The sequence below is a fragment of the Alnus glutinosa genome, chromosome 11 (assembly GCF_958979055.1).
Source record: "Alnus glutinosa chromosome 11, dhAlnGlut1.1, whole genome shotgun sequence".
In the NCBI taxonomy this organism is placed as follows: domain Eukaryota; kingdom Viridiplantae; phylum Streptophyta; class Magnoliopsida; order Fagales; family Betulaceae; genus Alnus; species Alnus glutinosa.
Genome location: NC_084896.1, coordinates 8,677,396 through 8,748,580, shown reverse-complemented (window position 1 = coordinate 8,748,580; position 71,185 = coordinate 8,677,396). Strand labels below are relative to the sequence as shown.

General features: G+C 36.1%; 6 protein-coding genes across 8 annotated transcripts in view; 3 read left to right on the top strand and 3 right to left on the bottom strand.

Annotated features, from left to right (window-relative positions):
* Positions 1-6,040, top strand: part of LOC133881786 (magnesium transporter MRS2-4) — a 6,895-nt gene extending 855 nt beyond the window's left edge. The window contains exons 2-4 of the mRNA XM_062320820.1: positions 519-961; positions 3,076-3,357; positions 5,499-6,040. Of these exons, the coding sequence (XP_062176804.1) occupies positions 519-961; positions 3,076-3,357; positions 5,499-5,777 (1,004 nt within the window). The 3' untranslated portion in view covers positions 5,778-6,040. The remainder of the gene's footprint in view (positions 1-518; positions 962-3,075; positions 3,358-5,498) is intronic.
* A 13,038-nt stretch (positions 6,041-19,078) lies between these two features.
* LOC133882087 (uncharacterized protein At4g06598) lies at positions 19,079-25,377 on the top strand. Of its 3 annotated transcripts, XM_062321189.1 has the most exons (6): positions 19,079-19,282; positions 19,784-20,522; positions 23,317-23,392; positions 23,486-23,612; positions 24,259-24,461; positions 25,015-25,377. In XM_062321189.1, the coding sequence occupies exons 2-5, from the start codon at positions 19,804-19,806 to the stop codon at positions 24,459-24,461; spliced, it is 1,125 nt and encodes a 374-aa protein (XP_062177173.1). In that variant the 5' UTR covers positions 19,079-19,282; positions 19,784-19,803; the 3' UTR covers positions 25,015-25,377. The 3 variants fall into 3 exon arrangements, with proteins under 3 accessions (XP_062177173.1, XP_062177174.1, XP_062177171.1); XM_062321190.1 differs by lacking the exon at positions 25,015-25,377 and having other exon boundaries at positions 19,801-20,522; positions 24,259-24,965; XM_062321187.1 differs by lacking the exon at positions 25,015-25,377 and having other exon boundaries at positions 24,259-24,965.
* A 3,561-nt stretch (positions 25,378-28,938) lies between these two features.
* On the bottom strand, positions 28,939-39,425 carry LOC133881076 (COBRA-like protein 6). Its single transcript, XM_062320040.1, has 8 exons — positions 39,315-39,425; positions 35,850-35,904; positions 34,175-34,254; positions 32,888-32,956; positions 31,161-31,617; positions 30,363-30,516; positions 29,490-29,767; positions 28,939-29,274 (listed from the first exon to the last, which is right to left on the bottom strand). The coding sequence occupies exons 1-8, from the start codon at positions 39,423-39,425 to the stop codon at positions 28,994-28,996; spliced, it is 1,485 nt and encodes a 494-aa protein (XP_062176024.1). The 3' UTR covers positions 28,939-28,993.
* A 1,479-nt stretch (positions 39,426-40,904) lies between these two features.
* On the bottom strand, positions 40,905-43,254 carry LOC133882519 (large ribosomal subunit protein uL2m). Its single transcript, XM_062321708.1, has 3 exons — positions 43,008-43,254; positions 42,430-42,537; positions 40,905-41,548 (listed from the first exon to the last, which is right to left on the bottom strand). Exons 1-3 carry the CDS (start codon positions 43,174-43,176, stop codon positions 41,037-41,039), a joined length of 789 nt encoding a protein of 262 aa, XP_062177692.1. The 5' UTR covers positions 43,177-43,254; the 3' UTR covers positions 40,905-41,036.
* Positions 43,255-58,917: 15,663 nt separating this feature from the next.
* Positions 58,918-59,730, top strand: LOC133881075 (glutathione S-transferase T3-like). Its single transcript, XM_062320038.1, has 2 exons — positions 58,918-59,295; positions 59,377-59,730. Exons 1-2 carry the CDS (start codon positions 58,918-58,920, stop codon positions 59,728-59,730), a joined length of 732 nt encoding a protein of 243 aa, XP_062176022.1.
* A 2,728-nt stretch (positions 59,731-62,458) lies between these two features.
* LOC133881074 (uncharacterized) lies at positions 62,459-63,199 on the bottom strand. Its single transcript, XM_062320037.1, has 2 exons — positions 62,818-63,199; positions 62,459-62,721 (listed from the first exon to the last, which is right to left on the bottom strand). Exons 1-2 carry the CDS (start codon positions 63,197-63,199, stop codon positions 62,459-62,461), a joined length of 645 nt encoding a protein of 214 aa, XP_062176021.1.
* Between the last annotated feature and the right edge of the window lie 7,986 nt (positions 63,200-71,185).

Below are 71,185 nucleotides of genomic sequence, written 5' to 3'. Positions count from 1 at the left end.
TTGTTGATCATCGTTTTGAAAGCAAATGGAGAGGCTTGTAGATGCACTGGACATGTTGGATGAAGTTGTCTATGTTGTTTGATGGATGTTGGTTGGCGGTCTGCTTGCCATTTTTTAGCCCACAACTTGGTGCAAGTGTGCAGACAAGTTTCCTTATGTGGATGGGTAATACTTGTGTAGGAAGGCTTTGGTTATGTACATATCCTTGTTCAGATGACTGACTTCCATGATGCAACTACTCGTGTTACCAGGATGAATGCTAGAACAAACTTTAATCAATTACTTAACATCAGCATCTATCTTCTTGCTCAATATGAAGAATGTCTGATGCAATCTTGCAACTTCTTTGCTTTTTAGATGTTTTTAACGAAAATTTGTGCCACTAAACTGACAAGCCCTTGTGTTATTTACATCAAAATTATATTGGAGCGGTCGTGCCTTTCTTGGTTGCTGCTGACCTTTTTAGTGGTTGACTCTTGATGAAAAAACAAACTAAATTCTCCTCTCTTTGTTTGCAGCCAGGGAGAAAGCCATGGTTGTCAATTTAGAGTTTATAAAGGCTATAGTTACAGCTGAAGAAGTGCTGTTGCTTGAACCTCTCCGCCAGGAGGTTCTTCCTTTTGTGGATCAGCTAAGGCAACAAATTCCTCATAAAAGCCCATTCCAGGGAGCGGGCCACATGGATGAACAAGATAACGAAATGCATGTTTCAACAGGGAGACAATGGCTACCTGTTCCAGAAGCCACGGAAGGTTTGCAGTATGAGCTTCCTTTCGAGTTTCAGGTCCTGGAGATTGCATTAGAGGTTGTGTGTACATATTTGGATTCCAGTGTGGCAGACCTCGAGAGAACTGCTTACCCTGTGTTGGATGAACTAGCCAGGAATGTTAGCACCAAGAATCTTGAACATGTGAGGACTCTGAAGAGTAATCTTACCCGCTTACTTGCACGTGTGCAAAAGGTATGCTTGATGAATGTTACTTCATTCTTCTGTTGTTTCTTGTACCTTTTTACTTCACTCTTCTGGTTGCGTAATATGTATTGTCACCTAATGATAAAGGTGAATATTCAGGAGGGGAAGAGAATTGGGATTTATTCTGCCCCTTGATTTCTTTACTGATGCCATTAAGGAGTCTGACACCTGGAATCATACTTTGTTCTCAAAAACCTAGAATGCTTTTTCTTGGGTAATGAGTTAAGCAACAACTAAACTGTATAGTTCTTAAGTGAACTTGGAAGCCTAAGCAAACCATTCTTGATAATAAAAAGTCAAGATTCTCTTGAAAATGCTGCCATAACCTCTATTGTAAGAGCAAAAGCCTTCAATTCTTCTATCAATCAAGAGTAATTCTAGAAACTATATTTTTATCCCACAATACTGATGTGTCAATCCTAACCAACCATTAGATCACTCTTTGTTAAAAAACAAAAAAAAAACAAAAAAAAACCAAGGGTTGATATTGCCACATCATCATTGTGAGATAGTTGTGGGATAAAAATGTAGTATATAACATTACTCATCGATCAATCATATATAGCTCTTAATTAACATTAGTCTAACCATTCGTATGAGAACAAATAAAAATAACTTATGACCTGTCTTATAACATATTGTTTTTTTTTTTTTTATATAAGAGAAAATGAAAATGATTGGACCTCATTCGGGCATTTGGATTTTGTGTTTGATGATGCATGTTGGATTAGGTTTTTATGGATTTGGAGTGGAATGACCTGTCAGACTTGGTTGTTCTTCGTTATTGTTAATACTCTTGTAAAATGAATTACTAATCATGATCACTAAAACTGCTGGTCTTGCTCCTTTATTTGTTGAACTTGAGGCACCTGTTTTCTTCCCTCTTACACTAATATGCATTCATTTCACACAGCTGCTCAGTGGCATTTGATGGGATTCAAGACATACATCTTTTGGTTGACTCTTTCACTCCTTAGGCTCTAATAAGTTTCTTAGGATAGGGTTTTTTTTTCTTTTTCAATAAGTTGTTTCTTAGGAATATATTTATTGGGTAAATGGTTTTTCTTTCTTTCTTGCTTAGGCCTGTGTATTTTGTGTGTTTTTAGTTATAATTCTCCTCTCCTTATAGACTATTTGTGTGTGTGTGTGTGTGAGAGAGAGAGAGAGAGAGATGCCATATATACAAGTTTCTTTGTTTCATTTATTGTAAACAACAATAAAGATTTACCTTATTTGTGTTTCAGGAGATGGGATGTAAACGGAACTAAAAAGAAGGTCCAAAATTTTATAAATATGTAAATTTAAAAATAGGGGTAATTACTTTTTTCCCCCATCAACTACCAGCCATTGTCAACATACCCCCATGAACTGACACCTCGACCAAAAGAGAGCATCCAACTACCAACTTTACACACTTTGCCATCTTCTGTCAGTTTAATTCGTAAAAAGACATAAATGCCCTCAACTTTTTTAAAGATATTAATTTTAATATTTATTTTATTAATTACTGTTGGAGGGCATTTTGTCTTTAAACCAAAATTAACGCTCAAAAATGGAATATTTCGTCCAAGTTAACGGAATTCCTTGACGGAAAGGGGCAAAATGTGTAAAGTTGGTAGTTGGATGCTTTCTTTTGGTCGAGGTGTCAGTTCATGGGGGCATGTTGACAATGACTGGTAGTTGATGGGGGGAAGATGTAATTACCCCTTAAAAATAAGTACATACTTTTTTTTTTCTTTTTTTTCTTTTGGGGCTTGGGGTTTAAGACTGGAGCACACTGAAGTAAAAGTTTTGCCTGCACAATATTATTTGAGATTAGTCTCGTTAATTTTTGGAAGATGTCTAGTTTGTTGATTAACATTCAGTTTTTATGAGAATAAACAAATTATTGAAACTTAAGATGCCGTGAGAAATAAAAAATGTTATGCCCTCTCTCTCTCTCTTCATATATATATGTTATCTATTCTATTTCTCTGCCAGGAATCATATTTATACTTGAAACTAGTATATTTCTCCATACAGGTGTTTATGATGTTTTCTGTCTTCCATCATTTATGCATTACATTATCTATAATGAGGAGAACATATCCGTCTAATGTCAGGTAAGGGATGAAATTGAACATCTATTAGATGACAATGAAGATATGGCACATTTATACCTGACGAGGAAGTGGATCCAGAATCAACAATCTGAGGCTTTACTGGGAGTTGCTGCTTCAAATAGCATAGTTACCGCTTCCCCCCATCTTCATCGACTTAGTTCTGCCAGGAGCGGAAGTTTGGTGACTAGCAACTTTCAGGCTGAGAATGATGTAGAGGATCTGGAGATGTTGCTTGAAGCTTATTTTATGCAGCTAGATGGAACTCGAAACAAGATATTGTCTGTAAGTATTATTCTTTTAAACTTGGTACTCTAGATTTAAGTCTTTGCAAATGTTTCATTAGCAACATTTGCTGGTTAAATCATCCTATTATTAGGCAATAGTAAAGACATGCTTTGTCACACAAATAAGTTCAATTTGATATAGTGGCTGATGGAAAAATTTAGTCTTATAGGCAAAGCTCACCTGTTATGTATTGTGAGCCTTCAAATTTGTTTGGATATTTGGATGGTTTCAGAGCTTGTGAGGTTTCAATCTGGGCCAATTTGGAGTTAACTGAATCATTGGGGCCATCCAAAAATCTAATTTGGAAACAATTCAAATTGAACAAGAATGTTTCTGAAAATATTTGTTATCCCATTAGATACCTATCTGTTAACGGACCAATTTATCTCCTAATGATTGCTAATGAATTGCCCCCCATCTTGACATTAAAAATGATTGCTCATTTTGCTTCATCTTTAGGTATTGTTTTTAAGATGGTCAAATGAGTTTTCATATTATTCTTATTTGGGGAAAGATAGTAGCATGTGATTGGTCAAAAGGGGGATGTTTTAATGGTACTTTTGTGGCCAAAAAGAAACTTTTAGGCCTAAATAAAAGGTAATTATGATTATTTTGATGGCATAGTAGGGGTCTCAAAATATTTTGAAATACTAGGGGTTTTCAGCAGAGCATGTTGCATTTATTTGGCGAGTTGTACAAAATGATTCTATAGTGGGCAGCTACACTGATGCTAAGAAGTCAGTATAAAAGGGGACGTATGGAAACCTTATTGACAGTTTGTTAGAGCATTTACAGTGGTTTATCTAAATTTCTATCTAAACCTAGTTAACCACTTTTTAAAACCTGCATCCAAACAGCTTATCTAAATTTCTTCTCTATTTTATTAAAATAAGATTTTTAAATTTTTTTTATCCATTATGGTTAAAAACCCATTGCTACCAAAAACACAAATTTTTCACACCCATTTGCCAGCAGCATAAACACCACACTGCTCTCCACCATCACTGAAAATCACCCATTCATCCAATTATCACAGCAAACCAAACCACAATCATCACAGCAAACCAAACCACAATCATCACTGGAAATCACCCTATCATCCAATCACCCAATCGGCCGTAAACAACAATCACCCAATCGGCCTCTAGTCTAGCAAGGGAAGAGGGAGAGAGAACAGGGCAAAGAGAGAACAGTGATTAGAAAATCCCCACCTCAAGAATAGAACCCATTATAGAGAAATCACAGAGATGCAAATCGCAGAGAACCATCAAAGAGAACTCATCACAGAAAATCACAGAGAAATGCAACCATCACCAACGGAGCAGCACCGAAATCGCAAATTGCCCTTCTTCTTCATTTACAAAATGCAATCAGTGAAGAGCACAAAAAGACAAAATAAACCAAACCCACTAGTGAAACACAGGTAGGTCAAAAACCCAGAACCAGAATGGTCCTAAACGATCAATTCATGCATCAAAACTTTAGATAGAAATCGAGAAAATAGCATCTGGGTATCAATGTATCACACCTATTGTGGGCCTGTGGCTCAATATTGCTGACAGCATAGAGAAAATCCTGTGTGGAGTTTTCTTCTTCTTTTCACCTTTAGTAGGGTCTTATCTTTGTATTCATCATGTGTACTAGGGTTGCGCTTTTCAATGAAATGAATTATTTATATATATATATATATAAAAGCATAGAGAAAATTTTGGCAAAAATTCAACTAGAGGGTACCAGATATACTACCACATGTTCAGTTCAGTCCATCACTTGGAACTAGTGTGGGAAGAATGAAAAAATATGGCAAAATGTGATTATGGGTTTCTCACAAATCGGGGCTTCTGGAGGCTATGGAGGAGATCGACATTTCAGCTAGGAGAAATTGATTAAAATAATTGTGTTCATGAACAGTGTTATGCATGTGGTGCAGTGGTGTGACATTGTTTATGAATGCATTTTGCATCTTGTTTTGCATAATCGGATGGAGGTACTTTTTGGCATTTTCATTAGCTATTTTAGCTAAAAATGCAAAATGGCTAAGCCATTAGGGATGTTCTTAGTCAATTTAACTGCAAATTAGGCATGGCTCATCTCTTTGAAATTTACTGGAGCTCTCATATTTTCTATTGGGTTTACAGGTTCGAGAGTATATTGATGACACAGAAGATTATGTTAACATCCAACTTGACAACCAGCGGAACGAACTTATTCAACTTCAGTTGACATTGACCATTGCATCATTTGCTATTGCTGCTGAAACTTTGATAGCTGGGCTGTTTGGTATGAACATCCCTTGTACATTGTACAAGAAGAACGGGATATTTGGGTTCTTTGTTGGAGGCTCTTCAGCAGGTTGTGTATTGCTTTTCCTGCTTGTCTTAGGATATGCCAGATGGAAGAAGCTGCTTGGTTCATAAGCCCACCTCATTATCTTATTTGGCTGTGCTTTTCGATATTTGAACATCAACATGTTTATGATCTTATTACTGAATCCCAGTAATGGGAAGTCTCTTTCATGTGCAAGCTGTAATTGAGGGCCAGTATCAAATTGCTTTTGATACATGTAAGGATGCATAAAAAGGTACATTGCACTCAATGTGGCTGCTACAACTTCCTCTCGAATTTTTTGTTTTCGAATATGATAACAGTTCCTATAAAATCTCCAAGATTTGTTCTGAAATTTTGTGGAACATATAGGGGTGATCTAGATCAATTTCCACATTTTAAACCAATCTGTGTTTGTGTTGACAGTTTATGAGCTCTATGATTATTGCATCATAAAATGGTTTCTAGTTCTATAATGGAAGTTGAAGTGCTTATATTTGTATTTGTTATCGAACTGGTATTTCTGGTTTATTGGAGAGAAGTTTCCAAAGCTTATTGGGTGGTAATTCTGGCCAAAATGCAAGGAATTTCTTCTTCTTTTTATTTTTTCATTTTTTTTTTTGTTCCCGCTAGAATTCAGGTGATCGAAATTATGTGCAGCATAATTGGGTACATAGAAAGTATTCTAAGTGATTGGAAAGGACATAAATTTCCTACAATACATTATTCATCATGTTCCCACTGCAAATATCTTTCTAAGAACGAATAAAATAAAATAAACCCCTATCAGTCTTTTCAAATTTTTCTTTATTTTAGATTGCTTCTTCGTCAAAGCAAATATAGTTACCAGAATGAGAGATGGGAAAATCAGACAGATATGAGTCCTATAGATATTATAGATAAAAGTATTGCATTAGACTCAGATGGTACAGAACGATTAGAATATTGCACATACTGTAATGAATGGGGGCATGATACATTCATATGTGATTATCCAGGAGATGAATGGCGACCTACTTTCACTGATCATGATTATGATTTATATGATGATTATTATAGTGACGATTAACGGACAGAATTGTATTATATGAAGAAGCATTATGGCATGAAGACTTCGTGAAGATACATTATGACAGAATGATGACAGGAAGACTTTTAAGAAGCATTTATGAAGATGAAGACTTTATGAACCAGACTTTATGAATCATTATCAGTTTTACTGTATCAGCCGACGTAAAAGACAAAGACTTTATGAATCATTATCAGCTTTACTGTATCAGCCGACACAAAAGACAAATGCTGCTCAGAAGACTCATAATTATTGCAGCCAAAGACTCAGAATTATTGCTGCCTTACTATTCAGAAGACATGCGGAATATTGAATTATTGTTACTTTTACTGTTTAAAAAGATATGCAGAATATTTATTACTATTCATATTTGTAGTTTTCCTTTTCTTTTAGCCCTCCTCATAAATCTACAACCCTCACACATCTAGAATTACAAATAATTGTTTCTCCTCTTAAAATAACAAGTCTTAATGATGATAATAAAAATATGAATAATATTATACAACAAAATAATTTTGATAAAAATCTTTTACCTAATGAAATTATTCATAAAGAATATACTCTTAATGAATCATTAAGTATTATACATAAAGAATCACAATTAGTTACTCCTCTTAAAAAAGTTAGTCCTAGTGATGATAATAATATCATACAGCAAAATAATTTTACAAATACATGTATAATAAATCTTGATGAAAAAAGAAGAATTAAAAATCAAGAATCAATATAATAATCAGCAAATTGTAATGATATGTTAGAAGGCAGAAACCGTTTGAGAGGTATTCTAAGAGAACCTGAGTGCCTATCGTCCTTAACCTTTCTATCCTTTGTATTCAATATTATCTTTCCTTTCCTTTTCTTTCCTTGTATCTTCAACCTCTGCATCAAGGCTTTGAATCTTGTATCTACTTCCTCTTTGAATCAATATAACAAGTAAGAATGTTTATTACTCCGTCTTTATCTTCACTAAATGATTCTCCTTTATATTATGTTTTTGAATTATTTTGTTAAATCATTATCTTAAATTATCTTTCATAATACTCATCATCTTCGTTGATTCAAAGAGGAAGTGAAGATAAAGACGGAGTAATATAAAGGAGAATCATTAAGAGAAAATAATTCAAAAACATAATATAAAGGAGAATCATTAAATGAAGATAAAGACGGAGTAATAAACATTAAGACTTGTTATTTTAAGAGGAGAAACAATTATTTGTAATTCTAGATGTGTGAGGGTTGTAGATTCATGAGGAGGGTATTCTTGCGGGCATGACATAACTCCACAGCACGCGTTCACTCACACGTCGTGGCCTCGTAGGTTTGTAGTATTCTGTCTAGTCTTAGGGTGTGTTTAAGACAATGACAAAAAAGAAAAAAAAGAAAAGAAAGAAAGTAGAGAATGAATTGTTTGGGATTGTGTTTTTTAAAAAATGGATAATTTAGAAGTGAGAAGGAATTTATGGTCCTTTTTGTGGGTTTTTTTTTTTTTTTTTTTTTTTTTTTTTTTTTTGCGCACTTGTTTTTGGGTTGAAAGAACACAAATCTATTCAGGTTTGTTCTTCATCGAAGACGAAGACAAAGAACATATCTTAAGACGAAGAACAAATCCTCATTTGTGTGGAAGAATTAGAATCTTCATCTCAAATCTTCATCTGTGCCAGAGGACTTTATAAAGACAGAATATCTCATGAAAAGTTATCTTGGCTTATGAAAAGTTATCTTGGCTCTAGCTTATCTTAGAGTATGAGTAGTTTAATTAAATAAGGATAGTTGTAGTTATTTATCTAAGTAAGTCTTTTAATTATTTATAACACTATAGTGCATAAGTCATTTAATAATAAGTTTCTATTGTTCCTTGTAGGAGTTTATCTCCAAGTTAGAGTATGAGTTTATCGTCAAGTCTTTTAGTTTGATTCAGTTTGAGTTATGTAGTTATGTAGTCCCCTATTTAAAGGGTGACCAATAAATAAAGAGGTAAGCAAAAATTAATCTCAAACCTTGTGTTTGAAAATGTCTACGTTCCTTTCATAATATAAGTTTTAGATTCCCTCAGAACCTAACAATTTATCTTGTTGCATGTTCGAAAAATCATTCTGATGTGACCGAAACTTGTGTGTTTCGATAACACGTGGATTTTAAATTTATAACCACTTGCAATAAAACGAATCTTTGTACTATAGAGAGGGTATCCAACCTCAATGTATGGTGGTTGTTTTGCTTTATGAAATATTTAAGATTTTATCCAATTCAACTCAAAAAATATATTGTTTTTTATTTTTAATTTTAAAACTAAAATAACATAAACTAAAGAGAATCAAAATGGAGATAAAGGAAAATATAGGGATTTGATTTAATCCAAACTGCATACCAATAGCAGATTTATGTTTCACACATGAATTCTCTTTATATGCATAATATGAGTGCAAAATGGTTGTCAACCATACGACGACCTTGACATGAAAATACTTGGGTTATGAAATAATGATAAAGCATTTTACGCACTAATCGTTCACCTAACATCTATTTGTGAAACGATTCGTGACCCTCGCATGCCCTATAAAACCTCTCTAATAAGCATACATATTTCAAGAAATAAGCATGAGACATCTTAGTTTCACACGAATCATCCACTAAAACTACAATGAAAACGCATTTAAATTACACTACAATGAAATACAATTAAACTACAAAGATGTGGAGTGATTCGTATTCCCTAGCATGGCTCATCAAACTCACTTAAACTTATGTCAAAAAGCATCATTGCATACCCATCGTTTCCTTAATCACATAACAAAAAAAAAATGTTTGATTTTATTCAAGAATTAAAGAATTCTCGTAGACAATATAAAACTTTTTGTTCATGAATAATATAAACTTTAAGATCAATTGACAAAAAAAAGTTTTGCTATCCTTTATGCTATATAATCATTACACATACAAAGAAAATTCTAAGAGAACATAATCAAGCCATAGCTCTTGAAAAGAATTCCATCAAAGCCCTATGAAAATTTAGTTATTCATTAATGAAATGAAAATCTCTCGTAGAAGAAGAAAAGCCAATGGTTTTGAGAAGATGGAAGCTATGGGTAGTATGGAAATAGACTTAAAAATGAAATCACGCTCTATGGAATGAAAGAACAAAAGTTGTATTTATAAAATAAATTACTCTGGAAAAATAGACTAAAAGGATGCATGAAATAAAACTAAGTTTATTAAAAATAAACTAAGTTATTAAAAAAAAAAATATATATCTTTCTCTCTCACGGGTCTGCTCAAAATATAGAGGAAGGGAGGGAATTCTAAGCTGCACAACCAGGAGGTTTCATCGCTTTGTTCTTGGCTGCACAATTTAAAATTCAATTCCCTGTTATTGTGTTTGTTTATATTCAATTCTTTTTATTATTTTCTTCAGTTCTCTTTATTCTTTTACCGACACTTCTCATGTGCATTTCATGACGCCTATTTCTATCACATGGTTGGAGTAATGTTTTGTTTTTCAGAATGAGTGTTCTTACGTCCAAGTTTGAGAGTATACTATAAGCTATATATCCCCAATGAGGCTTTCATTTATCCCTGATATCATACTTTTATTTTGTACACGTCGAGGGCAATGTGTGATTTAGGTTTGGGGGTGTGGAAATACACTTTGTCCAAAAAATTTCAACATTTTTTTGCAAATGTTTATGTTATTATGTAGAATTTGGTTGATTTATAATTGTGGTTTGCTTTCCATTGACAAATTTAAAATTTTGAACACATGATCACAAAATTAGAGATTCTAAGTCTGCTCACTTTTGGTTATTAGGGTTCACTTGTTTCAAAATTGAGAAATCATGACACGCATTAGCATATAGTTTGTGGGGTATGAGCTTAATTAAGTTTAAATTACATTACATATTTGTTTTCAGTGTCTTAGATGCAATTTGATAATTTGTGAGATGGTTGACCTGGGCATTGTTAAAAAAATAAAATAAAAAAAAAAAAATTTACTGTTAGCTTCATTGAGTAACCAGACCTCTTGTCTCGTTAAATATTGAGTGTTTGCGTCAAAAGAGGTACATAGGTCAATTAGAAAGCGTAAATGAGTTAAGCATTGAACATCCATATAAATGCTGTAAATACTATTAAATTTTGCTTATGCCTTGGTTATTCCATCTAATAAGAAATATGAGGAATTTAGAGATACTGAGCCATATATGTAGGAAATACTTTGAAAATGGAGTTTGTCAATTTAAGCTTGTTCATGAATTAAAAACCATTGTTTTAATGATACTTCATTCTTAGGGATAACATGACCAAAAAAATATATATATTTGTAGGTAGCATTACTGTTAAAACTTCACGAGACTTCATTCGTCCACTAGGAAAACTTAGGGGTTTAAAAAATTTGTTGCATATGCTAAATATAATCGTGTTTTCCACGAAATAAGAGTTATAGTAGTTGTTTATGTTTCATTTCTTGTTGTAATGCTAATGGACTAACATTACGTAAGTTTGGGGATATTATGTTAAACCTTAATTTGTGTTGTAATATGATGTTTTAATATTTTATCTTATTTTTAGGTTCTAATTGTAAAACACGAGCAAAATCATTGAAATTAGGCCTAAAATGTGTCAAGTTAGGAATGACGAAGATCGACCGAAGAAATCAAAGTCAAGCACCAGAACTGATCGATCGAGCGCCCAAATAAGGCGATTGAGCGCCACCGATCCTTCCAGAACGTCAGATATTTGCAACATTTTGTGCGGTGGAAATCAACTTTCGGCTGTGCGTCTTAAATTAAATGTCGTCGTTTTCCCCTGTGCGGCTCTATTAATCCTCTTTCTTTGATATTTTTGAACATTCCTTTCTCTACAAATAGGAAGCAGACGTGAGAGAGAGTGAGAGAGAGATATGTGTCTTTAAAACAATGGTTTTTAATTCTCTATTTTTTTTTTTTTAAAAAAATAAAAAATGAGAAATGTTATAGCAAGTACGGTTGTTTTTGGGTCCTACTGTGCTGACTTGGCACAATTTTTTAATAAAAAAAAATTACGGTTTGTATATTTTTGACAAATTCTTGCTTTTTATGTTGTAAAAAAATTTAAAGCCAAAAATTGGGTACATTTGGTAAACGATTTTGTAATAGAACTTTTGTTTGAAGAGTTATAAGAAGTGATTAATGTGATATATAGCATATGTGAATTAAAGGACTTTGAATGTAAACATCCAACGCTAGCTTATCACATTCACATAACAAGAAGAGTCAACAATGGTGGAGAGATTAGAGAAGAGTCAATAGAGTGACAAAAATCAAAGGAATAAATATACTTTAGCCCCCGATCAACTAACAAATATTTTTTATAAAGCCTCACAAACTAACAGTTGTGACACTTAAGATGCATTAAACTATCAACTTGTTGCATTTAAGCGTTCCCGTTAGAGTCGGTTGTTTGTTTGGATGAAAAAGTAGTCACGTGTCATGCATGTGACCAATTTTATGTCTGCCTTCTTATAATACCTTTCATTTCTTTCGTACCTCTTAGAGTATTAATTAACTAGATGCGATTGGATCTCTTCGTATATAACCTCTCAAGAATAGACTATAGTGTCTACTTTTATTAATAACGCACTTCCAAATACGAAGGATAAATGAAAAACTATATACGAGAAGTTTGACAAATGAAATGGAGAGGTGAGAGCCAGCAATGCAAAAGAAAATGTATTTCTTTCTTTCTATTGTTACAGAACTTTCGTATAAATATTGTTTTTTTTTTTTTAATCTAAGAAAGATATACTTTTGTATAGATGTACTTCTCACAAGGGGGGTTGGAAATGATTTTCTTTAATAGACATGAGAAAGCTTATGGTTTTTTTTTTTCTCTAAAGATAATGATTGATCAAAGTTTCAAACGGTCAAAACGTATCCGATGATTTTTTTTTTTTTTTTTTTTTTTTTTTTATTATTATTATTATTAAAAGCTCATGTATTAATAACAAAAGGTAATAATAACGTTTGAAGATTGGAATATCATAAAACTCGTCAATGACCAATGGTCATAAACGTAGGAAATTGTTAATAGCTCCTTTTTTTATTTTTTTATTTTAAAAAAATTTCAATAAAAACTCATGTCAAACGGTAAAAGAAAAATAATGTTTATAACACTACGAAAATAAAAATTTGGTTTTTTTAAAGGTCAAAACGAGGGTAGTTTCAAAAGTCTTTAATCAAATGTGACTTTTTTTTTCCTTTTTTTTTTTTTTTTTTTTTTTTTTCATTCAGGCAGACTGTCAACGCTGATAGAGACTCAGAGAGGCTTAATTAGAACAAAATAATAGTTTGATATATTTAAACATCACGCTTGTCGGTTCATGAGTCTAAATAAAACATTGATGTTAGTTGAGGAGGACAAAATATACTTTTTTATTTTTTGAAATGAAACAGAAAACTTCATTACTGTAGATGAGTCCCGTAGGGGATTACACTTGACCTAAAAAGGCCAATACAAATATACAAGAGAAGCTCATACATGTCCGAAGGCAAAAACACTGCCCGTTGGCCATTGTGACTAGAGATAAAGAAACTCCACCAAATGACGGAGCGTGGCCGTCACGTGCGCCAAAAGAGCAAAGGACTCTCTGGCAGGTGCAGGCCACGCGCCAAACTCCGACGATTGGCAGCAGAAATCGGCGAACGTACGTAGATCTGGCTTCAAAAATCTGAAGAAAAACAATGAAAACCGGCCAAAGCACTCCGACGACGACACAAAAAGCCGGCCACTCCCCCAACTTGAGCATCTAGAGTTGAGCCTTCCTGCTTGAGCCAAAGAAAGAAAACACAAACCACCATAGCCCCAAAAGGCTAGGTGAACATCAACCCCCACCGAAACAACTGGGGGGAACAAAATTTTTACAGACAAAAAAACTCTCCAAAGCCCTAAAAAGGCTAAGAGACACTACCACCGGGAGAGGAAGACATGGAGCCTCCCTCTCCTAGTAAAACCAACTTCAAAGATGGGCTTTCTCTCAAGAAAACACGGGAGCTTCTCTCTCCTCATAACAAAGAAGAGATTCCTAGGACAAAATATACTTATCTCAAAATCAAATGAAATGGCGCAAATACAAGATTTTCACAAAAATAAAAGAAAAAAAAAGAGGAAACAACAAATATATACTTGATACAAAACGGCAACATTTCATGAACTCTACCTGATTCAATCCGGCCAGTCGAAAGCCAAAAAACTACATAGACATCCGGCTTGCCCTCAATAAAAGCCAACTTAAGTGTGTTAAAATCAGATAAAAATGAGTTGACAATTATATTTATAGGTGTTAAAATATTAATTAAATGATTAAATTTATAATTTTTTTTAATGAACTTAGTTTTAAAATAAATTGTGGTTAAGTTCATACTCTTAAACAGCTCTACAAAAAGTATTTTAACGGATCGGGAGAGCTGGCGAGTTGATATTTTTGGTGGTCTTGGCGTCTTGCTGTCCCAACTGAGTTGATCGCCAACTCTTTTACAGGGTGTCGTGACGTTGACTCGCTGAGTTGAAATTCCTTCATCCGGGATACGCCAAAGCCAGCCCCCTTTTTCTTCCCCACTTTTTGGGGTCTCTCTAAAATATCTTACCAAGAAGATTGAATTAAATTTAAGTGTTAAATACAATTAAGTCCCTAGACTAATAATTATTGTCAAAAAAAAAAAGTTTAATGAACGGACACGTATGACATTTATGATGCATTTGAGATTACGATTTAGTAGATAAAAAGTACAATTTTAAACCAAATCGTAAAAAATGAATAGTTTGTAAATTGCATTTTTTTTAAATTACGATTTCAAATGCGATTCAGTCGACAAAAAGCGCAATTTTAAACTAAATCGTAAAAAATGAATAGTTTGAAAATTACATTTTTTAAAAATTACGATTTCAAATGCGATTCGGTAGACAAAAAGCGCAATTTTAAACCAAATCGTAAAAAATAAATAGTTTATAAATTGCATTTTTTAAAAATTACGATTTGAAAATACAGAACTGCTTTTTCAAATCATGGGCAGTGAGGTTGTTAGGAGTCTACAGTCATATGGAAATGGATGTTATTTATCTAATGAGAATATTATTTCTTTTAATATTCTACTAGTAGATAATAGTAGAGAATAGAGAGATAGTATGTTATCCCTACGTAATTTATAGCAGTTAGTGCTCGGATAATCATAGGATACATCTCTATGATGTGTTAGTGATAGGATACATCTTTATGAGAAATAGTTTATATTCTCATATTTCTTTGTAACTCTATATAAACCTATTGGATTAATGAATAAAGTAAGCAAAGATTATTAATATTTGGCTATTGAGTTGATTTGTGACATATTAGGGTTTTTTGAACTACCCTTATTTATTTATTTATTTGTTACGTGGTTAGGGACGAAATAGATGTGCTTTTTTTTAAAACACAAAATTTTAAAGGCCAAACTGCGATTTTACCAGACGCTTAACTGCATTTTTAAAAATCTCTTTTTCAAATTGCTTTTTTTAAATCGCACTTTTTGAAATCACAAACCTAAACGGATCCATAGATACACCAATCTATAATTTTGTTGCAATTAACCTTTTTTCTGTTCTTCTTCCAAAAATATCCATATTTTCTTTTAAAAAAATAATTGAATTTCTATTGGTTCAATTAGTATAGAAAGAATTTACATGAAATTTTATTTTATTTTATTTTTTTTCTGAGAAATAGGGATATTTTGGGAAGAATGATAAAAAAATAGTTTAATTACAACAAAATTATAGTTTAATGTATCCAAGTGTGACTTGTCAATACGTGAGTTTTATTTTATTTTTTTCAAATGGCCGATAGTTTAGAGGGCTTAAGTGTACTTAACTCTAAATTTAATTAAATAAAAACTCCTACAACTCTTTTTTAACCGAACTTGACTTAGGTGCTGTGAAAAAATAATACAGTTAAAAGTGAAATTCTCTTTTTTTTTTTCCTTATAAAAAATTTAAAATTAAATCCAACTCGTTAAAAAAAATTAAGAAAGATTTGCTTCATAATTTGGACAGGCTTATCATGATCAGGATGAGAAGACAAGGAATCTCTCTGCCCTATAAGTTTGGAAGCTTCGAGCATGTCACAGGCATCGTATGGAATTGATCTGGCCGACATGTTTGAGAATATTTGTTTCGAGTTTGTTGTCTTCTAGTTTACTTTTTATAATTTTTATTTTTATTATTTATTTTTATTTATTTTATTTTCCCTCTCTCTCTCTCTCTATATATATTATATATATATATATTTGTTAAAAAAATGGCATTAATTTGGAAGCAATCGACAACTTGCTCCATAATGCAAACACTTTGCGTGCAATTAACTCATTTATCAACTCGTAATAGAATAATATCCCAGCCATTTGCCTTTTTATCTTCAATCCATAAAGAATAATAATAGAATAATAGTGGTAAAATTGTTATGCAATAAAGCAAATCTAACACCCCCTTTATTGGTGGAGAGATGTTTGACATATCATAGAAACCAAATAAATTTATTAATAGAATATTATTTGGTGATCTTTTAAAAACAAGATTTGGATTTCAACTAATCGATCAAAATTTTAGTTTATTAGTCATTCAATCGTTTGCCTACTTTGGGTCCATTTGAGTTTGCGATTTTAAAAAGTAAGATTTGAAAAAGTAATTTTTAAAAACCCAGTTAAGCATTTGGCAAAAGCGCAGGTTAGCTTTCAAAATTCTGCGTTTTCAAAAAAGCGCCCCCCTTTCTTGCGATTTGAAAAAATAATTTTCTGTGTATTTTTTAAAAATGCAATTCCCAAACGGTTCATTTTCTGTTATTTGATTTAAAATCACACGACAGCCATGAGGTTTGCCTAGAAGCGGCCACCCTTTATTTACGAAATCGCAATCCCAAACACACATTTAGTCTAATAAATTACCTCAAACAAATTTTAAAATATTAATTTGATTATTTTTAGAAAAATGATTAGGAGTTGGTTGAACCATATCTATCCTTTTCCAAACAACCAAATTTTATTTATTTTATTTTTTATAACATAATATAACTAAAATGGTGTCGGTGAAGTAGAGGTTAGGGAATTGACCCTTATAATTAGCTTTAAGATTGTAATATAATAAAAAATAATTCAAAGCAATGCAAATATTGTAATAGCTTTAAGATTTTACATCCAAAAGACAATACCCAAAAGCAATATTTTCTTTATTAGTATTTTCTCCCTTGATATATATATAGTGTTCATTAGATGCTAAGGATACAATATAATATCATACATGAAAGGTATTTGAATTGGTTAAGAAATCATAAAATTAATTTTATTGATTTTCTTACTTGATTAATATATCAATCAACCCCTTACATATTTATTTACTCAACATTTGATAATTCGTCTCTAATGCTGGCTTTTTATGAACGATTTGTACTTGCTGATGTGGCATTGCATTGGAATTCAGACGTGTTAAATGAAACATATGACAGTAAAGTGATAGCGTGACCTATTTAAACTTGGGCAAAACTTATAAACGACTAAATTTAAATCAAATGAAAACTTAATGCGGAGAATGATTTTTTCCTATACGTTTTTCTAAACAATTGAGCTTACTAATCTTATTTCTAGTAATTCTAAATGAAAAATCATTGCATTGTCTATCATGGCATGCGATTTCTTAGGCAAAATACGCGTTTTTAAATAAAATCATAAAAAATGTCTTTGTTTAAGAGTGTTGGAAAAAATGACAATTTAAATAGTAAAAAAAATCTACGTTTTCACTAAAGACAATAAAATACGTTTGAAAAACACGCATTTTAAATAAAATCATGAAAAATGTATTTGTTTAAGAGTGTTTAAAAAACTGACAATTTAAAAAGTGAAAAAAAATCTACATTTCGCTTCGGACAATAAAATATGTTTTGAAAAACACACAATTTTAAAAATCAGACCATAATTTTATTAAATGCTTAATTGTAAATTTAAAAATTATATTTTTATTAAATTTTAAAATTGTTATTATTATTATTATTTTTTTATTTTAAATCGCACCTTCTAAAACTTTGTAACTAAACAAATACTAATGATCTGTTTGGATTCAGAATAGAATTTAAATTCTATTCTGAATCCAATTCTACCTTCAATGATCACTGGGACCCATGCACAGTGCGTGGGTTCCGCATTTACTTAATAAAATAATAATAAATTATTTTTTTTAAAAAAAATAATAATAATTTTTTTTTAATTTTTTTAAAAAAATAATAACTTTTTTTTTTAAAAAAAAAAAAAAAAAAAGGCAGGGTGGCTGCCGGTTGGTAGCCACCCCTCAAAGGGGGTGGCGCACTGCCACCACCATAGGTGGCCGGGGGCGCCACCCCCGACACTTGGGGAAGGCCGCGCGGCCACCATTAAATCTAGGGGTTGGCCTCGCGCCACCCCCTGAGGTTGGCCTCGCGCCACCCCCTGAGGTTGCCGGGGGTGGCAGCGCGCCACCCCCAACCACTTGGGGAAGGCCGCGCGGCCTCCCCCGACCACTGGGGGTGGCCGCGCGGCCATCCCCGACCACTGGGGGTGGCCGCGCGGCCTCCCCCGACAACTGGGGGTGGCCGCGCGGCCTCCCCCGACAACTGGGGGTGGTCGCGCGGCCATCCCCGACCACTGGGGGGTGGCCGCGCGGCCACCTTTAAATCTAGGGGTTGGCCTAGCGCCACCCCCTGAGGTTGCCGGGGGTGGCAGTGCGCCTTCCCCCGACCACTTGGGGAAGGCCGCGCGGCCTCCCCCGACCACTGGGGGTGGCCGCGCGGCCTCCCCCGACAACTGGGGGTGGCCGCGCGGCCACCCCCAAAGGGGTGGCTGCCAACCGGCAGCCACCCCTTGCTTCTATTTTTTTTTTTTTAATTTTAATTTTAATTTTGTTTTTTCTTTTAAAAAGAAAAAATATTTATTTTTTAATTAAATAATTATTATTTAAATCATTATTTCACATAACTTTTCACAAATACCAATCATTATACACAACTTTTCAAACTTCCAATCATTTCTTACTATTAAAAATAATATTTTTTAATCTAAAAATTCAACACCTAAACGCAACTTTTTGCCTCGAACTTCGCAATTAGAATAAGAATTCAATTCTAATTCTAAAAATTCAATACCCAAACGCACCATTAAAATGGAAGAAAAGTACACCGTGGCGTGGTATGAATGATAAATGAGAGAACAGTGGGGGGTGAAAGTGTAAAATAACAAATAGCTCCGTGTTTTTACATTTTATATTTTTTAAATTACGTTTTATCTGTTCCAGCTTGTTATTCAACCCTCACAGTTCAGCGAGCTGCGAGAGGAGAGAGAAAGTAGAGAGAGAGAGAGAGAGAGAGAGAGAGAGAGAGAGATAGAGGAATAGCTTGTTCCAAAGGGGGAAACAAAGAACAAACCCTAGGAGAGAGAAAGCTTGCTCCGATTTCATTCTCACAACCCTTTTAGCCTTTTCGTTTCGAGATCTCGATTCTTCATTCCAAAGGTATGCTTTTTGTTTGTTGAAAAACAGAAACGCATTCGGTTTTTGCTTCCGAAAATTGAATCTGTTCTCATTTCCATTTACAATTCGTTTCTAATCTCATACATTGTGACATTTCGTTTCGTTGAATCACTAATTTACTGTTTTGGAGCTGTATGATTTATGATTTTATGTATTTTTATATCTGTTCTGTTTGAAAAAAAATGAAAATTTTGAATCTTGGATTCTTGATTGTTTGGGAACTGAGAAAGAAAGCAAAAACCTTAACTTAACTGAGCCTGGCTCAATTAATTTGTTTAGCTAAAGGATATAGTGTTCGGCATTCCCTAGCTTTCTTGTCTGCCAAATAGAGAATTGGACCTTTTAGTTGTTCTAATTCTCATTGTTGGCTGAAGATCCTAATTGCCAAATGGTTTACTGATTATTTTTTAGCTGTTATATTTTATCCTTATTTTATGTCATTTCATGGCATATTATTTGATGAAATGACATATTATTTGATAGGGATTGGTTGTGCTTAGGCTATGGCAAATTCCAAGGGGTCATCAAACATGAAAAGTTGGATGTGCTACGGAAAGCATGCTCTTCCTCCTAAAAGTCCATTTCCTAGTGTTTCCCCATCGTATGCCGATTTTGTCCCAAATCCTGCAAATGGATCAAAAGTTGTTCAGAAGCCTAGAGCGGGAAATGCACACCACCAACGAACTTCCTCCGAGAGCTTTCTCATAGAGGAGCAACCTTCTTGGCTTGATGATCTCCTTAACGAACCTGAAACACCTGTACGCAGAGGAGGTCATAGGCGCTCATCGAGTGATTCCTTTGCTTATATAGATGTAGCAAATGCTTCTAACTTAGATTACTCATCTCAGGATGAGTACATAAGTAAAACTTTGATTTCTGCATCTTCTTGGGGATCTCAAGACTTTGATCATCACAAAGATGTGCAGAACACTTCATTCTATGCAGACGCCAACTTGGCAAAGCCGAAGAATATGGCATGGGAATCATTTTTGAAAAATGCTGTGACTAACCCAAGCAGCCGTCCTGTCAGGGATACTGCTGTTCCTCAGAGTTCAGGATCATCATGTTCACCACAAGAAACTGATGGGTTTCCATCTACAGCAAGAGAAAAGCAGGATCAAGTTGAATCCAGTCCACAAGATCCCAAAGCTTCTTCTGAAAGAAGGGATGGTTCTCATGCTAAGCCTTCTGCTTCTGAGACGGATACAAAACGGGCTAAACAGTATGTAGCCAATTTTGTAGATCTTTATATCTAAAGAAATATTTGAATTACTTGATACTTACTGTTAATATATAGAACTGACACTGATAGTCGCGTTGGCCCTAGCTGCTCTTTTTCTGTTGTTGCATATATTTTTCTTTGAATAATAGAAATGTCAAGCAATGTATCATACTTTAATCTTTTAATTTTAAAAATTATTATTCTTAACTTATAAAAAAAATTATTATTCTTGAAAGCTTGTTGTATTGTATTAACTGCATCTGGAATGTAGCTAATGATGTTCAGAATTTTAATTTAAATGTTGCTTATATTGTGGAAAATTTTTATATATTTGTGTTGTCTGTGTTGTCTACGATGGATGAAAGGTGTAAATAATTTATTACTTCCAGAAAAATTCTGCTAGCTTTTGTTTTGTGTTCATATTATTTTAGGTAGCTTAGCTGTTTTCTTTCTACTTTGCTAGCTATGGAAAAAAAGTAAAGCGAGCTGGACTAGGACAACCCCTTTTCTCTTTCGTATCTTAGCTTGTTCAGGTTCTGGGAGTAATCATCAGAAACAACTTGTGAGGACTGAGGAGAGACTTACATCACTATAATTTATTAGTTTGAAAATAATGGATGACCAAAGCATTTTTTCTAATTGGAGGTGAATAAAAGATCTGGATTACCCTCCTCGATAGATACAGTGTGCAAATTTTCTTCCTGCCCTTGTTTTCTTCACAAACCAGAAGGTTAATGTTTCTCTGAGTCTATGACTCTATACCCTTTTAGAATAGATACTGCTACAGAACTTGGACACCATAAGGTATGGAAGCACCAGTACAGCAATGCCTAAAGTAGTCGGATATTGAAACTGCCAGAAATCTTTTTCCAAACAATAGAATAGTGCTTGAGTGATACAAATAGCTAATACATGTATTAAGTATGATCATAATAGAAATTGTCTAAGCACTAGAACTGGATTGTATATTTTTACAGGAAAAAAGGTCAAGATACATGTTTTTTGATCAGTAAATCAAGTCTTATTGATAGCGTAAGGCGCCCCTAAGTACACTAAAAGTATACAAAAGGAATCACCTAACTAGAAAGAAAAAAAATGAACGAAATTGACATAATGAAGTGACAGTGGGGACAAGACAGCCACCGTCTAAAGATACTTGGTATGAAAAAACAAAGCTAAAAAGGTCAAGATACATAAAAAAAGTGTTAACAATTTTTTTCTGAAATGCTGAAAATTTTGCAGTTCTATGTTTCATTTTTTAAAGCTAAAATGGAAAACTCAGTGAAACTGAGTTGGGTTCATCAAACCAAGAAGAAATGAGATGGAAAAGGGTCCAACAAGAGATTATGGTGGTTTTTAATCAAGAGTTGCTGGGGAAATGGATATGGTCGTTCAGGGAGGGACACAATCATTTTTGTAGGTTGTTTTTTTATTATTGGTGAGATATGGAGAAGCCTAGATTAAGCGGACTTTAGAAGAGGTGAAAGGACCCCATGGGCTGAATTTGTGGAGCATTCAGGATGTGTGAGAATCTTTCTCTCTATAGGTTTGTTTAAGATTAGGGATGGTTGTAATGTTTGGTACTGGTATGATATTTGGTGTATGAGGCATCAAAGGATTATTTTTTGGAGTCAGTCACATCGCATTTGGGGATGTCTATGAAGGAACTTGATAGTGGGATATTGGATTCATGGGGCCTTTGCAAGATTGGGAGCCAAAGTCAATTGATGCTTTTTAGATTTATTGTACTCTAGCCTTCCATCATGTGGAAGTGAGGAAGTGTTGGACACTTTCTAAGAAAGGAAGGTTTGAGGGTAGTTCATTCTGTGAGGCTCTTAGAAGGTTTTTGATGGTTGAATTCTACAGAAGAATATCTTGTGTGCAAAGGTACCATGAAAATAGCTTGTTTTGGATGGACAGCTGATTTCAGGCAAGATTATTACAATTGACAACTTTGAATAAAAAAAAAAAAAAGAGGGAAAAGTCAATGTGGACAAATGTTGCATTTGGAAGGATTGTGGTGAGACAGTAGACAATCTCTTCTATTACATTTTAAGAGACTTTTTTTTTTTGATAAGTAAAGTATATTCAAGAGATGCAAAGGGGTGCAACCCATAGTACACTTTAAGAGACTTAGGGCATTAGCTTTGTCTCTACCTGGGCTGGATTGGGTAATATATATGCGGACAACTTGGCAACAGAAGAATAACCATTATTTAAAGATGCGGAGCTGACCGAGAACTTGAAATGTTTTTCTTTCCTTGTTATTTGACTGGCGGCACGCTTTGGGCAGTACACGTTGCAATTCTTAGATTTTATTGCTCTTTTCGGCTGTAATCTGAGAGGATGTAGTACATTCGCCTTGTGCACTTATTCTTAAAAAATTTTGTATCTTATTAGAAAAAAAAATTATATCTTAGTAGAAAAAAGGGGAGATATGACAATTTTGTTGGTTGAAATTCTGTATCCATACACCCACATAGTGTTTCTACTACTGGGAGCATTGATTGGACCATACTCCAATACCTTGGTGGTGCTTGGTATTCATATTCATAGTTCCTGCATGGCAACTTTTCTTAATTTGGGATATGCAACTAATTTTTGTTTGAGGTTTCAGGCTATTACCTGATGTTTCTTTTGTTAATAACCAATCTAATTGGTTATCATGGCTTTGATTTGTGCCCAATTGGTAATTTTAAGGATCTTTTAAAAAAAACATGCAAAAGAGAAAGGAAAGGTTGCTGTATTCTGGAAGGGTTTTATATCATTAAATGTGAAATGCTATTTGGTGCAGGCAATTTGCTCAACGTTCACGGGTTCGGAAGCTTCAATATATAGCTGAGTTAGAAAGGAGTGTACAAGTTTTACAGGCAAGTATTAGCTGAGCTTGTAATGCTTAATAAGATTGATTTGGTGTTAGATAAGTGGATTTTATGCTGAATATTATTTGTGTTACTTCACAGGTAGAAGGGTCTGAAGTTTCAGCTGAACTTGAATTTCTCAACCAGCAGAATCTTATTCTCAGCATGGAAAACAAAGCCCTTAAGCAACGTTTAGAAAGTTTAGCTCAGGAGCAGCTTATCAAATACTGTAAGCTTTTGTCCTTGAGTAATTAAGGTCTTGATGTTCCGTCATTTTATCTGCCTAATTTGTCGCTTGGATACTTGTATCAGTTTCAATTACTTGAAATTATTTCCCATTTTTGTGCTTTCTTCTTCTCATTTCTTTCTTTAGTGCTTTTGCTTGTATTCTTCCTCTGTACTAGTGTTGTGCCCTTTTAGTGCCCGTTTGGCGAAACTTTTGAAGACTCTTTTCACTTTTCAAACACTGAAAAGTATTTTTCAGACAATAGTTACCAAATGGATTTTCAAAGGTGACCCTCACCACTAACACACTTTTCAAAATAAACCACAAAACAAGCATGATCTGCCATGTCATGGACAGCAAAATTTTGTACATTTTGTACTGACATTTTCCACAAAACAAGCAGTCCTCTGGAGCATAGGTCTCCTTATGGATGCATTGGATGATTCTTACATTTTCAGTGTAAATTTTGTACTAGCACACCAGCAGGGTATTGATTAACATTAGAAGGCAGTTGAAAGATTAGAAAGACCAAAATAAATCCAGAATGATACCACTGATATGTCATGTTGTGGACAGCAAATAGTTAAATACATAATATACATTCCATTATATTATGGAAAGAGACTAAAATATGGTAGGTCATGTTCAGTGGAGCATGAAGTATTGGAGAGGGAGATAGGGAGGCTACGAGCCGTGTTTCAGCAACAGCAGCAGCAGCAGCAACAGCAGCCATCCTCTAGCCATCGACGCACTAACAGCAGAGACCTAGATTCCCAATTTGCTAACCTCTCTTTGAAACACAAGGATGCCAATTCAGGCCGTGACCCAGTGACTGGTCCGCTACGCATTTAGGTCTGTGATCTGTTCAGAGCTGTGTTTTCTGCGCCTTCATTTCTTCAATTGGAACTGCCATGTCTGTAACCAAAATTGTTTTTTCTCCTGTACGCGATAAAGCCGAGCACTTCCGGTCTTGGTGCTCTCTCTTGCCAGCTTTGTGCATTTTTATTTTTAGCTGTTTCATTCCCTTTTCTGTTTATTAAGTTAATATCTTCATGTGCACCTGGTAGTCGTCGCTGGAAAATTATTCTATTTCTAGCAGGTGACTTACCGGAGGTGGTAACTCAAAAACAGATTCGAGGTATCAGTCTGTCCTGTCCTGTCCTGTATGCTGCAGAAAAATAATCAATCCATGAAAGTTGTATGCTCCATTTTTTGCCCATTGAACTGTTGTGGAATTCAACCTAGTGCAAAACATCTTTAGGGCTGTTTGGATGTTCATTACTTGTAACTCATTATGGTAGGAAAATGTTTACTTGTAAAATGCTTTTAATGAAATCCATGGTTGTTTTTGGGTTTTGTTCCAGTATGGTGAGAAAATTGATTTAGTTGAATGTTGTTTTGGCAGGTTGTCTACCTTTTCTTTTTCTTTTCCACATCCTAGGTTGAATGATTTAAGGTTAAGGGCGTTGGTGGTTAAGAAATACCAATAAGAGGATCTTTGTGATATCCAGCAAGATTAGGGCTAGGCACCGACTCCGTCAGAGTTGGAGTCGACTATTTTGCCTTTCAGATATGTTGGAGTTTGAACAGTCAGAAAACTTCTGACATTAACTCCAATGGAGGTGATTTTCAAGGTTGGATCAGGATACTTCTGACATTAACTCCAATGGTTAGGATTTAACAATTTGAGAATCTCAAATGTTTAAAAAATTTGAGAGGATTCTAATTCATTTTCGAGCACTCTCTACTTCCTAATACGTCATAAGTCAATTGAAATATGTTGGAAATGGTCCTTGAAGAGAAAGAAAAGTAAAGTCAACTAAGTTGCACGGACAAGGATCATCTTCAGTTCACTTGAACTTGAGAGGAGCCAATTCGTTGAAACAGTAGGGTAAGATTGTCATTTCATTTTTTTTTTTGGGGACAATTTACCCTTCCATTTAGCCTAACCGGCTCCTCTCCAGTTCACTTGAACCGGAGAGGATCCGAATGCAAGTTTCACAGCCTTCAACAAAATTTTCTCTAATAAGAACCGAAGTTGTCAAAATATTTTATTTTATTTATTTTATTTTTTTATAAAATGTTCTTTCACTTTCTCAATGCGATAAATAAAATAACACAATGTTCTATTAATGTACTGCCAAACCTCCAAAGGCAAAAAAAAAAAAAAGCGTCATTGGGGCCGAGGATCCATTACAATTAGGATGACTAAATTTTAGCGAAATTTAGACGGCGTAAAACTGAATTTTATTGAAATTTAGACTGTAATAGAGCATAAGTGAATCCTAATGTCTCTCTCTTAAAATTTAGACAACCTAATTGTAATGGTCTCAATTTCTTTAATGGGTTAAAAAATAGCTACTTGTGGCTTCAGGCCTTGAGCACCACTTTTTTTCTACTCTTTTTTGATAGTTGTGATTGGTTTTAATTCGTAGTGTGATTCCATTAAGGACAACCACAACTGACTCCCTTCAACATTCTCTTTCCTTTCGTGCAAGTATTTTTCTACTATCTTAATCTTCAAAATAATTACTGCTAGAAATATTGGATGAGGATTTTTTTTGCACTTATGTGTTTGAATTGCAGTAATTTGGACACTTCTTTAGAGTGAAAGATTATATGGTCCACTTACTTTGGATAGATTCAGGTGGCCCGACGTAAGTCGGGAGCAAATGGATCTTGCAGCTCTCATCTTTATGGGATTATCCGAATTATTAGTAATTTAGACATCCTAAGTATAGAAAATCCGAATATAAAAAAAATGAGAAACATTTTCGAAGTTGTTGGAAAACATAGGGGACTAGAGAATGCTGAAATGGGTGATACTTCAATTCGGTTTGTGCAAATTGCTCTTGTAGTACAATTCCCTTTCCATTTTCATAACTTGGTTTTTGAACATGTTAACCAGTGAATGGCCATTCAACCCTTTTTTCTAAGGAAAATAAGTTAAGGATCTTTCCAAATAGCCATTAATACAATTAATATGATAAATTGCGACCTACACCTAACCGGTATGAGTGCTACCATATTGGGCAAAACGCCTCCCATAAAAAGGGGTACACACCCCTAAGTAAGGGATATGCTCACATAAACTCTATTCTCTCATCTCCCATGTCTATTCAGTTTTCTTACAGAGTTTTTATTGACTTGGGCGTCAGAGTGCTCCTCGTCCTTCAAGACTGAAGGCTTTCTGACGACTCCTCCCTAATTTTGTATGAAGAGCTCTATCGACGACTCTACTGTCTAAAATACTGTATCAATAATAGCCATAAAAGATTTTAACATCATCTCTCAGGTTAGAATACAATTTTGGTTTATACAAGATTTTAAACTTTCTTTTGTGTTAAGTAACTCAACTTAGTAAATTAGCTCTAGGCTAACATGCTTCTCTCTCTCTCTCTCTAGTCATCCATCAGCATCATCCTCTCCTAAAATTGACCGACAAAACAAAAGAGGATATCTCCTTAAGAGATCCATACTCCTCTAGCGCCAATGCTACAACATTTGCAGCGGCAGTCAAGTTCTTCTCTGCTACTGTGAATCCCGACCTTTGCAGCAGCACAAACTTGATGGCTTCGTAGGCCAAGATCCCTTTGGATCGGAGCTATTTTTAGGTTCTTTTCCAATTTCCTTTCAGCATTGAAAGAATTAGGTTTAGGTAACACTAGGAAACCAATTTTTGCTCTTGGATTTTCCTTGTACTCAGATTTTTATTTTTATTTTTTATTATTATTATTATTTAAAAAAAAAATAACTCAACCTAGTAAATTAGCAAGTATTTAAACCCTGTTTTATAATAAATGTGTTAAACGTTTGAAAGTATTGTTCAAAATACTATTATAGACACATAATAGGGAAATTATATCTAACATCCTCATTCTTTGCTTCAATTCAATTTTAAGATACGAATTTTTAATTTTTTTTGCTTTTAAGACCCAAGTTTTGGGCTAGTTCCGATCCAAAGCCTTCAACCATTTTTCTATCAAATAATAACATAAATAAGGAAAAATTACAATTATACTTTAAAGCTGATTTTATTTATTTATTTATTTATTTTTCAACTTAGGGCCATTGTTTTTTTCTTTTACAATTTTTATTTTTTTAAATCTCATTGCCTTTTCCAACCAAACGATCATACTCAGTTTGTTTTTTAAGGGAATAATTATAGTTTCGTGTTAAATTTTTATTATTAATTAACGAAAAAAAATGGAAAGAGGTCTTGGATTAGAATTAGTTCAAAGTTTAGGTAAAAAAAAAAAAAAAACTTGAAAACTCATGTCTTAAAATCGAAATGAGCTAAAGCATGAGGGCGTTAGATATAATTTCTTTAAATAATATATTCAACTTTAGTTTAGTTTGTGCTATGTATAAGCTAACTTAATTTAAGGTTAACAAGATGTTTGAATATGAATTATAATTGATGTATTGTGTAATGTTTGAAAGTAGTTCTCACAACATTGTTACTGGGTATGTATATAATATGCATAACCCTACGATAGTCGAGGGTGGAACCAGAATTTTAGAAGAGAGCGGACAAAATAACAAAAAAAAAAAAAAAAAAAAAAGAAGATTTTTTAGGGTAAAAATTTAATTTTGGGGAGGGTCTGACCCATAAAAAAAATTAGAGGAATTTTTAATTTTTAGGGGTGGGGGGGGAGTTTGGTGAGAGGCATCCTAATTCTACAATGTTTGGTTATGAAATTCTACACTTGTATGGCCTAAGAAACTGACGTTTTTCTATATATATAAGGGTTAAATATGTTTTTGCACCCTATGGTTTAACGCTTTTATTTTTTGCTCCATGTGGTTCATTTAGTATGTAGATAGTACCTTGTTTATGACTAAAGACGGAGATGATACCTCCGTCCAAACTTCCGTTCAAAAATTAACGAAAGTCTACGTCAACACCTCTCAAAAGCTGACACGAGTCCTATGCATTAAAAAAATGAAAAAAATTAAACCACCTCCATTTGGCCAGGGGTGGTTTCGGTCACCTCCAAGGGCCAAACCTTAACCCTTTCGTTTTTTTCTTTCTTTCTCTTTGTCCTTGTGGGGTGTATGCAGAAAATTTTATGGAGTTTCAAAATGACAAGCAGATGTTGGTGAATTCAGAAATCCAGTTGCATTTATAATAACAAACTAATTCTCAGAATCTGTTCTGTTAATAAAATCACAATTATTTAGTCTTCAATATCATCCCAAATGTCTCTGTCTTTTCACTGTTGTTTACTTTTGCTTAGCTTTTCCTTGTTTTTATAATAAATTATACAATTGTCTACATGATCTCAATTCTTTGTTTCCAAATTATGAGCAAATACAACACCAAGAAATTACTACTCTATTTATAATCATGAGTTCTAATCTCTAATGCAGACACTTTCTGTTCAAAGTACTGCTATAAGCAATAACAAGAAGAAAAGAATTATCAAAGGCCTTACTGTGGCACTATGACCACTGCTGGGGAGCCAAGGGTATTCATCTGGAGGGGGCATGACACATTCATCTCCATTAAACGAAATTCTTCTTGGGAAAGTCCATCCTTCTCTAAAAGTGAAGACACCCGGATCTTTGTGCAGTAGCATCTCGGTTTGTACGTTTCCGCTCGGTCCCGATTGAAGTAACATGTCGTTGTAGAACGGAATCCCCCAAAACATTCCTGTATCATCTGAGAAATTGCATTGAAAAGCTTAGTAACAGAAGAAAGAAAAGAAAGAAAAAAAAATATGAAAAAGAAGAACAGAAGAACAGTCTCATTAAATCTCATTTCTTATGTACAAGTAGATCTTGACTATCTGGAAACTGATTTAAGTTCATGTAATAAGACACAAACATCAACAACTATATAGTAATTAAAATAACACATTCTTTGGTTTGACTTACCGATGTTTCCATAAGGGCTTAGGGGCTGGTAGTTGAAACTGAAAACTTGAGTGACGTTTCTGAAGTTGGGGTGAAGCACCACCAAGTTCCACTTGGAATAGTTTTTGACAAAATTTAGGTTTGTGATTGTGATCTTGACCCGCCAATATTCTCTGTAACTTTCTTTCACATGCCAATGCACCCGTATAGGGCACATGTGCTGAGAACACCTCACCAAAGGTTGTGCTTCTTCTTCACTTGCATGTGGTAGTTCCAACATAGGAGCTGCTTCAGCAGACCTGCAATTTTTAGGACAGAATGGAACAAATATCTTGAAAATGAGGCAGAAAAGGAAGTAATATATAAGACACAGGAATAGTGAGGTGCTTGGAAGCAACACTGAAGTTTCTTCCAGATCCAAATTGTTACGGATCGAGTAGAGGTATTTTAGGATTAAAATATCTTAGAGATAATAAGTTATCTTTATTGATAACATTAGGATTATGATTATTAGCATTAGAATGGCTTATTCTAGTTAGTCTTTTACTCCTATTATGCATTTTAAATGTCTATTTAAAGACACCATAAGTTCATTAATGAAAATAAGCAAAGAATAATATAATTCAGCTCTACTAGTTGATTTGGAAGGTTTTAAAGTTTCTTGAACTACCCTAAATTTATCCGTTACATGCTTGAGAAATTAAGCCCATAACACAAATCGATAAGGGAACTACTAGAACTTCAAAAACGAGAAAGAAAAAAAAAACTGTTGGAATTGCTTCTCCTTCTTCAAATCAGAAAGCTATAATTTTATTGCATTTTCTTTTTTGAAACTTTAATAGAAGTTGTTTCCAAGCACAATGTGAAATATTAGAAAGAGCAAAGAGGGTTTACTTTACACATTTTGCTCCATCCAGCTCGTTGCAATTACAGCTGCACTGGGGGCAAGGAACAATGGTACTATTGTAGAATGCAGACAAGGAAACACAACATTTTGGCGCAGGTGATGCTTGAAATTGGGAGTAAATACAGGTTACATTCCAAGTCTCTGCAATAAACCCGCTCAAATATGTCATGAATGAAGTAAAGAATCATTAAACCATACAATCTATTCTGTAAGAATAGCGATTTCAAATTTTACTTCTCAACAAAAGAACACTAGATATTCTTCAATCAACATGTACCTGAATTCTATATTTTTTGACTGGGAAGAAGAAAAAGAAACAAGAATAGGAAATGAAATATTGCTTTTGGATGACAAGGTACCACTATTATGGTTTACTATGTGATAAAGAATGTATGTATAATAGGGCTACAAATTGAGCAGAAGGTAATTCTAAGTTATGCATCATAGGAATAACTAAGCAAACATCAGCCTGTATAGATTTACATATTCAATATCAAGCCAAAGATCCTTTAGGAAAGATGAACCACTTAAGATTGCCGGTTGCAACACTACAGAAAGGTTCAGAATCCAATATTTTTCTTAGAGATACAGAATCCAATCAACAGCAATCAGTCCCTCCTGCTACCATCTCAAACACCTAAAAGAGAATGAAGAAAGAAACTACCAGGAAATCACTTCAACCAACAGATCCCAAGTACATTGCTACTTATCAAAATTCTCACTTTCACCAAAGGCAATGAAAAGGCTTAGCACAAGAAAAATATTTAGAAACAATGAATAATTACCAAGAGCTTGTGTCCATCGACGGCTTCCATTCTCTTTGAACTTGCTTGGTGGGACCTGAAATGGGTCTCCGCAGGTATAACCGGGAAGACCAAGATTGAAATTTACTGGCATGAAGCCATCTGATGTATTGTTACCAGAAGCTTTCTTAACATTCATCCGAAAAGCAGCAACATACATACTATGATCTTGTGTCATGGATGTTAGCACACCTCCCTTGCAACAATTGGCAGACTGCTTGTTATAAGGTGCTCCTGGCATGAGATCAACAATCACTGGCTGCTTCTCACAACAATGAGGAAGCACTGGACCCCTGATTCTAGAGCAGTTTCCTTGCTGGGTGGCCTCTGCTCCCCATATATCCCATATTGCCTCGTCGCCTTTCCATGTCCAACTCAATTTCCATCCAGGCCGCTCTACATGCCGGAATAATTGGAAATTGTGAAGTGATACCTTTTCCTGTAAATATAGAAAATAAATAAGTTGACATCTTAGCCAAAAATGCATGATTATGTTGGTGAACTTTATTGATGCAAGCTAGATTTTAGGATTAGCTTTGTTTGTCAGTATGAAAGAATACTTGTCCTAAAAAAAAAAGTACTTCTACAGAAAGATGATGCTACCATCCATTATAAGAAAACTTCAAAAGCTCAAGCAGGGGCCTGTGGCTGCAGAAATATAAAGATGGAATATATTTTTCCACTTGGGCAGTATGATTTCAAATACTGCTTAACCTCTCAGAAAACAAAAATATACATGGAACATCAAGTAAAAGCTAAGGCAATAACAGACCAACCAAGTTGAATTCAATAACCAAGTCAAGGAGCCAAATTTCCTGTTTATTTTTTAATTATTATTTTGGTTAGTAAATACACAACTCACATATTTCTAAGAATGAATCCATGACCTCAAATCACCATCCTTTACTTGAGGAGGATGTGATGTCATTTGATCTAAGAAACTAAGTTCAGTTACTTATAAAGATACTCTATTTTAGACATTGAATATTTCATGCCCATGCTAATTTTTTGAAGTTCTAATATGTCCATGGGTACCAGCCAATCCATATAATTACTCCATAATGAGAATTTGGGTAAAAATTATTAGCTAGATTAAAAATGAAAGTGGGGTTTGATCCACTAATGAAAAGCTTTGTTGCTACAAATCAACTAGCATACAAGCAGCAAAAAAGTTGCCCAGTGATCTTCTGAAATTTAAAGTGAAGACTAGCATTGGCTTATTATAACGAATGATATGCCATAGGGTCATAAATTCAATATTTCTGCCACATAAGTCCTGTCAGCCAGAAGCATGAAAGACAACACCAAAATGGTATCATAACCAAGCTTGTTGAGCTACTTCCAGAAGGTTGAATTAGCACACTTATGGCTGAGCTAAACAAAGATGGCAACTGGAGCCTGACTTTAGTTCAAGTCATGGAATGCTATCAAATGGACCCAGATCATATCCACTGGGCCTGGACAAGAGGCCCATTCTAGAAGGCAACTAGTTCACACCCAGGTAGGCTTTTCAACTCCGGAAATGATTTTTGGGCGACGGTCAACCGTCCCCCAGCGCACCCTTTATGTTAAAATATTTGATTTTAATTAAAAAGGTGTCTCTGATGTGAAATCAAATATTACATCAGAGACACATTTTTAATTAAAATCAAATATTTTATTTAAAAGAGGGTGACAAGGGACGGTAAACCGTTCCCTGTATATCATGCCTCTTTCAACTCATCCCAAACAGCTGCACCCAACAAAGCCGACGGCAAGGTAACACGCGATTCATCCCACTAATAAGGAAGTGATAGAAGTTAATACCAACCCTCAATAAGGGAAGGAGAAAGGGACACCCCGTCGCTGAAGGAAACGGAAATGAAATGGAGAGGAGCCGGTTAGTGTATTTAGGAGGGGTAAAATGGTCTAATTATTTTTTTGGATCATTTTACCCCCCTAAATACACTAACTTGATGCTCTTCATTTAATTTGAAATGGAGAGGATCCTTCTCCGTCGCCGAATTGGTGAGCTACCCACTGAATAACTGTTACTCTTGGTCTTTAGTTGAGTATCACTTTCCAGTTTTTTTAGTTAATGGAGACTTTCAAAGATGATCCCCCACTTTAAGTTTTCTTCTAAAAAAATTTTGATACAATTTTCAGACAATATATATCTAAATCATAATATAATTATAAGGTGAAGAAATTTCTGTTCCATCTTCTTGTAAAGCCTAAGCTGCTGGATTGATGCCAATATGCCGGACAAGAAAATAAAAAACTCAATGAATTCACTAATCCAGCACATATAGATTAACCGTGCAGACTGTTTGGGGCATTATGGTAATTGAGATAACGAAATCAAATGGTACAGAAAGAGTGCCCACGAATCCAATTGTCCATGAACAATACTCACGAGGCAGCCATGCTCAGCTACCAGGCTCGTAATTTTCTACACGACTTGCGAATTTGATACAAATTCGATATAATATTAGCAGATTAGGATTAATGGATCTGACTCATTTAATTAAATAAATTTGGTTAGGATTAACCTATATAGTGTTATACCTATAGCTCGACATGGCACAAACCCAACATGCGACATAAGAACTGACAATTTTTTACACGATTTGCAAATCCGACATGAACTCAATACGAACGTAACGGTATTTAAGTAAATGGATCGAGTTAAAATTATCATATATAGTTTTATATCTATATTTCGACACTAACCGAACCCGACATATGAACACGAATTTGCCATCCCTACTCAGCTTGTCTACGGTAAACACTGGATTCTGGTTCTACTCTAACCAATCAAACTATGCCACGTTGCAATGTAAAGCTATATTTACCCTGCACGCGCCATGTCATTGGTCCGAATTCTAAGACACTGTACTCCCTTTAGCCCCAGGCAATCGCTTCCAAGCGGATGAAAAAAAAAAAAAAATCAAACGTTGTGAAACTCAAAAACTCGAAAATAAAATCATAAAAATAATTGAAGAACAGGAACTTACATCATATGTCTCACCATTATCAATCATGAGATCCCATGTAATGGTTATATTTGCATGAGGATCCAATGGGTCGTACCCATCTGCATATCAATCAAATCGACCCCAAAAATATCAAGGAAAGAAAAAAATTAATTGAAATAAAGAACCCATTTTTCTTTTTTTTCTTTTTTTAAAAAAATGACAGAAAAAGATACTTACAAGAAGGTGAGATTGTGGTGATAACAAAGAAGAAGATGAAAATGAAGACCAAACCCATTGGCCTTTGATAAAGGAACAAAAATGGGTTAATCTTAAAAATCCAAAATAAAGCTTTAGAAAATCTGTGGTGTTTGTGTATGAAGGTATGGATGGATGTTTGTTGGTATGAGTAGTGAAAAGAAAGAAAGAAAGAAAGAAAGAAAGAAAGAAAGAGGAAAATGAAGAAAAGCTGAGGGTGGGGGTGTGTGGAGTGTTTGTCCAAAACAAAGAAGGAAATCAATTAGAATTGAATTAATGTTGTTGTTATGGGAAATACCAAATTTGGGGGATTCGAATTACGTATGTGAACTTCATTTTGTGAGTGTTTACTGTTTACACGTTCAAACTTCAAAGATCACGCCTTCTGTGATCCGCGGCATTTCGGCCGTTTGAATCTCTCTCACCCTCTGCATTTTTTAATTATTATTTATTTCATACAGACTCTTATATATATATATATATATATATATTTTGCAATTTATTCACCCTATTATATTATGCAATTCAACCTAAAAAAAGATGGGTTTACCTTTTTTTTTTTTTTTTTTTTTTTTTTTTTTTTTTCTTATTCTTATTCTTATTCTTAGAACGCTTGACCGCGGGCCGAGGTAACAATATGAAGTGTCAATAAAGAAAGGGGAAGAATAGCATAAAAGCTTGTAGGAGCAGGGTTAGCGTGGGATAGCTCTGATGGTTAATTTAGTATGACCAAGGTAAATAATCTAGGAAAATAGAAGATATCGACCAAGATAATGAGATGAAAGTCTCATTTTTACTTAATTTCCGCTTCCTTTTTATAGTTGATTTGTTGTAGGTGCCAACCATGTGGCATACGTTTATTAGAGGCTTTTTTGTTGCTGCACTCTTTAGGCTTCGTGACTCCTACAGTCTCCTACAAACGATCACCTCATGCTGGGATCATGTGCTGAAAGAGGGGATCCAGTGTGGCGTTTTGTGGTTGTACTCAGGTCGATTGGTCATAGGGTCTGGTATTGGGCATAACAGTTAAGTCAGTATAACCAAGCTGAATAATCTAGGTAAATAGAAGATAATGTACAAGAGGAGGGGAAATTTTTTTTATTTTTTTTTTACTAGTATCTGTTGCCTTTTATAGCTGATTTGTCGTAGCCACCAACCATCTGGCATGCGTTTATAGGAGGCTTTTCTATTGTTCCCTAGCCCCAATGACTCCTACAAACTATCACATCATGTTGGGATCACAGGAACCAATGCTGATGTGTTGAAAGAAAGGATTTAGTGTGACGCTTTATGGTCGTACTCGAGTCGATTGGCCATACGGTCGAATATCGGGCTATCAAGCCTAACACTATTTGCCTTTGAAAAGTGTAACCTATGACAAAGTTAATAACATATTCTATAAATAAGATTAGCATCTCTCACTTTTACCGTAGTCTTTAATAGAAACTTAAATAACTACCAAGAGCTTGCGTCCATCGATGGCTTCCATCCTCTTTGAACTTGCTTGGTGGGGCCTGAAATGGCACTCCACAGGTATAACCAGGAAGACCAAGATTGAAATTTATTTGCATTAACATTAACATTAAGAGGTTGTTTGTTTTATTCATTTTATATGGGCTTTTGGGTTATTGGGTATGTGGGTGATAGGGAGAGAGGATTGAAGAGCATTCACAAGGAACTATTTAAAATTTTTTCAAATTTAATTTTAGAAATCTATTTTTATTGATTTAACAAGTCATTTTTTTTTTTAAATTATTAAACAACAATCTCTCTCTCTCTCTCTCTCTATATATATATATATATATTTTTTTTTTAAAACAAAAATCACTTTTCATTGAGAAACATAAAAATCCCTTGAAGGATTAAAAGGTAGGAGCAACAGTCTCCCTACAAACAATATCAGAAAGTAAATAGGGAACTTCTTCCCGCCAAATACTTTAAATTAATACTATTTTTATTCATAAAGTTAACTGTCAAAAGCATTCAATGCATTAAATTCAATTTAAGCCAAATGTTTTGAAGCATTCAATGCAAAAAATAATATTACAAAATTATAACATTTCATTTTATGGTCAGAATTTAAAGTTGATATATCTAATGATGTATATGATTTTACGTTATAGTGATTTGTAGAAAATTTCATACAACTTATATATAAGAGTGACATGTGTCTCTAGCATGTGAGAAGTTTTATGAGAAGTTTTAATAGCACTTGCTTTTCACATGCTTTTTTAATAGTATTAATAAAAAACATGTGAGGATACATGCCACTTTTATATGTAGGTTGTATGAAATTTTCTACAAACTAGTTTGTAGGAAATTTCTGTCCTTACATTATTTAAATTTTTAAAAGACATTGCAACATTGACTTTATATACACCGTTAGATGCACAAATTTTAAATTCTAACCTTTAATTTGAAATGGATAGTATACATTTCATTAAATGAAATTGAGAGGATCTTATTCTACAAAAATGACATGTATATCACCGAAAATTCAAGCTCTTTTTTTTAACATGTCCATACTAGATGGGAGAGGGGGGATTCGAATTAGTGACCTCCGCTTCATGAGGCGTGGTCCCCAGCCGATTGAGATACTCCTTGGGAACAAAATTCAAGCTTTTTATAGAAGGAAAGAAGAAACAAATTAATTATTAAGCCTTTTTCACCAAAATTTCACATATTTTCAAAACTCTAAACAATTATTCACAAAACCCACCATAGAAGCTAGATGGGTCAGAAGAGCTTGTTGGACCCAAAGGACGGAGCAGAAGGAGCCACTCCGATTATTGGCCAATGTAGTCGCCGCCTTGCGGGCCTGTCGGAGGTTCACTGACCGGACCTTCATGGTGGCTTTGGAGATGGGTTTGGTTTGGTTTTGGCTTGAGAGATGGCCGAAAAAAAAAAAAAAAAAAATTGTTTCAAAATATCGAGAGAGATTGGAAATGATATGGAGAGCTGGGTTAAACAAAACGCATGGTTTGATGCATTAGGAAAGAGATGTCACATCCGACCAGTCCTAGACGAGCTTTTCTACACATCCTCCCCTCATCCCCCTTATCACCCTTTTATAATAAAAATTAACTTTTTTAAAGAAAAGAGGGTGATGAGGAGGGATGAGTGGAAGATTTTTAGCATTTTCCGTCTTAGATATCGTCAAAAAACACGTTTTTTTACTAAAAAAAGGCGTCCAAAACATCAAGAATTTTTTTAGTGGAAATCTGATGTGGCAACAACGCCACTGCCACATCAGAGTGTGGATAAATGTGAGTGGAAAGTGGGTGTAAGCGTCAAGTCCCCATGCTCAGTCTATTTTGTAGGCACTCTCAACTAACCCTTTAGCCTGCAATCAATTATATCAACAGCTTGGCATTGTCTGTGGGGCGCAAGATTTGTAAATCCTCTAGATAAAAGACCCCATGCTGAACACTAGATCGAAGAGCATCCAAATGGAAAACACTAGCACCTTAATCTAGCCAAACCCTTAGAAGCAAAGGCTTGAGACACAGTTATTGCACATGTCATAGAATGTGGACCTCATCCTCCAACAAAACCACGAAAGATGCAACGGTTCTGGCAACTGAACCCTTCCCCAACTCGTAGAATGAGCGAGAGCCCCCCACTGGACCGAGAAGGAGTAGCAGAGAGGAAGGACCGCAAAAGCGACATCGGGAACTAAGAGTGGAGGGTACAACCCCCATCTCTTTGGCAAGGATGAAACCCAAAAAATCGAACACCTCGAAACAGTTAGCCACGTTGATGCCCGTATAAATGATCAAGACAATAAACTATAAACGCACCTCCACTGTCAAAAATTTCCTTGAAGGAATGAACCTCCCCTTCACAGCCAATGTTATAGAAATGTCCCTTCCCCTCAAGTTTAAAGTCCCACAAATGGACATGTAATGATGGATCCAAGGATCCAATAGACCACATCCAAACCTATAAGACCCACATGCTCCTGCAAGGAACGCCCAATGACATCATGTGTAGGTCGTTTCCCACCACTATGAAGGCTGACGGTTGTTCAAGAAACTGCCATATAACTCTATCGACTCTAAAGATTTATGTAAATAGTTCGTCACCCTCAAGGAAAGTGAGACAGAACCCCTTAAAAAGTTTATGACCCGATTCGAGAGAGAGAAGCTAACGGTTGATGACCAAATGAGTTCTTTCATGGAGGAACTTGCTCGTATCCCTCTTAAGAGTTCATAGATAAGGTTGAAGAATTCATGAATGCCAATAATACAATTAGAGCATTCACGGATCAAAGCCAATGAGGAATCAACAGCCACTAGGATAAGAAGAGGAAGGAGCCCCTTCTGTCAAAAGGAACATATAAATGGTTGAGACCTGGCCTAGGAGGACCGAGGAACGACACAGACCTCAATAGCCGAGGCAAGACCAGGTGATCAGGTCGTCTCCCGGAAGCATTTCACATCATCGTTAAGGGTCCTGACTTCAAAGGAGACTCTAGTAGTTGAAGGGGTGGAAGTAAGGGATGAAAAGACATTCAGGCAAACGGCCCCATGGAAAGCTTGGTAGGAGTCCCCATTGACGAAGCAAAACCAGATCGGGATCCCTCCTTCCCGAAGGGCTAAAAATGCATATGCTCGAAGCAAAGGCCTTGACAACCATTACAGACAAAAATATCAAGAACTTCGTCTGGCGTTCAACAGTGTGTCAAATCGATTTTTGCATGCTCTAGTATCCAACAACAAGAAGCAATTTGACAACAAGGCATTACAAGATGGGTGCTCGAAGCTTATAATTCAAAACTATTACTCATCCCAGGGACACCTACAGGCCAGCGGCCAAGCCAAAGCAACCAATAAGACCATTTTCAGAATGATAAAGACCAAGCTGGATAATTCAAATTAAAGGGTCTTTGGCAAAGAAACTCCTCGAAATAGTATGGGCTTACAGGATGACCGTATGAGCTCCCACAGGAGAGACCCCCTTTGCATTGACCTTCTGCAGTGAGGTCGTATTCCCAATTGAAATCAGACGACTCAACTACTGTACCAGCCACCATGACTCGACACAAAACGAAGAGAACTGGGCAAACCTCGACTTGCTCGATGAGTGAAGGGATCAAACAGGCTTGCGAGCAGCAGCTTACCAGCAAAGGAAGGCGAGATACTTCAACACGAGGGTTAAGCCAAGGAGGTTCAACAACGGGAATTTGGTCCTACGAGAAGTCACAGTAGCCACTCGGAATCTGACCGATGGGAAGCTAGGGCCATATTATGAGGGGTCGTACTGAGTAATCAACTGCAAGTAGCTGGAGACATATCACCTCGAGACAATGGAGGGAAAGAGGCTACCCCACCATGGAACGCAAAGCAGTTGTGGAGATATTACCAATGAAACCCAATGTCACTCACTAGTACTTCAATGAAAGTTAATTTCTATCTCACTTATTCTTTTGTGTGTAAATCTCTTTTAGGACACAAACCTAGCGGCAGCGAATATACCAACAAAAAGTTAAAGAACAAAGTTCTCGCTTGGGCATGAGCAGACGAGAAACAAATGCCTTGTTTCGAGTACAAACCAACAAGGCATAAACCTTGCTCAAGCACAAACCACCAAGGATATAAGACCTCGCTCGGACACGAGCCAACGAGGCATAAAGACCTTGTTCCAGGCACAAACCAATAAGGCATGAAACTTGTTCAGACACGAACCGGGAGAGAACTCTCACTCGAATGAGCCGACGAGGCACAAAGACCTTGTTTCGGGCATGAACTGACAAGGCATAAAAACCATACTCGGGCACGAACCAGCAGGGACCAAATACCTTGTTCGAACACAATCATTTAGTACTCTGCACAAGTAAACATTAAGTTTTGAACGATTTATTAGACCGGCTTACCCAATAAAAGCAAATCAAGCAACTATTTACTTTATATCTAACAAAAAAGGAGTACATACAACAGCTACAATGATCAATTTCAAATAGACCATAGAAGTGAAACCGAAAAAACACGACAGCATGCAAGCACTTAAACTTGGAGCATAAGATATAGCTTCTTATTCCCCAACTATTTTTTCCTAAAAATAAAGCCACCTAGCTAAAGGTAAACCTTCATTTTTTTTAAAATAATTGTGACCACGCAATCCTCTTTTAGACAGTAACCTTTAGCTAGAAACCTAGAAGCCACTAAACAATTCACAAGTGCAAGTGAATCGGATAACCACAACGCAAATAAATAGCAATGAGAAAAATTATACATCACTGAAGATATGGGAGGATAGCTTGGAGGACAACGAATTTCCAGCCTTAAGAATTGAAAATAGCACCAGGGAAGACAATCTGCCCTCCATATGGAAAAGCATAACTTTTCTTTGATGCAGAATACAAACACACACACAGACAGGGAGAGAGAAAAGTAATAACTTACACCTAGTCTATGATCAGCTCAAGAACAGATTCCTTCAATTGTTGAAAATAACCGATGTGTTTTCAAAGCATTAAGCCCAAAACCAAACGAAATTGATGCAGTAAAGGAACTCAATCCACAATAAAACTTCTTCACTTTAAATGAAATTTAAGCATTTCCAAAGACAAAACTCTCTAATGGATCTGGCAGTGTGCACAACTCGATTTGAGAGTATAGTACCAAAACAAAGAAAATGATTGCCACTACTTTCTGCGCTTCAGGGGTCCAGTTTTGTACCCAGACTTACAAGGCTTGCCCCAAGGAGTACGAGAACACTTTCCATGACTCCCACTACTCTTGCTCTTACCCTCACCTCCACCATGAGGATGATCTACTGGATTCATAGCCACTCCTCGAACTTTTGGTCTTATACCCAACCAACGGCTCTGCCCAGCTTTCCTGAGCTTCCGAGCTCCATGGCCTGGGTTTGAAACCATACCAATTGTGGCCCGGCACCGAGAATTAATCAACTTCTCAGCACCTGAAGGCAGTCTCACTAAACAATATTTAGACGACGGGTCTTTCAAGATCTTTGCACAAGTCCCTGCAGCTCGAACTAGCTTGCCACCTTGACCCGGGTTCATCTCAATGTTGTGGATCATTGTTCCGATACGCATAGCAGCAAGAGGCATACAACTCCCAATTTGTGAATTTATGTCAAGATGAAACATCTGATTCATCATGCCATCACGCAAAGGAGGAGTGCCAGCAAAATCTATGAAAAGTGAAACAAACACAAAAGATTTGTACAAAATTTTCTGTTTCTATTAGTTTCTGACCTCATAATAAAGCAACAGACTCAAATAAAATTAAGCTTAGTACAACTGTTGGCATGATTGGGGTTGAAGTATTATTATTTTTCTCTTGAAAATGTCGAAATAAGAAGTATATGGTCACATGGAGCAGCAATTGGCTTTTCACACCTAATTAAAATTGAGACAACAATTTGGCTTGCTAAGTAGAGCTTTTATTTCCAAATAACGAAAACAACAATAATAATGAAATTTCAATTTTCTTTACATTTTCCCAGCAATCAAGCAGCAACTTGGATTTATAAAGTGAGATTAATATAGCAATTTGGCCTAGTAAACTAGAGTTTCTCTCCCTAATATTCAAACTTTATGCTCTTTAATTTCTCCACTTTCATTTTCTGATAAACCAAACAGTAAATTAGACCTCAAACCTCCTCTTCACTGAGCAATATTCAAAAAGCTGCCTAAAGCAAAAGTTTTTTTTTTTTAAAAAAAAAAATCAGTTTCTAATCTTCCCCTGTTTTCTGAGCAACGAAACACTAACTACGCTTAAAAAAGGATTTCAAAAGGACTCATTTCCCTCATACTCAGACAAAAAATCCAAAATTTCACTCAATTTATTTTCTTCGCAAACGTAAGGCTAATTTTCGTTCAACACCCCCTTTTCACTGAGCTAGATACTGAAAGCTGCCTAAGGCAAAAATTCCTTCATTTCTGGCAAGAACGATCAAAATTTTCAGTTTCTATTCTTTCCCAGAGTTTTCTCAGCAACCAAACACCAATACGTTTTAAAAAAAAAATGGAAAAAAAATAATAATAAGAAAGGTGTGAATAAGAAAAGTACCCGTTGAGAGATTGCGATGAGCAACGTTGTTGAGATTGGGATTAAGATTGAGCTTGAGCTTGTTGAATAAGATCGATGAAGCTCGCCGAAGAGCCATTGATCCAAAGCCTTCCAAACGCTCGCAAGAAACATCAAAATTTTCAGTTTCTATTCTTTCCCAGAGTTTTCTCAGCAACCAAACACCAAATACGCTTTTTCTTTTTCTTTTTTTTTTTTAAAAAAAAGTTGAAAAAAAAAAACAAAATAAGAAAGGTGTGAAGAGGAAAAGTACCCATTGAGAGATTGCGATGAGCAACGTTGTTGAGATTGGGATTAAGATTGTGTTAGGAACGCTCTAATTATATTATTATCATTAAATAATTAGTCATTTCCTTACTAGGTTAGGATTATTTCTTGCTTAGATCCCTTGAAGAGGAAGTATCTTTCTCTGTTTTTTCTTTGGTTCTCTGATTTTGGACAATAAACTAAGGTAGGTTCTTATCATCTGGAATCAGAGCAGTGCTTTCTTGGGAGATTTCGCTGTGTAGTACCGTGTGTGGTGTTGATTGTGCGGCAGTGGGTTATTGCTCAGCCGTTACCTGTAGTGCTGCGAGTGGTGTTCGGAGCTTTCCCGGTGGTCGAGCGGGACGGTGTGGCAGTGCTGCTCCGGTGGGTGTTGGCAACGGGTTGAACGGGTTTTTCTACTTGTAGCGCTGTTCCGGCGGTGGGCTGAGCGGTGTGTTCTCTCCGGTACCGGCGAAGGATCATGCAACAGTGAGCGGTCGTGGGAGGCAGCGTGTGCTTGGTGCTACGATAAGGCTGCCTGGGCTGTGCGTTAGGTTAGTTTGTGGAAGAAGGGTGCTATTTGGTTGCAGCACTTGGTGGAAATCCCTATTCCAGTGCACGGATAGGATTATTCCAGTGTAAGGATTTCCCTATTCAGGTTTAGTGTTGGAAAGACTGGCTGTTTGGTAACAGGGTTAAGTTAGCACTTATTCCAGCTTACTATATTCTGAGTATATCCTATTCAGACTAAGGAGAAAAAAATAAAAGCAAAAAAAATAAGAAAGAGGAGTTTTATTCCCTCCACTCGTACTAAGGAGAGAGCTTGGTATTACTGACTTAAGTCAATACGCCATGACATCTACTAACAATGTTCTATTAGATGAGGCTTTATGTGAACCCCGTCAAGAATAATGAGACCTAACAACGAAAGGGAACTCAAGATCGTTCTATGGACAGATTCGAATGGAAGACCTCGACTCGTTATTTATGACAAACAAGAACTTCAGTATAAGGAAGACACCACAAACGGTGGTGAAAACTCCGTTTGATAAATTGAGATGAACGCCACGAGAAATCCCGATAAGTTCGAGTAGTTCTTCAAAGAACCAAAGAGAATAAACCTCATAAGTTTTATGAATAATCAATGTCTGTCGATTACATGGTAGGTACACCTATTTATACAAGAAAATTACTTGCGGAGAAAGTAATTCTAATCCTAATAAGTAAACAAATCAATTCCTAGCAAGGAAAAAAAATGAAGTCCTAATCCAAAAAGTAAACAAATCAATTCCTAGCAAGGAAAGAAAATAAAGTCCTAATCCTAAAAGGAAAGAAATAAATAAAGATCTTAGGTAGGTAAAGAAAATAAAGTCATGCAATCCGATCCTTCTAAATTAACGAACAATCTCAGCAATTCTTAGCCTTGATCGGATCCTTCTAGAACTTGAATCAAGGTGACGATTCTTTGTTACCCATGTGGATCATGTTCAATGGGCCTCCACAAATTTGCTTGAGCCCATAACTCTTGGATGAATCCGTTGAGCATATCCTTGAACTTCTTTGCTCGTGCTCTCGTAACCGGCCCAATTGGTACTTGAACGAGATCCTTCAAAGCGGTGCCTTGATTTCCTACTAAGGAGAGAGCTTGGTATTACTGACTTAAGTCAATACGCCATGACATCTACTAACAATGTTCTATTAGATGAGGCTTCCTTTGAATCGAGAATTGTTTCAAAGATTGTGGAACAAATGAGGGAATTAATGGAATATTCAGTTGAAAGAACAATCGAACAAGCTCGTGATAATTGAGGGGTGTACTCTAGGTCAGACAAAAATTGAGGGTCACCTGAAGCTTAATTACGAAGGGAGCAAGAGTATGGAGCTCTACGTATGAAATTGCAATTCCCACACTGGGATGATGTAGATCCATCGGGATAGGGATAGGGATAGAGAGTGAAGCATTTATTCAAATAGTACCACACACACGTTGATTCAGATTTGGAAATAGCATCAATAAATCTTGACGAGGATGCTATACAGTGGTTCGATTGGTTGTGGCTTGTCGTGAGAACTAACATGTAATGACTTTGTGGAAGGACTCCATCAATTTGGTCCTTCAGCATATGACAATGTGGACAGAGAGCTAGTTAAGATTCAACAGACATCTATTGTGAGTGAATATCAAAGCCGCTTTGAGCGCCTCTACAACTGAACTCGAGGGTGGTTTGAAGAGCATTTGGTGGGGACTTTCATTGAAGGACTTTGGTCAGAGATCCGACAAGAAGTCAAGGCCCAACAATCGAGGACAATCACAACTACATTTTCAATTGCAAGAGTAGAAGAGTAAAGGCTTGGTGAGGAAAATCGCAAAACAACTAAAGTAGTGAACAAGATGGCTGATGGAAGCACCAATGCCCTAAATTCTACTCGAAAACCTCCCGTTACCCGGTTGACACAAGAAGAACTCAAGCAACAGTTGACTAAGGGTTTTTTTTGGCATTGTGATGAGAAGTTGTAATACCCCAACTATTAATTATGGTTAAGCAAGTCTAATTAATGTTAATAAGGTATTATGGTTGGTTAAGGAAGTATTTTTGATTTTTTGTCTTAAGCTGAATGTTCGACAAGGGATGCTGAACATTTGATATAATAGTACATCGAACATTCGAGGCTTATGTCACGACCATTCTGTTAGAACAGTTTTCAGTCTGGTGATGTGTAGATCTTTGATTCGTCGTGTTCTTCGTAATCTACAAGGAAGAACAATACGTCAGAGGGGGGGGTCTCTCGACGTCCCCTTTCCGATGCCTAAGTCAGTAGGCCATTTTGAAAAGTATTAAGAGTCGAGAGTTTTGTATATTTCAGTATATAACAGAGTCTATTTTGTACTTGGGGTAACAACCTATTTATAGGCACATAGTTATCAACCACATTGTTCCACCTTCATGTCATGGCTGAGTGGGACCCTTAGTGGGATGAGATAAAGGTTGAGTGGGAGAGTGGGACACTCTTCATAGGATATTTGAAACATGTATCTTATCCCATGTGTTCTAAACATAGCCTTCAATGTGTTATAGGATTTTGTTAAATCCTGGTGACTGAGTGAGTTAAGTTGGGCCAGCAAGATCAACTGGGCCTTGGTTCGGGTATAGGCCCATTTGCCTACTGGATGATAATTTCCCCAACAGATACCCCCCGATTCTCATTGGCTGATTTGTCCAACTGGTCGGGCATTTGGAATCTTCTTTTGTACTTGCAGATGGGGCTATTTTTATCCGCTGATAGTGAGAATTTAATGTTGATCATTAGTCGCTTGTGGAGATCATGGTTGTCGGAGTGTCTAGCAAGCTGCATAGCTTTTACCCCCTTGTGCCTGTGACTTTAGTACTTGAAATCTCAATGGAGACTAAGTGTAGAAGATTTCACTTTGCATGTGGTAGTAATGTTGAATGCTCGAAGCTGTTCGCAGTTGGAGCCTTTCATTGGCCGTTGACAAATCAGAGGATCTCTTAGCTGCGTCAATACGACAATCTTTTTTATTTGACAATCTTCTATTTGGGATACTCGGGCTATCTCGGCCTTGGGATATTTTTGTCTCGGAATTTAATTTCCTTCTCGGGAAATTTCCTCTTTGTGCCTCAGAATTTTGCTCAGATTTGGAAAATTTCTCAAGCTCGGAAAATTTTTCGTCTTAGAATTTTTTTTTTTGTCTCAGAGACTTCTTTATTCTTGGAATTTTTTTTTTTTGGTCTCGGAGATTTTTTTCAGATTTTGAAAATTTTTTGTCTCAAAGATTTTTTCAGCCTCAGGACCTTTCAGCCTCGGTCTCGGACTTTCATGGCCTCGGATCTTGGGATCTGACCTCATATTTCTAGCATGTAGATCATGTAGGGTACTGCTATGTGTTTCTTTTGTAGGGGTTGTCTCCACTCGACTTCTTTACCAACACATGATTGGCTAGCCACTCGGCTTGTAATAGCTTCTCCACTTCCTCATGTATGGCTTGGTTTATTTCTAGAGTAAATTATTTTTTTTTTATTTTTTATTTTTAGGGGTTGTCTCCCCGTTTGGTTTGTGTTGTAGGGGTTGTCTCCCCATTTGATTGATTGATTTTTTTTTATTTTTATTTTTTTGTGGGGTTGTCTCCCCATATGGTTTTCTGCCATGACTTTTGCCGAAGCAGGATCCCTGAAATCTGTTAGAACATATGTATATATGTATCGAATAATGATTAGTTTGCATACCTGAGTTCGATAGGCTAATTTCCAAGCAACTGTGGTTGTTGGCATTTGATGATGTTTGGAGCCTTGGCTGAGGCTTTGGATGCTCGGACTGGTGTCGAGGCTTTAGTGGTCCGAGGCTTACAACGGCTTTGGGCTTATGGTGGCCCAAGGCGTTTTTGTGCTCGAATCGTGCCTAGTAATCTCGAGACATGATGAGACTGTAGTGCTCGAGTTTCATTTGTACCTCTGGTTTGAATCATCTCAATGTGATTCGAGTCTCATATAAGTTTCTCTGACTTGAATCCCCTTAACGTGATTCAAGTCTTAGCTCGAATCCCCTCAACGCGATTCGAGTCATTTAAGTTTCTCCGACTTGAATCCCCTCAACGTGATTCAAGTTTCGGCTCGAATCCCCTCAACGTGATTCGAGTCATATAAGTTTCTCCTACTTGAATCCCCTCAACGTGATTCAAGTCTCGGCTCGAAGCCCCTCAACGTGATTCGAGTCATATAAGTTTCTTCGACTTGAATCCCCTCAATGTGATTCAAGTCTTATATGTATCATCAATTCTTGTGAGGCTTCTAGCTGTCACCAAACCAGGTGACGTTAAAGCTCTTTTGTGTGTTGCGTAAGCTCAGGGTAATGTAGCTTTTTTGCTACTGTAATGTTCCCCCATCGTTGCGGCATAGAATTCAAAAGGGCTGTGGAGAAGCTGAGAATCGTGGTAGAGCGAAATTGGCAATGAAGCCCTAGACCTTGCAGGTAGTTGCCACATGTGAGTAAGCAACACAGGGTCTTCTGGAAGCTACCTGTCTTCCAAAGAATATTCTAGGTATTACCCATTATCAATGTCTATCATAATAGGATCCAATTATGTGAAACTATTTTCACTTGGATCTCAAATGAACATTAAGGTTTTAAATATTCCAGAGTGAATCCCTTATGAGTTTGTAATGATTCAAACCATCTTATAAATATTGATAAAGTAGTAGAAATATTAGTACAATTAGGGGAACAAATAAACAATGGAACCTAGCATTATTAGGCCAAAGAGAGAAACTTATGGTTGCTCTTCAAAGTGGCGTGTTCCAAACCTTTAGTTGGTTGCCATCAAAATTTTCTCGACAGGCCCTCTTGACAGGCTCTTGACTTCTGTAGCCAAGGAGGATCTGCGTAGGAGAAGCTTGACAAAGCATGGGTATTTTTTCATAATTTTTCGATCTCGCTAGATAGAGACCTTTGGTATGAAATATTAGCCTCGCCTGTGTCTAAAAGGCACATAGGTATATATGCATATATGTAGCAGAATCTAGCAATTAACAATTTATTAATGCAAAGTATGCAAAATTGCACTAAGATTCAATCATGCGACTTGATATAGTCTTCTATTTCAGTTTTCTATTTCACCGGGTTGGTATCCCCCAACTTTTATACTTAGCTGATTTTTAGCTAAGTATGAAAGTTTTAGGATATTTGTTTTGTAGTATTGGAGGAAAAGTTTGTGGGTACCCCCCAATTTTTAGACTTGATGTGTAATCATTTTTATGTGTTGCGGCGAGAAGTTAATTTTAAATGTCACCTATCAATGCATGAGATACATTTGATTATCTAAAAATTTGATGACTCTTCATGACAAAGATTGGCTAGCATGAATAAAAATGCAAAAGTGAACTTATCTCAATATTCTGATGAAGTTGTACGTTGAGGCTCCTCAGAAGAGACCTTGGAAAGTACCCTCAGATTGGACGCTCGAGAAAATTGGACCCTTGGCTCGGATTTTAACCTTCAGGAAAATTGCTCGAAATTTCTCTTCTCTCCCCTTGCTTCATTTTTTTTTTTTGCAAGCCTCTTCTTGTCGCCTTCGGGCGCTTCGGCCTTTGATCGGTGATTTACTGGCCGAATGGTTTGTTGAAGAAGCACTGAGTGGGTCTGCCCACATTACTAGCATCCATCGTCTAACTGGCATAAGAGAGGTCGAGAAGGACGACGAAGTAGTTCGGTGGAAACTTGGGAGCCTCAAATTGCACCCTTCTTGCAGCAAATAATTTCCCAAACTATCACCTCAAGTCCCTGCTTTTCTATTTGTGATTCTGGTGAAGGTGAAAGGTATTGTCGGCACAACAGTTGTAAGAAGATTTGCATGATTTTTAGGAGTTTCTCCTCATCCCCGAGGCTTTTGTATTTCTCGAAGTTGGAACAACATCGCTAGTAATATTATGCGGACCAACTTTTGCCCATAAATTGAAGTTTCAGTTCCACGGTCAATCTTTGCACAATAATATTAATATGAGCAATGAGCTTATATGAAATAATAGTGTATATTCCCTTTTATTTGTGTTAGTTGAGAGAAGGGAATGCCATGCATCTCTTAATTACTCAGACTACAGTACCTTATGTTCAACAGGTTCCCTCTTTATTAAGAGGCTTTCATGTATAGCTTTTATTAAGTTGCATAAATATGCAATAGGATAGAGGATCCGAGCGATAGAAAAGAAGAATCACATAAAGCAGCTATATCTTTCTTTAGATGCGTGATAATATAAGTTGGCAACTACTTTAAAATGTGATGAAAAGTAAAAACTTATCTCAACTCCTGATGAAGAGGAAGTGTGTCATTATGGAAGAGATCAACGCTCATCTCCATAGAGTTCTGAATGTTGTAGATCTAGCAAGTTGTGCTTGATGAAGATTGCTCAAGAGGATGGTGCACTGTCACTGCCTTTTCTTTTTCCCATACTGTAGGAAATTAATAAAGCACATACTTATGGCACAAACCGCACCATTACACAATCTCTGACAATGACTTGATTCTATGCATTCATCATAAGAGCCGTCCATTTAGCCTTGTGACTGAAAATGGCCTATGAACAGTTGAGATGGGACTCATTTAGCTGAGAGATTGTCAAATGGCCATGCTGTTATGAGGAAGTATCTAAATGCTTTCCTTTCTTTTTTATCGTCTCTTCCAAGAAGGTTATCAAAGCACCTTGTCGGTACTATATAGATGAGCACCTGCTTTGTTGTCAACAATTAATTTTGACGCTAAAAAACAAGATCTAGAGATATACTTTTATTGACTCAAAAATCTCTTTCTAATAAGAGGAAAGGCATGGGCTAAGAACCTTTTTGTGAAATCAAGGCTTAAAACGTTCAAACCATCACTCTTCTTTTATAAACCCAATTATTTTTCTTATAATGGCAATGAAAAATATCAAAAATCAGCAAGTATTAGGAGAGAAGCACAATTCCAACTAAAACTCAAAGTATAGCCGAAAGGCTCTTTGTATAGAGTAGCGTGTCTAACAATTATTCTTGAAATTGCAAGAGATTAATAATCCGAGATCAATAATTTGAAAATCTCGCTTCCCATTGTATATGAAACGTAAATGGTTTTTATCAAACACAATTATCAATTTTCAATATCATATGCTACCTCCTTTTATGTATTTGTACAAAGTGCACGGAGATCGAAAGATTAAAAGGAGCTTTTCCTATTAACCTTTGTTGTTAGGAAACAAAGAGATAGAAGTAATTTATCAATTATTTGTCAAACAAGAGGTTACTGAGTCAATTGCTGAATGCTAAAAATTAACAAATTGACTACAACGCATTAGAATAAACTTATCTCATTTTTGATGGGTCGACAGGTGATAAACTCTGTAGCTTGCCACTAGAACTCTTTGGCCTAGCATAGTCTGTGTCGAGGGACCCATCAGCAACATGGATTCTACGTCGGTCTCTAGCAACTCATCGTAATTTGGTTCCAGAATCCAACTTGTCGTTTTGCATTTATTGTATTGTTGGGAGTTTTGGCTTAGCAGCCAAGAGAAATCAAGGGTGCGTTCTTGTGCTGCCACAAATATCTTAGCTTCGAAAAATTGACCAGGAAGGAAATTTGGTTAAGACGAGCTTGTCCTTCTCGGGATGATCACGATCTCGCTGACCCACGTCAAAACACCATTCGAAAATAACATGCCTCGCCATGTCTAATGGACGTGATCGCCAGATGATGACCCTTAGTGAAAACCAAGGTGGTATAGCCGCTTCACGTTGAAACGGTCGGATCAATCTCTTCGGACTAGCTTTGAGAAGCTTACGAGCTCAAACCTGGTTTTATTCGGACCCCATTTATGTGGGTCTCTCTGCCTTTTTCCACGGCTTGCAAAGCTCGTGGATGAAAACCGCATAATGTGTGTTGCACTGTTGCATTGCAACGTCTCGGCTATATACTTGAGTTTGTTTGTTTGCCTGCATTTCCTTTTGCCGTGGCATCTACGCATGATACCAAGTGAACGTATGGAGCTAGAAGTTGATAGCTCTATGCAATTCCCGTGGCTCATATCGAGATCAATCTGTGATAGGAAATCTTCGGTTAGGCCATTTATCAGTTGTGGATCGTATTTTCTAAAGCATAGAACGTGGCACCTGGAGTTGTAGTCCGAAGCTACAAAAGAAAAGGATGGGAAGACTAGGATCTTCTTTTTGGATCAGAATCTCCTTTTTGAGGATAAAGATAACATGAGTATATAAAAGTGAAGACAATGAATGTATAAACCATATATATTTTTACGAAAATGAAATCTGAATTTCAAAGATAACGTCTTTTCATTTTCGATATTCTTCAGGATTAAGTCTGTCAAACAAATTGGGCAAGCTGAGACATCGTCAACACTTGATATTTTTATGATGAACTTAATGCGAATGGTAAGCCCTCGTCATCACCAGCATGTGCAGGTGTCAGGGTGCATGATTCCTCTTGTCATCACTTCAATGAGGTTTTTAATTATGAAAAACTCTCGTAAAGGTTTGTCCATTGTTGAAGAGGACTTGGTCAACTTTCTTTTTGCTTTTGATATGTTACTTTTTGTCTTTATCTTAAAAAGAAGGAAATAGCAAAGCATCTACGTAGGCTATGTTTATGAAACATAATTGGGTGTTGTAAATCACAAAACAAATAGTTAACTTATCTGGAAATCCGGCGAAAATGGCATGGTATCTTTGGACCGTGAGTGACAGCATCATGGCGACACCTTTTTGGTCTCCAGCAACTCATCGTTGTTCCAAGTTCTTGTCAAAAGAAATTTAAAGCCACGTGATCTGCATTAACTAGTGTTACGAGAATTGTATGATCACTATCTGGCCTCTGACTTACCACTCTCTATATTTTTTCTCATGAAAAAATATGGATCTGATGTGTGTTATCGCGGACTGGACATCACTGAATAGGTTGATCATAGATCTGCTCTGGTATATACGGTGAGGTCCAACACTGGTTTGATGCGTTAAAACACGTTCGATATAGCTGGATGCAGGTCAATTGTTAGTGGACTCAGATTTATGTAGATCTAGATGATAGTACATCTGGATATCTGGCAAAGGCCAACACTGATTTGGCGTGATTGGATACAGAATTGAGATGTATAATCGTAAATCTGTGCAAATCTACTGTAGATCAACAGATATTTGCCACGGATGTTGAACAATGTTGGGGAAGGAGGCGTGTTCAACCAGTCATAGCCATGATTTTAGAGACGAGAACTGTCTGATCACGTAGTCACCATTCTGAATTTAATTTTTTTTTTCGCAAGAAACAATTTGTCGCTTCCCACAGACGGCGCCAAATTGTTAGAATAGTTTTCAGTCTGGTGACGTGTAGATCTTTGATTCGCCGTGTTCTTCGTAATCTACAAGGAAGAATAATACGTCAGAGGGGGGGTCTCCCGACGTCCCCTCTCTGATGCCTAAGTCAATAGGCCATTTTGGAAAGTATTGAGAGTCGAGAGTTTTATATATTTCAGTATATATCAGAGTCTATTTTGTACCTGTGGTAGCAGCCTATTTATAGGCACATAGTTATCAACTTCATTGTTCCACCTTCATGTCATGGCTGAGTGGGACCCTTAGTGGGATGAGATAGAGGTTGAGTGGGAGAGTGGGACACTCTTCATAGGATATTTGAAACATGTATCTTATCCCATGTGTTCTGAACATAGCCTTCAATGTGTTATAGGATTTTGTTAAATCCTAGTGACTGAGTGAGTTAAGTTGGGCCAGCAAGATCAATTGGGCCCTGGTTCGGGTGTAGGTCCATTTGCCTAAGGGATGATAATTTTCCCAACACATTCGATGTTATGACACATGTCATTGTTCAGGTAGTAGGCTTTGTGTCAAAATGTACACCAAACGTTTGATCATAGGGAGCCAAACGTTCTAAATGTTCAACAAAAGTATCCGAATGTTCGAGGTTTGGTAGAGTTGTGTAAGAATAGTTCATCCTTATCTTCAGACTTTTAGGCTTATAAATACCCCACCTCTAACCCCTTTAGCCTATTTCCATCATTTCTTGCTCAGTGTATTTCTTGTAAGTGTGTGTGAGTGTTTTGAATGAGTGAGAAGCTCTTTTCACCCCAAAGAGGTAATATTCTTAGCCTATTTCGTTTTTGTAGAGTTATTATGTTGCTTACTTACTATTTTGACAATAACTCTAGCTAGTTTTATATATTTGCTTGGTTTTGGCCTTAATACCAGCTTAACGATATATTAGGGCATGTTTGGGTGTTGATTTATATTTGAAAATGTTGTTTGGGTCGGGTTTTCAAGGTAAATTTAACTCAGGTTTACTCGACCCATTTTTTCGACTCATTTTTAACCCAACTAAAAAAAATTTAACCCAACTCAAAAATAATAAGAAAAATAAAAAATAAATAAAAAAACCCAGGGATGGCTCGACCACCCCTGGGTGTCTAGGGGCGGTGGCCGCATCCCCAAAATAGCTAGCGGCTGTGGGTGACCGAGCCACCCCCAAACAGCTGCTGGCGTCGAAATCGCCCTTAGAGTGGTTCAAACCACCCCAATTTTGTGTTTTTTTTTTTCTTTTAAAAAAAAATAATCAGTTTTTTAGTTTTATAATAATAATAATAATATGAAGAAGAAGAAGAATAAGAAGAAATTCATTTTTTTTTTTTTTTTTTGTATATATTTTTCCTAATTATATTCAATTCAATTCAATTCACACTCTCAAATATTTTTTCTAATTTTGTCTTAGATTTTCTAAACCATCCAAGCATAATTTTCTATAACAATTTTTCTCGGTATTCATACTTTTGAATATAATAGAATACAGTAGAATATAATACAAACAAATAGAACACCCAAATGAGCCCTTAGTCAGGGGCGGAGCCAGAAAATTCTAAGAGGGGGGGCCGAACTTAAATTAATATATATATATATATATATATATATATATATATATATATATATATATATATATATATATATATATATATAGTCCCTTCATAAGTGGCTCGCTTGTAAAATAAAAGAAAATAAGTCTTAAATTTAATTTATAATAGTTCTTATTAACATTAACAAGTAAAAAAGTAATGAATAATTAACCAAATCAAACCCATCAAATTAGGAAAAAAAAAATCAACAATTAAAGTTACTATTAAAAATATTAATCTAGCCAAAATAGTAAACACGAAAAAAAATATAAACTACTTAACAAATAAACTAAGCCCAGTTAATAGGGTCTAAGAAAAATGAGTACCTTTTAGTGAATCAACGTTATTTTGAGCTCAAGAGATTTCTTGAAAACAAACCAAAGACAATAATGTGCTAGCAGAATGCTGTAAACAATTAAAAACAAATATAAAACATTCTATGAATTAAATACAAATATAACAATACATATTTGATTAATTAGACAAATCAAGACAGATGAAATATAACAACACAAATATAAAAAATTATATCAATAAAAACCAATATAGTAACACAAATCAAAAGACAAATATTCAAGTGGCCATCTTCGGATCTTCTCGATTTTATATATATATATTTGAAAGAAAACAACAAAAACAAAGAATACACTACTTTTTTTTATATATATATAAAGTAAAAATAAATAAATAAAATGAAAAAAAGAAAGAAGAAGAAGAATGAGGCAACACACTAGAATCTCAACTCTCAAAGAGTAAAGAGGCGTATGGACGGTATGGTCCCACTCCCACCAGTCCACCACTCTTATCTTACGCCTAACGCCCCTCACTCCTCAGCCTTTCATTTATTATTATTTTTTTCCTTCTTTTTAAAAGATGTTTGGTCAAATTGGTCCTAATTCCTAAATAAGTCCTTTATCCTCATCTTTTTTACGAATCAAATCAAAAAGTATCAGACGAGAGCCTTTCATTTTTTTTTTTTTTTCCTATTCTAATTTCCCTTTTCAACCTCAAACCTCAGTTCTTTCCTCACTCTCTCTTCAATCTTCATTGTCTTCGCTGTTCAACCTCAAACCATCTCAAAGAAATCACATACTCAAACACAGACTACACTACACCTACGGATTTTTCTTTTAGAAAAGCCTCAAATTTCAAAGCAAAACAAAGAAGTAAGAGCAGATAACTCACGGTGTGAGTGTTGACTGCTGCTGGTGGTGCGTGGATCAGTAGACGGACGGCCGACAGTGGATGCATAGCCAGATCATGGACCTCGTGGTGTTTCCAAAGCAGTTTTCCTCAGACTCAGATGAAGTTCTTTCGCCTCTTGAATCTTGGTATTTTCAAACATTGTGTTTTCTTTCTTTTTTCTTGGGTTGGATGACAGGATGACAGTGTGAGATTGAGGGAGAGAAATGTGAGAGTTGTTCTAAAGTAGATTTTGCCCATTTTTTCTTGGGCAGTGTGATTCTTTGATTGACATTGGCTTTGCATGTTGGAGAGGATCTGCTCATCTGCCGACTGCATTTTTTTTTAAAAAAAAAATCTGCTGCCGTGCTGTGTCTATGTTGGGTTTTTTTTTTTTTTTTTTTTTTTTTTTTTTTTCTTTCTAGTTTAATATCTGCTGCTTAAAAAAAAAAAAAAAAAATGCTGCTTGTTGCTGGGTTTTAATTTTTTTTAGGAGGGCCTGAATTCCATTTTGGGGGGGCTGAATTTCATTTTGGGGGGGGGGGGGGGGGGGGGGGCCAAAACCCTAAAAAAAATTAAAAAAATTAAAAGCTTGAAAATTTTTTGGGGGGGCCATGACGTGCCTCCGCCCCTGCCCTTAGTGATTTGATGAGGTTTGACTTATCAAGTTCTACATGGAGGCGGTATTGTGGCTTAGGGCTATGATTTAAAGGTTGTGGAACCTCATATGGATTTTGTGGAAGCACCCTACAACGTAAAAATTTACATGAATACTTGTTATTATTTTCCCCCGCATAACATGATTATTTTGTTTGCCAAACATGTATATTTACAACTTACATGAAATGCACTTTTGATTACTGAGAACTCTACTTTTGTGAAAATGAGTGATGAATAACAAGACAATAAAAATGATGAGTTTATAAAAGCATGCATGTAAAAGACGGTGAAATTAAATTGTATCGTATGGCATGGTACACCGGTATGTGTGGGATAATGCTCATAGGCTTACTAATATATAGGTTAACTATATGGTCAAAGAGATTTATGATTATGTTATAATAAACCTTAGATCCAATGATTTTTTTATGACCGGCGCACCATGTTCGAATGAGGGTCATAATTACGGCTTTGCTAGTAGCGTGGGCCACCTGAGGTCGGATTCGGTTGGCCTGCTAGTATATGATGACGGTATGCTTATAATATTTGGGGCACCAGTGTTGTAATAGGTCCCATGGAACAGTGCCAACTTTGTCGAGGAGTTAATATCTTGGGTAAACCATATGGAGTTCAGTTATGACATGATTATCTTATTACATCATATATTATATTTATATTGCATCCATGACCATTTGTGAAATAAGGAATTATATCTATACATTGTTGCATGTGATTTATATCTTAAACATTTGGGTTCACCATATGATAACATGTACATCATACGTATTTATGCTCACTAAGAGTACTAGTAGCAGATGCCCTATAAGTAGTTCTATTCCTTAAAATAGAGAAAATTTAGAAAAAGTCATAAAAAATCAAACCACAACAGTTACCCTATTTTAGAGGGTCACCCTTGGGAAGCTACAGTGCTTCCCAATACATTGGGTAGCACTGTAGCTACCCAATAACTTATATAATGATAAAAAAAATTGGTCCGGCTTCTCTCACCTTCACGCATCCCCATTTCCACTTTCGTTTTCCCTCCATATGAAAATCAACCTTGCGCCAGACACAAAAAAACAACTCCTTCACGCCTCTATCTCATTCTTCACTTTCTGCACAGCGGGAGTGAGAGAGAGGAGTAGCAGATTTTGTAAGGGCCATCGTTGTCTTGCAATACCTGGTGTGTGGTTGGAGCAGCAGAGAACACCCAAAGCATAGGTTCTCTCTCTCTCTCTCTCTCTCTCTCTCTCTCTCATGAAATTTCTGCATCTCTGTTTCTGAAAATGGGAGTGCTTTGTTATACAAAAATAGCTTCGTCTTTCTGTTGGAGACTTGGAGTGGTCTGTTTATGAAATTTTGTCTCCCTTTTGTTTTCTTTGGTGTTAATACATGAAATCCCCATCTGGGTTTGCTCTGTTTTGTCTGTTGGGTTGATTGTTGTTTTGTGGATGATAAATTTTTGGATTATGTTCATTTTCTAATTGAATGTCTTTGCTTTTGTGGGCGTGAAATATGAATCCCCATATAGGTTTTATTTGTTTTATCTGTTGGTTTCGGTTGTGTTGTAACTCTACCTAAGTAAATTGTTAATCTTTTGTGTGGGGTTTATAAATAATTAGGACTAAAGCCCTTGAATCCTACCTGTGTTGTCCACGTTTTGTCTTTTGGGGGTTTTGGTTGTGGGGTAAACTGAGATGGGTTGCATTGGATTTATGTTCTTATTATAGTTATGATATTTTACCTTTTGTTGATGAGTTTTTTCGTTTCCTGATCACCGTAATTATATTGCTTGCGTGATTTCAAGTTTTTGACAATAGTTTTCTTCTGTTTATGTAAGCTTGGTTATTGAAACGTTGTTGGAATTAGATATGTGTTCTATTTATTTCATTGCATCTGTTTATGATTTTTCTGTTTTGCTTGTTTGGCTCTTTCTACATATTGGATTTTTATGTGGATTTTCTGTTTTTGGTTTTTTGGGTGTTCTTGTTTGGTTTTCTGTTTAGCTAGCTTGCCCGTGTGCGGTTATATATTGGTGGATTTTGTCCGTCCTAGATGGGTGGGCTGCTAGTGAAATCTAATCTCCGGATAGTTTGGATGTAGAATAATGGTATTAATTGCCTTCTAGTGTGGATATTCAATATTTATTTAGGCATGTGGATCTATATGGACCCTCTCCCAATTTTCTCTACAAATTGTTCTATAAATTGTTACAATTTGAACTTCAAATTGTTACAATTTGAACTTCAAATTGTTGGATATCTCAATCCAATATTTTACGGCTCTTTTTTTTTAAATGAGTAAGTTGTGGGGGGAAGTTACAAATAGCCAATCCATCCCCCAAGTCCATGGAACTCCTACATCAATGTTTCAATTCGTGGATATTTGCCTGAAGACTTCCTTCCGGCAAAGATCATTAAAACTGAGGAGCCAATTAATAATGATGGATATGTTGAAAGATGATTCATTTTTGTTGTGAAGGAATCATGCATGAGATTAATTATAGCAATTAATGTTAAAAATTGGTGTGCTTTATTTCAATATTTTCTAGGTGCAAGAGCAATTTGGTGGTCCCTTTAGTTGCAATCATGTTCTTAAATGTGTTGTAATTTGAATTTTGTGCTAATGAGTATTAGGGTCTTGCACAATTTCTTGATAATAAGAAATGTAAGTAGTTACTTGGATATGGAACAACAATTGATTGACTGAGAAATGAACATCTTTACTATTATTCTTTTTATCTATGTTAATGCTAATCATTTCTTTAGCCATTAACCATTAAGACAAAGTTTACTAATACAATTGAATGAATTGTTGCATACATTTAGATGTAAATCAAGCTACATTCATGAACATCCTTATTCACCACACTTGCTAGAAAATAACTTTCATGTTTTTAATTTTTTGGCTTCCTATTGTTTGGTAGTCTAGTCTCATGGATTCACTTGACGAGAACCAAAGCTTCACTACGCTCTTACAATCCGGGTTGCAAAACTACAAGGAAACTCCATCCCAACCTAAAATGAAATCTACTAAAAAATCAAACTTCTCTATTGAAGAAGACATTCTACTAGTAAATGCTTGGATCAGAACTAGCATTGATCCAATTCAAGGGACTGATCAAAAAGGCAGCAAATTTTGGGATAGAATTGGCAAAGACTATCATGAGAACAAGAAAGGAAACACGGTGGAACGTACGGTTCATTCTTTACCAAATCGATGGTCATCAATCCAAAAGTTTACCAACAAATTCTGGGGGTTCTTGGCTCAAGTTGAAACAAAGAATCCAAGTGGTGCTACTGAGGAAGATAAGGTAAAAATGAATTGTTACTAGTAGAGTAAATTAACCTTATTTAGTTTGAAGATTTTAATTATTTTTCATTTTTTTTTTCAGATTAATTTGGCAAAGGATATGTACCGGGACGAATACTCTATCGGATTTCAGTTTGAACATTGTTGGAACTTGTTGAAGACATTGCCAAAATGGAAGCAATTGAAGCCAATGTTGAGAAGGAAATCCATTGGTATAAGTCCTTCTTCTCCTCAACTTGTGATACATCTAGGGGAAGTCAATGATGATGAAAATGTTATTGTAGACTTAGAGAGACCTATAGGCAAGAAGACCGCGAAAGAGAGGGAGAAAAAAAGAAAGAGCAAAGATTGTGGAGAGAAAGAGATTGTGATAGAGGTTTTGACTGAATTAACGGAAGTGACGAAAAGATCGTATGAGGAGAGAGAAAAATATTGATATGGCAAAAGAAGAGATTGTTCGTATTGAGAAACAAAAGCTTGAGATTGAACTTAGGAAAGAGGCAAGGGAACAAAAGAAAGAAGAAAGAGAAATTATGATGATGGATACAAGCTACTTGTCTTCAATTCAGCTTGAATATATTCAATCTCTCCAAATGGAAATCATGCAGAAGCGTAGGGCTAAGTAGTCATTGGTAATTGCCTAGGTATATATTTTAAATGAACTAATCATGTCATTGGCTTTTGTTTATGCCGTATATATTTTGTGTTGGCTTTTGTTTATGCCATTAGCTTTTTGTTTATGCCCTTGGCTTTTTGTAGACTAAAAAAGACAAAAGGGAAATCTCTTTGATGGTTGTGACCTTGGCTTTTGTTTATGCCGTATATATTTTGTATCGGCTTTTGTTTATGTCATTAGCTTTTTGTTTATGCCCTTGACTTTTTGTAAACTAGAAAAGACAAAAGGGAAATCTCTTTGATGGTTGTGACCTTGGCTTTTGTGAATGCTTGAGTTGCTTTTTGTGCTACTATTGGGTCTATTGGTTTTTATGAAATTTGGTGTAATTGTGATCATCCTGTTTGGAAATTTGATTGGAATTGTGACTATCCTAACTGGAAATTTGATAGACCACAAGATGGAAGCAGCAAATATTGGCAGAAGCAGGTTTGGAGTAGGATTTGTCTAGAAGAGTCCTTTGCAGGAGTCAATAAGCTTTGATGAGCAACAGTTTAATGTCAATAGGATTAGGATTAGGAGAGTAGAAGTCTAGTTCCATTTGCTATAGGTAGAGAGTATGTTTCGTAACCAATCTGTGTATTCTAGCTACAACACTCAAGGGTTTAAGGACATGCTTGGAGAGTATAGAAGCTGAATCTTTTATTAAAAATTCACAGCTAACAAATGTACAAGAACATGAAATATTTGGGGAGGGATGGTTGTAACCATTCCAAAAACCCCCCATGTAGAAAAATCTCCACTTCTCTTTACAATTTAGCTTTAGCTGATTTAATATCAGCCCCAAAAATGGAAGGGTCTTCGATATGTACATAAATCTTATTATTCAAAATTGTGAAATATTATAATATCCTAGAAACACATTTCCAAAGTCCACTCCAAATTCTGTGTATTTAAACTTTAAACCACTGTGAAAGAATTAAGATAACCCATCTATTATAAAGTTGGTGACTAGAACTGGGTCCAAACATGAAGAAAGACGTCATGTGCTTCTCCATGGTTCATCTAACAGTTGCAGACACTCATATGGGTTGGCATAGAAATAATCTTCTTCCTTTGGTCTATCTGCTATTATAATTTGTTTCTTTGGGTTTCCCATCTGAGTGGCATGAGCTTCCTTCACAACAGAAGAGAATTCATCCCAGCTGAATGACCCATTAATGTATTGATCTATTAAGCCAACCAGGTGCTTTTTGTCCAACTGAATAGTCTTTTTGAATCCTAAAAACCTGAAATTGATAAATAATTTAGAAAAAAATATTATGATATCATGGGAAGAAAAGACTCAATCCCATCAATCCAATTGTTTTTTTTTTTTTTTTGAGAAATAGGAGACATCTAAGTCATACAAGTAAAGAGATCTATTCATTGATAAGAAAAAGAAAAAATGTGAGTGGTGATTAGATTGATGATAAAGTAGGATCCGGGGTCTCGAACAGTGATTCGATTTCATAGACATGAAACTTGATTTGTGTGTGCAAAGAATGCTCAGCTCTGAACTAAAAACATGTCATTAAGAATATATGCCGGGGACAAATATTTAAAGCACATATAATAGCTACACAATTGGCAGCAAAATATTACCTGCTATGGCCTTCAACGACCTTTTTACATAATGTAACAGTTTATAATCTTCATTGGAAAAAGACAACTGACCTTTCTTTGACTATTGACTTGCATATGCATATTCTGGTTGGTAGCTTTGTTGACAAAAAACTTAGTAGTTAACCATTATGTATCAGACACAGCAATCGGTCATGACAAGTGATTGGTTTCCATTTACAAATTTCTGAGTTTGCAAAAATATGTAACTGCAATTGCTGCGTGCAGTGTAAGCTCAAACCCACTTCAAATTCAAAAATTCTTATACCTTGGATTTTTTTTGAAGTTTTGTCCTCTGCTCTTCTTTTTATCCTGCAGTGTTACCTTCTATATCTTTCTTTGTTATGATTAGCATTCTGAATAAGATTCAAAGATTTATGGTATGGCAAATTACACATTATGCATTAACTCAAGCTGCCATAGAAAACGAATTATAATTCATATGCCAAATGCCAATTACAACAAAATAAAAATAAATAAATAAATAAAAAAGAAAAATTACAAAAGAAGTCAAGTGGACATAAATACTTGGGAATATCTGATTTTCCAAGCTAAATAACATGATACCAAATTTAGAGATGACAATTTCTTACGATTGGCTATGTATTTGCCATAAATGCTCGATGAGATCTAACTAGAGTTGAGAATGTGTTTCTTGGTCTCTAATACGATGACGATTTTGCATGAACTCCACAATTTCATCTGTACATTCGTGTGATGGTGGTTCGAGTGGAATATCATTAATTTGCTCGTAATTGAATTCATCTGCTCCAATATATAAATCTCGTTCATCCTCAACGATCATGTTATGCAATATTATGCACGCCATCATAATATCTTTAAGAAGTTCAGGTTCATATAATCGTGCCAATCCACGCACAATTGCAAATTATGCTTGAAGCACTCCAAATGCTCGCTCCACATCCTTTCTTGCTGACTCTTGAGCTGCAGCAAAATTTTTTCTCTTATTTCCTTGTGGAGCATGAATTGTCTTTACGAATGTTGCCCACGAAGGATATATACCATCGGCAAGATAGTATCTTATTGTATAATCATGACCATTGACTGAGTAGTTGACTGGAGGAGCACGCCCTTCAGCTAGATTGGCAAATACGTTAGACCGTTCTAATACATTGATATCATTATGAGACCCTGGTAATCCAAAAAATGCATGCCATATCCAAAGATCATTGGACGCCACGGCTTCCAAAATAATTGTAGGTTCACGAATATGGCCAGAATACATACCTCTCCAAGCATTTGGACAATTCTTCCACTTCCAATGCATGCAATTGATGCTTCCCAGCATTCCGGGAAATCCACGGCTTTCGCCAATTGCTAGCAATCTAGCAATGTCTTCTGGGTTTGGCGACCTTAAGTACTCGGCAGAAAAAATTGAAACTACCGCTTTAACAAACCATATAAAGCTATCCATTGCGGTCCTTTCTCCAATCCGTAAGTATTCATTCATAAAATCTGTTGTTACTCCATAAGCGAGCATCCTAATTGCAATAGTCATCTTCTGTAGAGATGAATGTCCGAGCTTTTTAGCAGCATTTCTTCGTTGGACAAAATATCTGTCATGAGATATTATTGCATCATGAATGCGCATAAAAAGGTCACGACGCATATGAAACCTCCTTCGAAATTTTTTGGGAGGAAAAACTGGCGATTCTGCAAAATAATCGCGGAATAGGTTTTCTTCACCTTGCAAAGAATTACGCCAAATGGTATTGCGGCGTCGTGCAGAATCATGCCGTGACCTTGATCCTCATTTGCCATACAATTGTTCTTTTACCGTAGCTAAAGTTGAAATTATTTCCAACTCATCATTAGAAGAAGAATCATATAGAAGGCTATCGAGTTCAAGAATATGATTCATTGAGGAAAAGGGTATTGAAATGGATTAAAATCAGTGAGGCAATGAGTCTATTTAAATTGAAAGAACACGAAACGTTTGGTTGTGAAATGGATGAAAATCAATGGGACAATGAGTCTATTTAAATTGAAAGAACACTCATGTTTGGTTGTGAACAATTTAAATCGAAAGAACACTCATTTAATTTACAACCGTTGCTTGGCATCAATTTAATTCACAGCTGTTGAACATTTAATTCCTAGCCGTTGCCAAACGTTTTCACTGTCATTGAAGTAATTTAATTAGTTCATAACATTTAGGGGTAATTACCTTTTCCCCCCATGAACTACCGGCCAATGTCATTTTGCCCCCACGAACTACCACTTCGACCAAAAGAGAGCATCAAACTACCATTTTTACACACTTTGCCCCCTTCTGTCAGTCTAATTCATGCAAAGACGTAAATGCCCTAACTCAATTTTAAAAATGACTGAAATACCCTCATTTAAAAAAAAAAAGAAAAAAAAGAAAGACTGAATGAAAGGGGTGGCTGCCACCTGCGAGCCACCCCCAGAGGTGGCTCCGGCCACCTCTGGGGTGGCTTGCGGCCACCCCGGAAGCTGGGTGGCCGCGCGGCCACCCTAGAAATGACCTAGGGTGGCCGCACGGCCCCCCCAGGTTCTGGGGAGGCCATGCGGCCACCCCTTAGGTCGGGGTGGGCCGCGAGCCACCCCCGCGCGGCCACCCTAGAAATGACCTAGGGTGGCCGCGCGGCCCCCCCCAGGTTCTGGGGAGGCCGTGCGGCCACCCCTTAGGTCGGGGTGGGCCGCGAGCCACCCCAGAGGTGGCCGGAGCCACCTCTAGGGTGGCTCGCGGCCCACCCCGAAAGCTGGGTGGCCGCGCGGCCACCTAAAGGGGTGGCTGCCGCTACCCCTTTTCCTTCATGTTTTTGGTTTTTGGTTTTTTTTTTTTTTAAATATTAATTTTAATATTTTTTATTAATTACTGTAGAGGGTATTTTGGTCTTTAAGTCAAAATTAACGGTAAAAAATGGCATATTCCATCCAAAATTAACGGAATTCCTGACGGAAGGGGGCAACGTGTATAAAAATGGTAGTTTGATGCTCTCTTTTGGTCGAAGTGGTAGTTCGTGGGGGCAAAATGACATTGGTCGGTAGTTCATGGGGGGAAAAGGTAATTACCCCTAACATTTAATTCCTAGTTCACAGTCGTTGCAACAATAGTTCATAACATTTAATTCCTAGTTCACAGTCGTTGAAGCAATTTAATTCGAAGTAGTTCATAGCATTTAATTCCTAGCATTGGTGATGACTACTCGCTACAATCTTGCAAGACACTAGTTCTATTCACTTTTGGATTGGCTAGTCAGTGTGATATCTAGTCTTGCTTGTAGATGCTAGTGGCTATTTAGATAATATTGGTCGATGATTCTGACGATGGTGGAGATTTAGTTACGAAAGCAGGCCGCAAGCAATTTAATTGGTGGAACCATAATTTAATGCAAAATTTTGAAATTGTTCCAGCAAAAATTAATTGAGTTCTATCTATCATCCAAAATTTAAATTAGCCAATAAATGGTCATTAAATAATTGTATGAATATAAAAACAAAGACATGGAGGATTGGAAAAGAGTTAGTTGGGAGAGTAAAATAACAAAAAGTAGGAAAGAGAGAAAAAGAATAAAATAAGAGTAAGAAAAGAGTATTTAATTGATATAGGGAAAGATAAGGGAATCTATTGTGAAGTATTTTTTTATAGGGAATCAAACTACTTTTTGATTCCCTAAAGTTACCCTAAATTAGGGAAAATGGTTGGGTGTCTGCTGCTAGTGCTCTAAGATGTGCACTTACACTTGTATCTTTTCCACTTATGAAACATGTATTGTTTTATAGTTACTTTTGAGAATGACGGATCCCATGAGGATGGATTGTTTGGAGGACATAGTCAATATCATTTTTGAGGAGCTAGACCCTGTTTGGTTAAAGGGTATGTGGGATGGCGATGATGACACTCGTCACGACATGATGAAGATCCTACATCTGATTTACCTCCTTAAAACTAGGCCTTGAATCTTTATGTTTATTTATGACTTTTAGACTATGTTTGTAATATTTAAGTAATGTTGGAGACTAGTCTTTTGACCATAATATTTTGGAGACTTATCTGTTATAATGTTTTAGTCTTGCTCTAGTTGTTCATATTGTGATTATGGGTTTTTAATTGCTATCTTTGTGTTTTAAGTGAAAGTTGTCCGCTACAAGCTCTCTTCGGAGAGGATAAGATTCATGTGGTCTATTCTTTTTAGAATGAGATTGGGAGGCTAATTATGAAGTTAACTACTAGTTAATTAATTTCACTAGAGCGTTACATAACTCACACCAATGCAAGCAAGGAAGATTGTTAATGATTGAACATGTGGAAGAATAGACTCACTCAGAAACTGATAGCGGGGAGTTTGAGTTCGAAGATGAAGAATCAGAGAATGCATCAGATTAGATGCAGGCATTAACCGGCTACTCCAACCCACAAACAATGAGGGTTAGCGGATATATGAAACTCTAACCAATAACAATTTTAATTGACACAAGTAGTACCAACAATTTATTAGATAGGAATGTTGCCAAAGGACTTTCAATTCAGGTGGAGCCCTGCAATTAGTTCGAGGTAATTTGGTAAACGAAAGAACCTTGACTTCTTAATGTAAGTTCTTGAGAGTAAAACTTTTACTGAAAGATCAAAAGTTGCGAGCCCTTTTTTTTTTTTTTTTTTCCCTGTTACCACTAGGTGATTATGAAGTAGTGTTGGAAATTAAGTGGTTAAGAACTCTGGGGGATGTACTCAAGAATTTCTCAAAATTAATAATGAAGTTCACATTGAATGGGCAAAAGGTGAATTTCTTAGGCAAGCGCAAAGGAAATGTTACTACTGTTAGTAGTCACTGAATGGAGCGGATTCTCAAAACGGAACGTCAAGGATATTAATTGAAATTGAAGGATGAGGAGGCAAATGTGAGTAAAAAAGAGAAGTCGGAGATAAAATTACTTTTGGAGGAGTTCAAAGATATATATTTTCAGAACCCAAGGTTTTGCCTGCAAGAGAGCCCATGATCACCATATTCCTCTCTTGCTTGGAAGTGTACCAACCAATGTCCGGCCATATTTTTACCCATGTTTTCAAAAAGCCGAGATCGTAAAGGAGATGCGAGATTCATGTATTATTCGACCTAGTGTTATTCCTTACTCTTCTCCTGTTTTATTGGTCAAGAAAAAGGATGGGTCATCGAGAATGTGTGTTGACTATAGAGCATTGAATCACATCACTCTCAAAGATAAGTATCTAATTCTTGTCATTAACGAGTTTCTTAATGAGTTAGGAGGTGCCCAACTTTTTTCTAAGCTGGATTTGCATTTTGGATTTCATCAAATCTTAGTTCATGATGATGACATCCAGAAGATAGCTTTTAGGACTCATGACAACCATTATGAGTTTTTGGTCATGCCTTTTGGGTTAACTAATGTGTCGTCTACCTTCCAGAGTCTGATGAACGATATTTTTCGACAAAATCTCCATAAGTTTGTCTTAATCTTTTTTGATAACCTTCTTATTTATAGCTCATCTATGGAAGATCATTTGGACCACTTGTGACTTGTCTTTAGTATCTTATGAAAGCACTCATTATTTGTCAAGAAGTCTTATTGTAGCTTTGCGAGGGCAGAAGTAAAGTATTTGGGCCATATTGTATTGCAAGATGGTGTGGCAGCAGATCCATCCAAAACTCAGGCAATAGTCAATTGGCTAGTACCAAAAACAATCAAGGCCTTGCGGGGGTTCTTAAGGTTGACTGGATACTACCGTAAGTTTGTGAAGGACCATGGTAAGAGTAGTACCCCTTTGACAACCTTATTGAAGAATGATCCATTTCAATAGAATGATGTTGCAAATGAGGCCTTGGCAAGACTCCCGTGGTGACTACTCATGTTCTTGCATTCCATATTTCAACAAAATGTTCATTCTTGAATGTGATGCGTCAAGATTAAGTATTGGGGCAGCAAGGCATTGTCTCCTTCACACTTAAGCTTGACTATCTACAACAAGGAGATGTTACATATCATCCATGTAGTGACTAAATGGAGGCCCTATTTGATCGGGCGGCATTTTCAAATATGTACTAATCATAGAAGTTTTAAGTACATTTTTGAGCAATTGATTTCATCAATGGACCAACATAAATAGTTTACCAAATTACTAGGATATGATTATGAAATCATTTACAAGAAGGAAGCAAAGAACTTTGTAGCAAATGCCTTATCACGTATTCCGAACCATTCAAATATTATTTCCATTTATATTCCAGCATGCGCTACTCTCAATCGAGTTAAGATGGAGCAACAAGAAGACCCAGAATTGTAGAAAGTTATTCAGATGGTAGAGAAAGATCCTTCCGATGTTCCCCACTTCTCATGGCATACAAATCACTTGTGGTATAAATGACGAATAGTTTTGGCTGCTAGACGTTTAGGATTCCTTCGTACTTACAGATACTTGTGTTTTCTATTGGAAGGGTATGAAGGCGGACATCAAGCAATTTTTCGCTGAATGTGAGATGTGTTAACTTTAGATGGGAGAAATAGTGACAAGTCCTGGACTATTACAGCCATTGGCTATACTGGAGGAAGTTTGGACAAACATGTCTATGGATTTTATAGATTGGCTACCACAATCACAAGGTAAAACTACCATCCTAGTCGTTGTGGACCGACTCACAAAATATGCTCATTGCTGCCCACTAGCACATCCTTATACGACGATTACTGTAAACACTACATCCACAACACAAAATTTGTTGACGAAGTGGAAAACCCTTTGAACAAATCAAAGGAAAAAACCACTATGGAGCAACCAAACCCAAAAAATCACTATAATGAAGATCCAAAATACAAATACATTGAAACTTACAAATCCCTGTTGCAAATCCTAGACTTTCTATGACAACAAGCTTTATGTTTGCCTCATAGCTCAATAACCTTCATATACGCATCTCCTTATCGACCCCTTCGATAGAATCTTTGGTGGACGAATGAAGTGTATGGATGTGGCTAAATCATTGACACATCAAGAGAGGGAAACACTTCTCTCTTGGAACAACAATGGTGAAGGGATACTCTTACTTCCTCACCAATACATGAACATCCAAAGCTTGGGTAAAAGCAATGGGAATGATCACAACATTAAGAGAGGGAAAGCTCTAGGCTTTGTATGATTCCTCTTTTGAAACAAGGGAGAAACAAGAATTTAAGGTTCTCTAAGGTATTTTTGTGCTAAGCAAACTCCAAAAACTAAGCATCTCATTCTATTTATAGACGAGGAAGGGGTAAAGTTGGAATTCTGTGAAAAGGAAACCAAACCAGTCGGGGTATATTGGCCATAACTTTTGATCTCGAGCTCCAAATGATGCAGATATACAACTTTGTGTTTCATGAGCTTCTTTAAATTCGGATGTTTGCTATGACAAAAATGGTCCGTAAGATTCTACAAATATGAAGATTTTTGCCATGACAAAATTTCATAGAAGGTTAAGGTCTGAAAATGCACAATTTCGTCATCAACTCGTCATGACGATTTAATGACGTCCAGGAATATCCTAGGGACGTTAAAACTCCATCACGATGTCTAGATGATGACATTCAAAATTATCCTAGATGATGTCACAACTTCCAAGAGACCCCGAGGTGACGTCCAAGTGATGTCTAGGTGCTGGATCTCTCTGGAACACAAAATTCTTGAAACAAGGGACATCAACACTTCAACCTTGACGATGTCAAGAGTAACTTCTCTGAGCATACATTGCTAAGACGATGGCGTCGCATCATCATGACAGCAACTAGCGTTTCAACCTTAACTCTTTGATACTTGGCAGGTTCTAGGAATTTCGTCATGACGGAATGATAATGTCGTGATGATGAAATGTCAAGGACTTTTGGAACACATAATTTCACGACGAAATGATAACGTTATAATGACGAAATGACACAGTGAGCTTCAAGGACTTTTTGAATAGATTTCTTTATGACGGAATGATGATGCCTTCATGAAAAAATGTCACAATGAGTATAAAGAGCTTCAAACCAACTTCGTCATGACGTCTTTGTGATGTGTCCATCCCTATAAGATTGTGGTGGTCGTGTGGCCATTGATTGACAATGGCGGCCACATGGCCACCATCTCCTTTGTTGGGGGTGGTCGTGCAATCACCTCTCTCTCTCTCTCTCTCTCTCTCTCTCAAATATTTTTATAAATAACAAGTCAATCCTTATACTTGAAAAAGTAAGTACAGGTTTTGTCAAAATATTCTTATAAGGTGTGAATAGTTTTTTAAAAAGTTTGTTGCGAACAGTTTCTAAATTTGAGAAGTTTTTGTAGTTATTTTTTTAAGAGTGTTTTGTGTTTTGAAAAGTGAACCGTTTGTTAAAAGTTTTGAAAAAAGTTTGTTTGTGGCTTCGAAAGAGAAGTGTTTTTGAAATTGGTAGCAAACAAGGACATAGTGTCTCATCATGTTTGGGATTTTTTCCCCTATATTTGGCAAGTTGTTTGGCCCATCCCTACTTGCTCATTTGCATTTTTTTGGACCTCCAGTCATGTTTTCAACCCATTGACCTAATACTAAATTGAAAATTGACTGTGTCAGCTCAATTCTGTACCCCTTGAAGCATCAGTTTGATTGAGTGCAAAATCTCTTTTCCAATTCCTATCGAGTCAGAAGTTAGAAGGGTGAAATTTAGACTTATTTAGGTTCTTGTCCACCTCTATTTTCTTCAAAAACAAACCTTATAGTTTTAATTTAAACTTGTACTAATTACAACTATAACCACCTTGTGATCTTTTTTCCTATTCTACTCCCTTTAGCCAACTAAGAGAGTGGACTCTCTTTTCCTTCTTTTTTAATTTCTTTTTCCTTTCACATTTATATCGATGAATTTTTTATGAGTACTTCTGATAGGTTCTGGTAGCTTCCTTCTAAGACCTATCCCAGCGCTTGCAACAACTCACAAACAAAGCTTAGTGACCCGCTGGGCTATTTCGGCAAGGACTCTGATGCCAAAGTTAGTAATATTCGTCCAAGGAGGAGCTTATCGGGAACTCTATTTTTCTATGGGTGTGTTTACTTACCATTTTTCCTTATGTATCTTGTGCTGGGCTCCTTGGATCTCGTGCCCCCAATCTCTGTCATTAAATGCATGATATCTCTTCTGACGTGATAGGTGAGGGGCACATTGAATGCTCCATTTGCCTTGTCTAGAAAAAGGATAAGGATCCTCTCCATTTCATGTGAAATGGAGAAGAGCCGGTTCGTGGCTCAGATCTTTTTAAAAAGATCTAAGGGTGAGAAATTGCCAAAGTCCTTAAAAAGAACAAATAGCTAGTTAATGGAGGAAATATAAAACGTTAATTGATACCACAAATCCACCATTTCTAAGCTTCCAAAACTCAAATTCTAGAAAACCCACTTGTCCAAAATCTTTGCGAATCACCGTAATTTGTTGATTTTCCCTAATTTTGGCGAATCCCTAAATGGGTAGTGCCATGAACACCACCACCCCACCAACTCAATGGCTCAATCCCACTACCACCACCCATTAGGTCTTCCTCTTCCGCAACGACATTCTACCTGGTGTAGGCTCCAACTGCATCTTTCTCAAAAATTTATTTAGGAGAACATAGATTTTCCTTTCTTGGAGA

Excerpts from the sequence above, each read along its gene's own strand:
- LOC133882087 (XM_062321189.1), top strand. The coding sequence starts at position 19,804 with ATGGCAAATTCCAAGGGGTCATCAAACATGAAAAGTTGGATGTGCTAC. Across the intron at positions 20,523-23,316 it reads GATACAAAACGGGCTAAACA|GCAATTTGCTCAACGTTCAC; the intron begins GTATGTAGCCAA and ends TATTTGGTGCAG. Across the intron at positions 23,613-24,258 it reads GGAGCAGCTTATCAAATACT|TGGAGCATGAAGTATTGGAG; the intron begins GTAAGCTTTTGT and ends GGTCATGTTCAG.
- LOC133881076 (XM_062320040.1), bottom strand. The coding sequence starts at position 39,425 with ATGGTGGCTGGTACAGTAGTTGAGTCGTCTGATTTCAATTGGGAATAC. Across the intron at positions 30,517-31,160 it reads TCGATGGACACAAGCTCTTG|AGACTTGGAATGTAACCTGT; the intron begins GTAATTATTCAT and ends GGTTTATTGCAG. Across the intron at positions 29,275-29,489 it reads AAGCCCTTATGGAAACATCG|ATGATACAGGAATGTTTTGG; the intron begins GTAAGTCAAACC and ends GCAATTTCTCAG.
- LOC133882519 (XM_062321708.1), bottom strand. The coding sequence starts at position 43,176 with ATGATCCTTCGCCGGTACCGGAGAGAACACACCGCTCAGCCCACCGCC. Across the intron at positions 42,538-43,007 it reads CACCACTCGCAGCACTACAG|GCTTTGGATCAATGGCTCTT; the intron begins GTAACGGCTGAG and ends AGCGTTTGGAAG. Across the intron at positions 41,549-42,429 it reads TCATCGCAATCTCTCAACGG|ATTTTGCTGGCACTCCTCCT; the intron begins GTACTTTTCTTA and ends CACTTTTCATAG.
- LOC133881075 (XM_062320038.1), top strand. The coding sequence starts at position 58,918 with ATGGATTCACTTGACGAGAACCAAAGCTTCACTACGCTCTTACAATCC. Across the intron at positions 59,296-59,376 it reads GTGCTACTGAGGAAGATAAG|ATTAATTTGGCAAAGGATAT; the intron begins GTAAAAATGAAT and ends TTTTTTTTTCAG.
- LOC133881074 (XM_062320037.1), bottom strand. The coding sequence starts at position 63,199 with ATGCGTCGTGACCTTTTTATGCGCATTCATGATGCAATAATATCTCAT. Across the intron at positions 62,722-62,817 it reads TTGTCCAAATGCTTGGAGAG|GGTCTCATAATGATATCAAT; the intron begins GTATGTATTCTG and ends TTGGATTACCAG.